At 42.2% G+C, this 61,189-nt stretch overlaps 2 protein-coding genes across 3 annotated transcripts; both read right to left on the bottom strand.

Annotated features, from left to right (window-relative positions):
* Positions 1 to 1,121: 1,121 nt before the first annotated feature.
* sh3gl2b (SH3 domain containing GRB2 like 2b, endophilin A1) lies at positions 1,122 to 50,820 on the bottom strand. Its single transcript, XM_075450703.1, has 9 exons — positions 50,541 to 50,820; positions 10,156 to 10,224; positions 8,055 to 8,127; positions 7,824 to 7,967; positions 6,074 to 6,207; positions 5,806 to 5,964; positions 4,920 to 5,023; positions 4,690 to 4,820; positions 1,122 to 3,123 (listed from the first exon to the last, which is right to left on the bottom strand). The coding sequence occupies exons 1-9, from the start codon at positions 50,583 to 50,585 to the stop codon at positions 2,927 to 2,929; spliced, it is 1,056 nt and encodes a 351-aa protein (XP_075306818.1). The 5' UTR covers positions 50,586 to 50,820; the 3' UTR covers positions 1,122 to 2,926.
* A 4,961-nt stretch (positions 50,821 to 55,781) lies between these two features.
* LOC142368596 (butyrophilin-like protein 10) lies at positions 55,782 to 60,386 on the bottom strand. Of its 2 annotated transcripts, XR_012767386.1 has the most exons (6): positions 60,262 to 60,386; positions 58,443 to 58,811; positions 58,264 to 58,347; positions 58,063 to 58,175; positions 57,705 to 57,974; positions 55,782 to 56,569 (listed from the first exon to the last, which is right to left on the bottom strand). XR_012767386.1 is itself a non-coding variant. In XM_075450804.1 (5 exons), the coding sequence occupies exons 1-5, from the start codon at positions 60,347 to 60,349 to the stop codon at positions 57,927 to 57,929; spliced, it is 702 nt and encodes a 233-aa protein (XP_075306919.1). In that variant the 5' UTR covers positions 60,350 to 60,386; the 3' UTR covers positions 56,614 to 57,926. The 2 variants fall into 2 exon arrangements, 1 of the variants encoding a protein (XP_075306919.1); XM_075450804.1 differs by lacking the exon at positions 55,782 to 56,569 and having other exon boundaries at positions 56,614 to 57,974.
* Positions 60,387 to 61,189: the final 803 nt, after the last annotated feature.

The raw sequence follows: 61,189 nt of genomic DNA, 5'->3' as shown, positions 1-61,189 counted from the left end.
TTGGAATGTCTCTCTCTCGGGCATTTGTAGCTGGTGCAGCCCTATTATTGCATGGCGAGCTGTCCACGCGTGTGGTGCTGATCGCGTGTCGGAATGGTGGTATGTTGAAAAGAAAAAATCATACCGCCATTCCGACAAAAGAAAAAAATGAAATTCGGAATGACGGGACGTTTCATTTCTTAAAAAAATGTCACCATTCCGACAATTGAACGTCAATGTCGGAATGTCGGTATGTCGGAATGGCAGCATGTAACCCACTCGCACAATCCTGCAAATTGTTTGGTTTGTTTTAAGTTGAACTAAATACTTCCATTTTTGTGAAATCACAGTTTTGCCACTATCTGTATAACCATCAGCAGCTGCAATATTACAGAGCATTTAACAACAAACAACATTAACCTTTTCCATTAAGATTTCTGTCGAGCACTTTAATACTGCCTTATAACAAACACTGCTGATACAGTACAAACGTACACATGGACAGGAAGCAGCTACAGCCAGATTTCCAATATTCTGTGTATAATGTACTTCACTGGAACAAACGTGGCCGGCATTTACCACCAACACTGACCTCTTACTAACCTAAAAGACTTCAGAGTGTTTAATGACTTATGCACAACCCACAAAGCAGTGTGAGGAACCCACCGAGCATTCCAGGAGAGCCACAGAGATTCTAGAATTTCCGCCAAGTGCCTTTTAAAGTGGCTTCGAGTGCTTTTTAGAATGTTCGCCGACGTTCCGGAATGAGCCGACGTTCCGGGATCGTTCTGTGAACGCTCTAGAATATTTGAGGGAACTTCTCTTGGCAGCAGACTAGTCATGTCTTGCAATTTCATGGTTTCTTTTTATTTCGGTTTTTCACGTTTTTGGCCCGGATCACACATCCGACACAGATCCTTTCTTGTTTCTGCCTCAGTTGAGGTTTCAAGAGAGCCAAGGTGATTCTGAAGATTGATCTAAAGACACTGTGGACTACTGATTGGAGAGGAGCCACGGCAACAGATCGGGATAGTAGTCAATAAAGACCATCGAATGCTTTTTAAGTCGGTACAGCGACCCCCCCCCCCCGTTAGCTTACCCCTCTCTAAACAAACAGAATGGGAGCTTCCAAACTGTTCTGTTCTGGTCAGAAGTGTTTTTTTCTTGCTGCCGTCTCCTCACAGAAGAATCATGGTCAGAATCCTTTCTATAGTCTCATTGCTCTGGTTTCAATCAACATGGTTCTGCCCGTGTACGACATACCAAACCTTACTGTACAGTGACCGAATACAGGGGAAAACACCATGAATGGGCTGCCAGGTTTTTTGATTAAAACACTACCGACTGTAGCAATCAACTGCTAACGGCGTCCTACAGCTAGGGTGGAGTAAGGTTTGAGGTTGTGGAAAAACAATGCTTAGCATGTCTGAGATTGTAGAAAAGATTTGTGCATCAGATTCATTTCATGGCCGACTGTATAGAATGGTAAAAAGATCAACGAACAGTCCAGATGGCGAGAAAGTTCGAGAATTCTGCTAAAACGTCGACATTTTAAGAAGGTTTCTGTGAATATTTAAGATACGCCGTCAGGGATATTGCCTTCTGACAGCTGGTGGATGGGACCTTGGTTGTATATTTACAGTTGTTTCATGGTCATGGCAGCAGATAACCTCTGTAAATTACTTTGTGTTGCGCTGATGTTCCCTTTGGCGAGGCAGTGATCTACAGCCACACTCAGCATGAGTTTCTGTAAATGTAAAAGACCTACATTGTTTTTTTTTAGACTGTTTGTCACTGTTAACACAGTCTTTCATGCAAAAGCCACAAATTAGACACATCAGCAAGTAGTACACACAATGAATGTATACCGTTTTACCTTATTCAGAGAAAACAAGCTACGTTTCCTCAACATACGCTGTCATAGCCAAATGCTCGTCAATTCAGCACCTTCATTTCCCCCTTCTGGTTGTGGTGGCCTTCTGGTCACTCCAAGTTTTCCTTCTCTTCACTTGATCAGACATACTTATAATGCTGAATGTGTTTCGTGTCCCTTAAAAAGCCTTTGGAAACCCTACTGAACTTCCCATTCAAGACAAGTTTCACAAGCGATTAAATGCTCTGTTGTTCATCCTGAAAAGATTGGTTTACCGCAGGTGTGACTTCACTCCTGCTATGCACGTCTGAAACCACTGAAATCACTGTTGTCTTATCATTCGTTTGTACGTAAAACTGTGAAATGAGATTATTTGCAGACTCTGAGAAGAAGGACAGAAGAGGAGCAAGAAGGGGGGACGAAAAAACCAGATGACCAGCTGTAGCTCTGGGATCCGGGTCAGAAGTCTCTACAGTATGTGGAGCCATGCTAAAAGGCAGTGCTAGCCAAGGCAGGAAGAAAGAAAGACGAAGAGAAAGATAGACAAACAGTCAGGACTGTGACGGTTGCCGAGGAAATTTAGGCCTGAAGAAAAGCACAAGAAGGCAGGTCAAGGTAGAAAAGACGGGGCTACGAGGAGAAATACTGTCACAAAAGAAGCTGTCAGGCAGTCAAGTGACAAGCAGGAATTTGTGCTGGCTTCATCAAAACAGAGTACGAACACGTCGAAACGCACACACAGACATGCACATACATATACACTGTGCCTTATTCGCATGTTTCCAAAGCCTCATTGGTGTCCAGTGCTTCAAGGCTCAGCACTGCGCTGTAAAACATCACCATCTCTTCAGTCCTTCTCCTCTGCATCTCTCAATGATTCCTCTTCTCGTCCTCCGATCTCTGTTTGTCCGGCCCCTCTCTCATTTCAGTCCGTTTTGTGAAAGCAGAGTCACACAGAAGCACAGAAGAAGAAGTACAAGGAGGACGTGTTTAGTTGTTAATGCAAGTACAGGCTGTTTTCTGGGTGTCTGGATATATCGGTCGAGGGGTTAAGGGTCAGGTCACCGACGGGGCCTAATGAGGGAGCGGCACCAGGATATCCACGTAGTTGATGGGGAAGAAGCCCGACTGGCCGTTGATCATGCCCTCGTACCAGTTGTCGTCGATCTGATTGGTCAGGGTGATGACGTCGCCCTCCTTGAAGCCCAGCTCGCCTTCGTTCTCTGGCTCGAAGTCGTAGAGGGCTCGACAGCACGGCTGGTCCATTGGAGCTGAGAGTGGACACAAACAAAAAAGTACAAAGTCAGTTTGAGACATTTGTAGGTCACTGACAGCACCGAACAAATACAGATGGTGGGAATAATGCAGATGTGTGGCACAATGACTTCCAGCACAGCTTCAGCAGCTTCGGGGGATTCTCTGAGAGGTAAAACGACCTTTGATGTTGGCTTTGTGTAAGCTAAGAAAGGAAAGAAGGTTAATATACATTATGCGTAGGGCTGGGCGAGTTAACTCGTTAATTATTTAACGCCGATAAATATTTTATCGTGCATTAACGCAGGTTTTTAAAAAAATTTAATTTAATTTAATTTTTTTGGGCTTTTGTGCCTTTAATGGATAGGAAAGTTCAGAGAGACAGGAAGCAGGGGGCAGAGAGAGGGGGAACAACACGCAGCACACACTGGAAAAAATGCCCCTCCAAAAATAAGTTTTAAAAAAACAACAAATACGAGATGTTTTTGCTAGAAATAAGCAACAAAATCTGCCAATGGAACTAGTGAAAATCGGCTTGTCCAGATTTCTTGAATTGAGATGTGATATTTGGGACTTTTGAGATAAAAGTGATCTTGAAATTAGCTTAAAAACCTCTTCAAATGTAAAAAAAAAGCTTGTTTCATATGATATGTGACTCAAAACAATTTGTTTTCAAGACTTTTTAATTGAACAAGATATTCCAGATGTATTGTCTTCAAACAAGTCCCTATATCTGGCTGAAATAGAACTTGTTTGGCAGTTGTGTCTTATATCAAGTGTAATGAGATATTTTTGACTAGAAATGAGACAAATATACTTGGTAAGACTTTGATTTTTTTCCAGTGCAGGGCCGGGGCCAGCTGCAGCGAGGACTGTAGCCTCTTGTACATGGGGCGCCTGCTCAACCCACTACGCCACAAACCACCCTTGTTTTATTATTTATTTTATTTTGTAAAAGTCTGTTGCTGTCTGCTGCGGAACTGAAAACGAAAGTAATCGGCGGATCCACCAAACATGGAGAAGGGTACGGAACTTTTACTCGGCCATTTTCATTTTAAAGTTCTTCCAGACGGCGGAGTCGACAGAACCAAAGTCATCTGTAAACACTGCCAAGTTGAATTGTCTTCTCAGCGTAGTAGTTCCAGTCTAAAATATCACTTAAAGGCAAAACACACAACTGATAGCAGCAAGTCATTCAAGGAAACAGACAGTGGAGCGAGGCTTCTACATAAAAACTACAGAAAGATGCTGATGTTAAAAGTGTGTTTGCACAACAAATGTTTCATTTACTTTCATTTATATGGCAGCACATTTAAAATAAAACTAAATGCTAAAAGCTATACACTACTTTTGGATTCATTTTTGGATTTTGGGTACAAATGCGATTAATTATGATTAATCAGGGAAATCATGAGATTAATTAGATTAAATATTTTAATCGTTGCCCAGCCCTAATTATGAGCTCTTTTGCCGTTTTGCGTTGCCTTTCGCTGAGCTGTGATGGGACATTGGGGTGCGTTGCCACATCCTGGCACAAAGCTGTTTACCTGCACAGCAGGTGCACATTTCTTTCCATCTCCTACCTGGTGATCTTCCGGGGGATTTGGCAGAGTGTATCCCCCCGTTGTGGCTCTCGCTGGGGGGCAGCAGCTCCAGGGTCATTCTGGGTTTCGGAGTGTACTCCTTCCTCGGTTTACTGGACACTTCTTTTATCCTGGAAAAAAAAGCCAAGCGCACAAGACTTCTCAGATCATTCGGATTCCTTTTCAGTGTTTTTTAATTCTGTCTTAAGTAGGAGGATTTTTATCCATACCTGTCCTCCATCTTGCTGGAGAGCTGTTGGAGGATTTCAGAGGAGCGGCTGTGGTATTCCAACTGAGCCTGGACCAACGCTGCCAGCTGGCTCACCTGCTCAATCTGCAACACACATGAACATGTTTCTTTCCCACCGCTGAGCCCTGCTTCAGGCCCATGCTGGGCCAGGGTCTGGCTCTGAGAAGTGTGGCACAGGATTGCTCGCCTTTGTTTTTTCGCTGTTGTTATAGTAATATGACTGTTTATTGTGACTTTCATTAGTAGATCAGTGTTCGTTTGTGACACTTTAGTGGTTGTGGGTTTTTTTGGAGCATATTGGGATCCGTTTTTCTGATTCCAGTCACTGTATAGGTGTGTATTGGAACTGAAGGATTTCACAATTATTTTTGTTCTTCCGATGATTCTTTTTCTTCTTCACACGGAAACACAAATTTGGAGGCCTAAACGTATTCAAAAACTCACCAAACTTTACCCAAAATTGTCCCCACGCGTGAAATCGCATGATTTTAAATGTAATCAAAAGTTGGCGTCGCCAAACTGCTCTACAGCGCCACCTAACGTGAGATGGCCCAAACCGTACATTGTAGAGATGTGAAACGCGGTATGTATGTAGAACGCCTCAAATCAAGAACAAAAGTCTCTTGGAGGTATGCTCTAAAATGTAAAAAGAGGCGGCCATTTTGGGTCAAAGGGCAAATTTTGGGCATTTTTCAGATTTACACACCTCGTATTAAAACTTTCTCCTCCTAGGGATTTTGAGTTACGGGCTTCATCTTTGGTCGGTATGCAGTTAAGGGATGGGGGAGCAAAAGTTATCAAAATCTTGTTTGTGAGATTTATAAACCTCCACGATGCGCAATCAGAAAAGTTCAAACTGTCCTTACGTCGCTCTCCAGAAGGTTAAACATGCTCTGCTCTGCGATCTCTTTGCTCTCATCGAACTTCTCCAGCGCCTGCTTGATTTCTTCGTCCTGGACTTTACCCTGTCGCTTCTTCTTGTAGTCGAAGTCCAGACGGCGGCCCTCCATCTTCTTCAAATGATGCTGCATTGCAGGAGGAAATATCGGATATAAAACCACTGATCTCAGGTTAGCTGCCACATGGATCCCATACGGTTCAGCTACTGAATCTCATGTTTATAGGAGTATTCACCTGTATCTCCTTCAGGTCTTTGTCGTGGAGATTCTGCAGTGGGTCAATGAAGTTCTGTTTGACCTCCATGTCCAAAGCATCTTTCACCTCCCCGAGCTCCTTCATGGCCTCTCCAGCATCTATGAGAGCAATGCCTGGGTAGGACAGGTAAAGAAGAAAATAGGGCAGAGTGAGGCACGATCCCAGTTCCTTTCATTGGCCCGACCCCTTCTTTTTGCAGGGCTAAGGTACTGTTGCCCCTTTTTCTTTGGTATCAAGAAGTAGTGGTCATCTGGCCAACCACACACCACCCAACACCCAAGCTGGAGGGCCAGATGACAACAATTCTTTGAAAAGGGGCACCATTCCCCTGTAAAATGGAGGGAAATGGGATTGAGCCTAAGAAATAAAGAGAGTACGGGACAAGTGTGCTTAGCTTTACCCTCAAGTTAAATCTAACAAGTGTCGCCTTTAAAAAATGTTCTTCAATAAACCGCTGGTTTCTATTGATTAACAAAGAGTCTTAATGGTATTTTTACCTTCAGAACAACCATTAACATGACACAGATTCAGAGTATTCTGACGAACAGATACATAATATACACGTTTTGGTATTGGCTTAAATGGTTTAAGGACCTTCTAATGGAAAATGAATGCACAAAGATGAAATTAGGGATGTCCCCATCAGGTTTTTTGGTTATTTTGGTTATTGACAGATTGGTTATATTTGAGGAAGCCATATGATAACATCCAAAGGGTTGCCGTCATGTCACTTAACCATTTAGCAAGGCTGTGGGAGGAAGAATTAAGAACCACCATCTCAGATGTAAATTGGCAGGCAGCAATTACGTTGGTACACGCTTCCTCAATATGTATCCAACATGGGTTGCTACAATTTAAGGTTCTACACAGGTTACATTTATTTGCAAGTAAATTAGCTAAACTCTACCCTGGTTTAGACCCAACTTGCATCAGATGCAGGCAGGACCCAGCTAGCCTCAGTCACATGTTTTGGCTTTGCCCGAAACTGTCTCTATTTTGGACATGTATATTCGATACATTTTCATATATGTGTAATAAAGCCATCAGTCCCAACCCATTGACTGCATTGTTTGGGGTTGTCCCTCAGGAGACACCAATATCTAGGCACCAGGCTGAGGCTATAGCATTCTCTACTCTTTTGGCTCGACGTCTAATACTCCTTAGTTGGACAGGCGTTGGGTGGAGGAGGTGATGTCCCATCTCAAACTTGAACAACTTAAATATACTGCCAGGGGCACTACCCATAAATATTATAAAGTCTGGCAACCATTCCTATCATATTTTGAGGATGAACTGCCTTCCCTTAATGTAGTGTAGCCTAAGTGTCCCCCCCCCTTTATTTTTATTTTATTATTTTATTGTATCTGTGTCTATGTAACTCTCTATATGCAGTCATGTGTGTACATGCATTTATGTGTATGTGTGTATGTATAACCACTTTATGTATACCGAGTGATTTATCTGTTTTATTCTCCTGATTTTGTATTTATTTATTTATTATTATCATTATTTATTTTCTATTTCTTCCCCTCTGGTCTGGGGTATTGAGTACTAGTGTGAGTGTATAATGTGAAAATCAATAAAAATATTTGAATAATAATATTTGAGGACGCCCTTCAGGGATGATGATTCCTCCAATCTGCATTGTCTTCTTAGGTAACAACAGGCCTCATTTGAACCCCATATGGAAGTGAATAATAAGTTTTTCCGTAGGTTAATTTCCACTTACCGAAGCAGGACTCCTCTCCCAACTCTCGTCCAAACTTGAACATGGCATCTCCCAGGATGCTTTCCGCCTGCGGGTATCCGGGCCCTTTCTCCTGCCCGCGGATCTTTGACATGGTGTTGATCATGCTCAGCTTGGCTCTGGATGCTGTAAGGAAGCAGTTATGGCTTTGAGAGATAACCAAAGTCACGGTTTTGTGCTACGTGTTGGGGCAGCTGAGTGTGAGCTTCAGACCTGGGTTAGGCTGAAGGTATTCTGTAGTTTTGGTCATGATGTCCAGCACCGCTCTGCTGGTGATGTCCACCTTCTGCAGGGGACAACAAGCCAGGAACAACATGAGAGACAGCAGCAAGAGTGGCACGAGAAAGTCAAGTGTCTCGCATCTGTTTGATATGAGGCTACAGCTAGAAGCTAGCTAGCTTAGCTTAGCTTAGCACAAAGACTGGAAATAGCTAGCCTACATCTGTTGAGTGGATTGCAACATTCCTCTTCAGGCAATTTGTTTTTGTTTAGTCTGCACAGCCAAACTGTAACAAAGATTTTCTTGGCTTTAAGCATTAACTTCCTGAAGTCTTGGCGTTTTCTGGCAGAGCTCGTCAAAAAGAGCAGACAGTTGCCATTTTCCACTTTGCCACTTTCCACCTGGGCCTCTTCAAATCTGGGCTAAAAACCTACTTATTTAGGATTGCTTGCAATACCCAGTAGTGTGATGACACTTTTATCTTATTCGATTTTGTTGCATTTTATTGCTTTCACTGTTCTTTTATTGTTTTTATTTGTATTTACTTATTTTCCCCTTTATTTATTACCTGCTGTAAAGCACTTTGATACATCTTAAGGATTGTCTGTAAAGGGCTGTAGAAATAAAGTACATTTACATTTACATTTGCCGTTCTGATAAAACACGATAAGAACAAAATCAAAATATCAGGGATATTCTGAGGTGCTCTTTGATGGATACGTTTGAGTTTTTAATTAAAGCTTAAAGCTTGGCAATGATGAGCATAAAGTACCATTAAAGTATTAAAGTAACCAATAAAGTACCCAGTACTTTGATTAAAGTACCATTAAGGTATTAAAGTAACCAATAAAGTACCATTAAAGTATTAAAGTAACCAATAAAGTACCCAGTACTTTGATTAAAGGACCATTAAAGTATTAAAGTAACCAATAAAGTACGATTAAAGTATTAAAGTAACCAATAAAGTACCTAGTACTTTTATTAAAGGACCATTAAAGTATTAAAGTAACCAATAAAGTACCCAGTACTTTGATTAAAGGACCATTAAAGTATTAAAGTAACCAATAAAGTACCCAGTACTTTGATTAAAGTATCATTAAAGTATTAAAGTAACCAATAAAGTACCATTAAAGTATTAAAGTAACCAATAAAGTACCTAGTACTTTTATTAAAGGACCATTAAAGTATTAAAGTAACCAATAAAGTACCATTAAAGTATTAAAGTAACCAATAAAGTACATTGAGCATTGTGTCTTAACACATTGAATACCGGCGGTGTTTACGGAATTATGTCGTAGAATCCCAGCGTTCTAAACCATTTTTTGCCGTTTTTTGTACAGTCACAGCATATTATGTGATAGGGCCACTGAAACATGTTATGGCTCGTTTGAAAGCTGAGACTTTAAACTCTTTGTGGGTCAAAACTGCGTGTCTCTAGGTGCCGCCATTAGCGAGCTATCCTTAGCTAAACCAAGGCGGGTATCCACCAAAATCAACAACAAACTGAGATATCGGCTTCCCTTTCCCTCCAAGCGTGATCGCAGCACGTTGCAAAGCTAAGCTAAGCTAACCTGTTCATAAGACCGCCTCCTGACTTGTCGCGTGTCTTCTTCTCCTTCTTGTTGTTTGTTTATGTTACTTTACCGCCACCCTCTGGAAACCGACACGTGCGATTGGACAAAATGCGGAAATGCACAACAATCAATGCAGCGTTATCAAAATTGTTCTTGAGTTGACGCAAAGCCATTGGCGTAATGATCAAAATGTCCAGATGATGACACCAGTTTTTGACTGCCATCTATGTCAGTTATGTTCATCACATAATTACAAAAATCACACAGAATGTGCATTAGAATGTATAGATTCAGAATCCATAAAAAAAACGTAAAAACGTATTTTTACCATTTGGGAGCCAACACATGGGCAGTAAAAACGTAGTTTTACGTGACTTGGGAGTCAATGTGTTAATATACTAAACTGATCACATTGCAGCTACTTATCCATCATATATTTTGAGAAATATTTGTATTAAATGTCGATGTGAAGCAACTTTTAGAATTGATTTAAGGACAAAAAAGTAGCCAAATAGATCACCTTCTCCATTTCTTTGAAGTCTTCATCGAGCTTGGTTCCCTCTGCCCCTCCAACCTTCTCACTGACTTTCTGTGAGGATAAACATCAGGGACAGACAAAGAGAAAAGGGTTAACGCTTTCTGCTCTCACACACTTCAGTTTCCTGAGACCAACCCGAGAAAACAAAGCGCTGGCTTGTGCTTGAAGCCCTAATGGAGATAAAACTGTGAGTGCTGCTGTGAAGATGAAAGCAGAACACAGAGAAGAGCTGCTGAAGAGCGAGGTGGGAAAAAAGGAGTGATATATCACCTTATTTATGGAGGAAATACAAGGCATGAAAAACAGGGAGGAAAGCAAGTGTTGAGCAAAGACATTAGACGACTAAAAACTCTGGTTTTAGCAGGATAGTTTTTTTTCGCTCACCTTTAATTTCTCAGTATCACTGCCCTCTATTTTAAAGCTGCTTCAGGTAAAATGAGTCACTTATCAAAAAAAGATCAGTACCTCAAACAGTCTCTTCAGTCTTGGACATTAAACCTAATTCAGCGAGGGCCAAGCATCTCTCTACGGTGGAGCTAAATTTCTGGATGAACCACAGCAATGAGGATTCAGCTTTGTTTATTTTACTGCCGCGAAATAATTGATGATTACGCTCCAAATATGAAGGTGGCAATCTCTGCTGCGATGCTTCACAGAAAGCATTCGCACTAATTAACAGGTGCTTTAAAGCACGACAGCTATGATTCATCCCAGACTGGGATCCGAACATTTCCGTCTGTATCATTCCGTCCCTGTTTGAAGACGACGGAAAGTAGCTTTACTCAAACCAGTGACATTACAGCTCCAGATGAGCGCCTCAAACAACCAAACTAATAAGATTCCTCTGGCATTTTTGCTGTTTAATGAGCTTGGTGTGTCAGATTTCCCCAAATCTAAAGTCTTAGAAACAAAAAACAACTCGAACGCTAACGGGAAGAGTCAGCATCACAGCAGCAAGTCGAGCTCCACAAAGTAAAATCAGGTCAGATCATTTGTAAGTCCACCAGGAGATATTTGGAGTAAAACTTTATAAACTAACCTCAGAAAACTGGGATAGATGCCAACAAAACTTTAGCATGTTTGACATGGTTCTATATGAACAGGGATGGACTAATGAAAGAGGCTTGAGCCACTAGAGGCCCCTGGAAAAAAATAAAATATAAATCACAGAAATAAATGACCAGAAAGAGTCGCAGAATAACCGTGAAGAAAAGTAATATAACAAGGGCTGAAATGATTCCTCGAGTAACTCAATGCAAATTATTTGCTCTGATTTGGTTCTTTAATGAGACAAAATATTTCTTATCCAATTACTCCATTAGAATACTTAGATCATCTAAAGAATCGGTTGCTGCAGTCCTAAACAAACAAAGACTGAATGATTAGAGACATGAAACAACCACAGACACAGAAGACGCTTAAAATGACCCGAAATCCAAGAAAATACAATCATCAAACAGAAGAACGCGCAAAAAAAGTCACAATGTGATCAAAACAAACTAACCTATAGAGACAAAAATGTTCCCCAGAACTTTCAAGGCACGGCTGATCAAAAGTACCCAGTACTTTGATTAAAGTACCATTTAAGTATTAAAGTAACAAATAAAGTACCAATAAAGTATTAAAGTAACCAATAAAGTACCCAGTACTTTGATCAAAGTACCATTAAAGTATTAAAGTACCCAGTACTTTGATTAAAGTACCATTAAAGTATTAAAGTAACCAATAAAGTACCCAGTACTTTGATTAAAGTACCATTAAAGTATTAAAGTAACCAATAAAGTACCCAGTACTTTTATTAAAGGACCATTAAAGTATTGAAGTAACCAATAAAGTACCCAGTACTTTGATGGTTCGGGCCTTGGTTCAAGGAGCTAAAAAGATATTTTGGTCCTCAGTCTTTTGCATTTCCTCTGAGATCAGGTGGAAGCTACATTAGGTAAACTGAGTGCGAACCTCTCTAAACCTCTCTAAGGTTTTGGTGCAGGTCACAGTGACCCGCACAGTTTTTATCAAAGCTTTAGTAAGAGGGAGCTCCCTCTTTTTAAGCATTTAGGAGCCTGGAGCTGACTGAAGCATGAATGAGTGACTCTGAATGTTTGCTGCAGCAACAGCCACATAACCAGAGACGTCTTTTTCTTCTGTAGAAAGATGGAGCAAAAAAATGCAAACTGGGAAGACTCAACCAATCAGAAATGCCGGGTGACTGACCCTGAAATTCTCATGTAATCTTAGAAATAACTGGGCCAATTTCGCATCTGTCGTGTCTTTATACCCTTAACTCATAACTCCCTCCTGTAAAGATTTACCCCTTCAACCATGAGCCTTTGCCAGGGGTGACATCATGACCAACATACGTTTCGCCGGTGGCACGGCGACGCCTCACTAAAACACCTTTCCTCCCTCCTGTTGGGGTTAAGACAAAGGCTGTGTTCGAAACCGCATACTACATACTAAATACTTCCATACTGCATACTCATCGATCAGACAGTATGCAGAGCGTTTACCCACAATGCATTTCACTCCTGCCCGAGCCGAAATCAGCCGGCCTGAAGCTGATTTCCCTTAAGCTCTAAACTCTGTAAACTTTAGCAACATTTGAAACATTTTCAGGCGAGAAAGTAGTCGTTTAGATCCCCAACGTGTTGAAAATCTGACAAAATACCGGCCATTTACTATTTTGTTCCGACGAATTTGGCGCTACTAAAGCTAGCCGCAGTGAGCAACGCACTTCCGGTTATTTTCACAAAATAAAATACCCGTTGCCTTTTATCATAGGGAAAGACGTTATGATACAATTGGTGCTTTTGTTTTGAAAACAGGAAGTGAACCTACCCTCGTTGTAGCTAGCTTGAAACTGCCGTGTTGACAGGAAATGACGATCGGCGACGTCACGTTACGTTGCTTCTTGGGTAGTTTGAGTATGAGTAGTAACCTCATGATGCATACCCAACATTTCGGAGAATCTAGTATGCATCCGGGAACTTAAAAAAAAGTTAGTAGGACTAATGGGAGTAGTAGGAGAAGTAGGCGGTTTCGAACACAGCCAAAGACTTTACTTCGGTACGATCAGGAAACGATCCCGGTTTGAGCTGAAATACATCGGTTTTACAACGCCAGCGTGGACGTTGGCTTCGGTTAGGAGGTCAGACATCAGAACTACGTGTTTGGGGCCATAAAACACCTTTACAACACGACACGGACATCTTCACACGGCGCCGCTCTCATGACCACGAGAGGTCTCGTGTTCTTTGAGCATATTCAGAGTTCTTCTGTGCTTGTATGAACAAACGTCACTCAGAGAGAACCCACGCATACACGGGGAGAACATGCAGACTCCACACAGAAAGACCCCAGCCTTTGAACCTGGGACCAGAGATGGGACCAAGTCACACATGTGCAAGTCTCAAGTAAGTCCCAAGTAATTTTTTCTTGGGCAAGTCAAGTCAAAGTCAAGTCACCTTATTATTGCAATTTTACCTGCAGAATCTGATCTTAATGAAGTGAAAAGTCAATATATAAGTAACCAGAGAGGGGGACTCAAGTCACTGTGACTTGGACTCAAGTCGACTCGAGTCCCCCTCTCTGCCTGGAACCCTCTTGCCGTGCAGCCGGCTTTGGGCACATTATGGTTCCTTTGGAAAAGATTTCATTTGTGAAGGGCCCACAAACACACCAACCAGGTCCAGCAGCACGGAAACAAGACTTCTGCTCACCTGAAAGTAATAACACCCGGTTCTATATGGATCAGATTATCATGTACCAACAGAATATGCATTAAACTGCCGCTGTAAAAATGATTGAACCAGACGTGGAGAAGCTGCATTCAGCTTCTATGCTCCACATGTCTGGAACAAACTCCCAGAAAGCCTCAGATCAGCTGAAACACTCAGTGTGTTTAAGACACACCTACTTTCAGCTGACTAAAGCTCCAAATCTGAAGCTGGAGTTTCAAAACTTAATCACATTTTAACTCCTGATTTTATCAATTGTTCTTATTTCTTTCTTTTTTGTTTAAATTTTAAATCATGCTTTTTATTATTTCTACTGTTTCAATGTCTCTGTAAAGCACTTTGAATCACCTTGTAGTTGAATTAGGATAATGTTCAAAGCGCAAAACAAATGAACTCAGGTGAAAAAGTTGTGCTCAGAAAAGCAAGACTCAGCACAAATATGAAAGAAAGTTGCATATTAAATCTGTTGGAGGAATCAAGATGTAAATTAGGAGAGGAATGTTAAAAATAAACAGGTGGTAAACGGCTATAAAAACGAGGATTCAATCTTTTTATAATCAGAGTTCAAACTCATAAAGGTCTGGAGAATAAAGTGCATTAGAGAAGCCGCCACACTGAACTCCTGGCTTATATAATCGTAAACACAAAGCGGAGCACAGCTCTGTGGAATCCATCTGATTGCATCCACACTGCCGCTCCATGACTTAGAGATATCGGGTGTTTTATTGAGATCTTTCCTCTGCTGCAGAGTGACACCAGCGACTTTCTAATGGCCTCAGGCTGCAGTGATGGAGGAGGGAGGAGGAGACGGAGCCATGCGCCGCCCACGCTTTACGCACACATGCACACAAGCACACACACACATGCACACACACTTAAACAGTAAACAAATGCATACAGGCTGCACAGGGTGCCAACAGAAGAGGCACGACTGTTGCATCTACTACCACTAATACTGAGAATTACAGCAATTATGTCCACTATCAAATAACCTGGAAACATAATAATAATAATATTACAAAAATAATATTATATGTAGGGTTTTACAAAGTATGGAGACGGACTGTTTGCATGTCAAAGGAAATGAAGAACTTGGGAACAGAAAAAGACTTCACGTCTGTCTCGCCATCACATTAAACGTGTTATCATGACACCAGAAAAATGCACGTAAACATGTTCGTCTGAACAAAATTGTACAAAGTCAAGCTTCTCAAAACCAGACTAACACGCCCGCTAGATGCAAACGGGCCGCGGCGTTCATCGCAGCTCCATCTTCTTTTCATCATTGTTGTAAAGACATCAGCTGAATTCCCACACTGGAAAAAATGCCCCTCCAAAAATAAGTAAAAAAACAACAAATACAAGACGTTTTTGCTTGAAATAAGCAAAAAAAAAATCTGCCAATGGAACTAGTGAAAATCGGCTTGTCGAGATTTCTTGAAATAAGATGTGATATTTAGGACTTTTGAGTTAAAAGTGATCTTGAAATTAGCTTAAAAACCTCTTCAAATGAAAAATAAAGCTTGTTTCATATGATATGTGACTCAAAACAATTTGTTTTCAAGACTTTTTCACTTAACAAGATATTCAAGATGTATTGTATTAAAACTAGTCCCTATATCTGGCTGAAATAGAACTTGTTAGGCAGTTGTGTCTTATATCAAGTGTAATGAGATACTCAATGAGACAAATATACTTGGTAAGATTTAGATTTTTTCCAGTGCAGCAGGTTGTCTTGTCACCTCTACATGCCTTAAATGCATTGAGTTGTGACTGTTGAGGCCATTGGAGTACAGGGAACTCCTTGTTATGTTCAGGAAACCAGTTTGAGATGTTTTTTAGTCCCAAAGAAGTGGGTTTCCAGCCTCGGTGTGCTAACGATCAGCCTCAGCGGTGGCAGATCCCCCATCAGTTACCAGTGGCAGCTTCTTGTAACTGGCCACATTTAATTTGGAGGACTTTGCTTTTGTGAAATCAGCCAAAAGAAGATAAAGAAAATGGATTGAATCATTCTGAGACCTACATTCTGGTTCTGTGGTGTTATTTCTCCACTAATTACCTTTAAATCAGATCACTGCACTCCTTACTGTTGGCAAAACACAGTTCTCTGTGTCAACTACAAAATCAGCAGCATCCAGTGGGTTTTATGTGTGTGTTCAGTAAAATCAGCACAAGCCCACAGATGGAATATGTGGAAGTTTTAAGTTTAATCGAGTTATGGATCATTTATTATCCTTCTGACTCATTAGTTGTTCCTGCAAAAAGACACCGACCCTCTAATTTTCTTAAATGGCTTCGTTTTAGATGTGAAAGCTGGCTTTTTCCTTTTCCGATAGTCATCTAATAGTCATCTAAAAATAAAATAAAATAAAAGTAAATGAAATAAAATAAAAGTCATCTAAAAATAAAAGTAAATAAAAGTCATCTAAAATAGTCATCTAAAAATAAAATAAAATAAAAGTAAATAAAATAAAAGTCATCTAAAATAGTCATCTAAAAATAAAATAAAATAAAAGTAAATAAAATAAAATAAAATAAAAGTCATCTAAAATAGTCATCTAATAGTAAAGGTTCTGGATCGCTCAATGTGCAGCGACTACGATGAACATGAGTGAAATAAGATAAAAACGTGCACTATCATACGTGCGTGCACGTGTGTGCGTCATTGAGGACGTGCTTTGGTCAAACAGAGGAAAAATGACGCGGTTGTGGGCCGAGGTGTTAAAATAAAAATGAAAGTGTTACATGTAAAACAATGTAAAACCACAGTGTGAGGGACAGACAGACGATGCAGTTACCATGGAGACGAGAATCTCTCTGGTTTCCAGGAACCAAACGGACACACACACCTGCGGTGCGGTCTGAGAGGAAGCCTGGTTGTGCTAACACACTCTTATATAACTCAGCAGCGCTACTTTCCTCTGATGTTTCCCTTTTTCACAAACTCTTTCATGTCAGGCGATTCATCTTTTCTGTCTTCACAGCACAACGATATCAAGTTTCCATCCTGTCTCATTTAAAAGGGGGCGCAGATTTAAAAAGAAATAAAAACGATTAAATGTAATATAAATGGAATTTAAAGCGTAGTGAGCGTGTGATGTTTGATTTTAGGGAAATTCTCTTTTGCTTTTTTTTTACGTGATTGAGCCACTCGAGATGCTTCTCACTCAGGGCTGTGTGAAACTGAACAAAAACACTTCTGAATACGTAACAGGTTAGTATCTAAACAGCCGAAGGATGGTGGAAAGAAGACGAGCTGCACACCAGAAATGGCCCAAATATGCTGACCCAGAAACTGAACCAAAGCTTCAGCTTTCCCAAATCCAGGCCACCACACGAGGCCTCTTCTGTGGGAATCCTTATCCCCAAAAGGCCCGATACTGAGCCGGGGGGGGGGGGTCCAACTACAGACCATAAGGGACAGGGGGGGGGGTCCATAAGTGTCATTTTAAAGCAAAGTGCAGTAAAACCTGTGAATAAGTGCGATAAACAACAAGGATCTCAGTGATGATCAAAAAGATCGTGATCATCATTTTCCCCATAATAAGAATCTTATTCCTCTGATTATTTCCCTCCCTGCTCCAGTTATTTTGAGCTTCCTACTAAATTAGCAGCTACACATACCCCATGCAAGCTCCAGATGCCCCCCCAGTGGGCAGGAAAACCACTTTGCATGTTCACCTGTGACTGTGAATGTCTCTGACGGCATGGGTTTGTAGCACCTTCTGCGTTAGCTGCAGCGTTTAATCACGGCTGCACGTTAATAACAGAGCAGAGAGGAGGTAAACACACGATTCATCACTTTAAAAACACAGCAACATGTGATCCATTTAAGCAAATTAGGCCAAACACACAAAAAACAATCATTTAGTTCCTTAAATTACAGAGTGTAGCTGGTTAAGATGTTTACGGTGTGAAAACTGTGCTGTGATTCTAATTCAAAGCTAATTATTAAAGAGAAAACTTTGAAATAGAGTCGGATCATTCTGCTGCCACACTTCTTAAGCCTCATGCACATTATATCCAAGGTTGTTCATTAGTATACAGGTTTAACTGAGCTGCGTCTTTAAGCTTACTGTGTATAATAAGTTAATTAATAACTAACTGTGGACCGAGCAGACCGAAGCGCAGACCGAGCAGCAAACACCGTAACAGGCGCGGCTGTCGGCAGGCGGCAGCAGGCAGTGATACGAAGGGAGAGAAAATAGGGCCAAGAGATTGTGAGGTCTGACTTTTTCCTGGAGAACGATTTTGTGATGCAAATGTATTACTCTTTTGAACGCATATTGTTTTGAGAAACAAAACGCTTTATTTTTTAAACCCCAGCCAACTATCCGGACTACCTTCATCAACACCAAAACGAGGCTGGAACTCTGCTCACAGGACGCAGCAGGGGGTAAGAAGATGTTCATAAATGATGTTGCTGATATGGGATGTCATACAGCTTCATGTCAAAAGAGGCGAACTATCCCTTTAAGGGCTCTGGTCACGGTGGGGAGGCTGACGAACCACTCAATGATGCTGTGTGGGAGATTTTTTTTTACACGTTGGGGATCTAAACGACTACTTTCTGGCATGAAAATGTTTCAAATGTTGCTAAAGTTTACAGAGTTTAGAGCTTAAGGGAAATCAGCTTCAGGCCGGCTGATTTCGGCTCGGGCAGGAGCGAAATGCATTGTGGGTAAACACTCTGCATCCTGTCTGATCGATGAGTATGTAGTATGTAGTAGGCGGTTTCGAACACAGCCATTGTCTTCGGCTTTCGTAATTACCATTCTGACGGCTAAAGACGAACAGCACAGTGCAAGATATGCGGCATCAACATCTCAGACAGCCAGACGACAACTTTGAACTTTGTTTGTCATTTAAAGATCCATTCTGACCAGTAAGTGCTCGTCAAATTAGCTAATATTATCCTGTTAGCCTAGTCGGTAGTTAGCTAACGTTAGCTTGATATGATACGGGGTCGGGGACAGTTACTTAGATCTTGACTTTTCACTTTATTAAGATCAGATTCTGCAGGTAAAATTGCAATAATAAGGTGACTTGACTTGCCCAAGAAAAAATGACTTGGGACTTGAAAGCTAAGACTTGAGACGTGCATATGTGTGACTTGCTCTGCACGAGGCTGGATGCAGTTAAAAGTGGAAGAAAAATCCATGAAAATAAGACGAACAAAAGCTTGGGAACGAACACATTCAACCCTCTGAAGAAACCAAATGAAATCTAAAGTGGGAGCTTGTTTTCTGCCCACACACACACTCTGAATGCTTCAGCAGCTGTTGCCTCTTCCACGTCTATAAAAAGGACTGAACAACGTGTTGAAACTCGTCTCTTTGTTGATAAAACGTGGAGTCAGTAGAAGACTTGGTCATATTAATTAATGGTGAGGTTCTCGATAAGCCCTCCCAGGGTTTCTAACCTCTCCAGCACTGATTCATTGCAGCTTATCATTTATTATCTATTGTATATATATTTATTTTATTCTATTTCTTTCTTTTATGTGATATACTCTTGTTTGTAATGTTTTATTAAAGTGCAAACAAACAAACAAATATTACCTTCCATCTGGAGTAAAACCATGAATATACAGACAACTGGATTCCTGCGATACTGATGAGTCTTTATGAACTTTTAAGAACTATTTAACCAAAGAATATTTGTTACTGCCACAAATATGAAGCAGGACTCTAGTTTGTGACCAAGAACACTTCTGGATCATGTAAAGGAAATAATACAACACTGCTTTATTATGATACTTTTGTCACTTCCTGGTTAATTTAAGGTAGAAACGTTACTCGATTTGGGTGAAAAATCAAAAGTACTTGGTTCAGGTGAGAAAAAAACATCACGTTTAAGGCTAAAAAGAATCTTTTTTTAAAGAAAACTAACCGTGTTAATGAACGCCACTTTCATACTTCACATGCACTTGTGACCACTGGAGGTCGCACATTAATTTAAAAGGGATCACAGGTCGTCACGCCCTGCATGGGGTTGTTTTAGGGAGGACAAAACTTAAGAACATGTTGTTTCTGAGGCGAGTTAAATAACCACAACACCTACCGTTATTCTACGGTCATATACTGTAATCCAAAATACGTTATTATATACCTAAAGCAGCTGCTGTTGTTCGGCTTTTACCTTTAAGCTTTGCCCCCACGTCTGTGTTTTTTACAGCCAGGTGTTAGTCTGTTTGCTCCACAGTTGGACAGAAACACAGCTAATCACTGCTTCTATGCGTCTTTAAATGCAGCTTCATGTTATTTTGTGCACATTATGACCTAAAACACGTGTGATTTTGATCCACAGAGGCCTCAGTCAGATAAATTCCTCGCATACTTCATCCATTTATTTAAAAAGAACAAGAATCTTCCTGGCAAAAACGTAGAAATTGAGCATTTTTAGGAAGATAAATGACTTGAAAGGAAACAGATTAATGATGCGACTTCAGCTGGAATTGATGTGGCTCTTTGGTCTCTCCAGATATAAAATAATCACCGTGTTGCACATAGAATAAATGAGTCTGTTTGGTCTGTCAGGTATAAAACAGGCGGTTTAAAATGGTTTGACTTTTTCTTTGATGAAATTTGTCTTCAAACACATAAAAAACTTGGTTGCCGTCACAGTTAATCTTTAAATAAGATGCTCAGCTGTTTTTTTTAAAGCTTTAACTCATTTTCCTTAAATAAAAAGCCAGAAAAGATTAATTTCCAACATTTCTGAGGGCTCCGTCTTTCCCTTCTTCCAGGAGATGTGGAGCTTTTATTGTTCTGGAAAGAAATCTAAGTCTTACCAAGTATATTTGTCTCATTTCTAGTCAAAATATCTTATTACACTTAATATAAGACACAACTGCCTAACAAGTTCTATTGTTTTGTTTGTTCTACTTGTTTGAAGACAATACATCTTGAATATCTTGTTAAATGAAAAAGTCTTGAAAACAAATAGTTTTGAGTCATATTTCATATGAAACAAGCTTTTTTTTTTACATTTGAAGAGATTTTTAAGATAATTTCAAGATCACATTTAACTCAAAAGTCCTAAATATCACATCTTATTGCAGATTTTTTTTTGCTTATTTCAAGCAAAAACGTCTTGTATTTGTTGTTTTTTTACTTATTTTTGGAGGGGCATTTTTTCCAGTGTGTGTTTTCGTGGCTGAAAGTTGACTTTTTTTCTTTTTTTTTTGACCTCTGCTTCATGCCGAATCTTAAAAAGAACAAGAAGGCGAGGAACTTGGAGCTTCAAAACTATTTTTCCACAAACTGTTTGACTGCAAGGTCCGTCATCTGCACACAGAGAGGCTCGTTTTGGTGGATCTAATCTCTTAAAAATAAAAATGGGAACGCTTTCAAACCCACGAATCCGCCCACGGAAAGTAGAAGTAACCTCCTTTTACCGAAGCCCATCTGTTCCACTTCTCTCCTCCTCCACAGTTGTTAGCTTCTCTCTCTTCTGTTGTATATTTTCTCTCCTGACATCCATCTCTTGCCCCTTCATTTTCTCCCCGTTCATGTTGGCCGGCTCGGCTACATCTACCCCCTTCTTGCTGAGTCACTCCCACCGCTGAAAAATAAGCTTAATCACACGGCTGCCGTTAAAAATGGCCGACAGCGAGCGAGTCAGAGGTCAGAGGTCGTGGAGCCCTGACAGCAGACGGAGGAGGTAGCCTCCGAAGTTCATCTTGTGTGGAGGAGAATTGGTTTATGACGGAGAGGAGAGCTTGGCAGCCGGTTCATCCATCAGTCTGATTGGCTGCCAAAACACTCCGACGCCATCTTGGACTCGAGGTGGAGAAAAGGCTGGATTGATGGCCGGCTTCAACGGTTTACCCAAAGTGGAAGATGTCTGGCTCAGAAGAAAAAAGTTTAATCGTTCAGGCAGTATCTTTGTTCCTGAGCCAGAAGTCTCTTAGCTGCCCTAAAATAATCACAGTGGGATGTAAATGGTGCATTTCCTGCGTTTTACTGGAGAACGTTTCAGTTTGAGCAAAAAACTACCGCATCAGCACCTTCAACATCAGCTCAAATCAGCATTCACCTATTTCACCTGTTTTTATGCACGTTTTCATCTATAAAATGATCGTTTGCCTGTGCTAAAATCAAGTGTTTAAACTTGAGATGTTTTCAATACGTTACAAGATGAACTATGATGGAATATGATATAGATATAGATATCAGTGATGGGACCAAGTCACACATGTGCAAGTCTCAAGTAAGTCCCAAGTAATTTTTTCTTGGGCAAGTCAAGTCAAAGTCCATCCATTGTCTATACCGCTGAATCCGTCGGTCAGGTCGCGGGGGGGCTGGAGCCTATCCCAGCGGTCAATGGGCGAGAGGCGGGGTACACCCTGGACAGGCCGCCAGTCCATCACAGGGTCAAGTCAAAGTCAAGTCACCTTATTATTGCAATGTTACCTGCAGAATCTGATCTTAATAAAGTGAAAAGACAAGATATAAGTAACTGTCAGTAAACATCATTGGCCAATGTGTCCAACCTGTCCACCCCGTATCATACCAAGCTAACGTTAGCTAACTACCGACTAGGCTAACAGGATAATATTAGCTAATTTGACAAGCACTTACGAACTTACGAACTTTCAAATTACGAACAAAGTTGGAAGTTATGGTTGATGCTTAACACTCAAGTCATTCAAGTCATCGTGTCTCAAGCCGAGTCTCTAACTTCCAAGTCCGAGTCGAGTCTCAAGTCTTTTATTTTTTGTCAAGTCAAGTCACAAGTTCCCATCTCTGATAGATATAGATATGGATTATGATACAGCCTGGCCATCAGGCTGTACAACAGTGATGGCACTTCTGAATTTCACTGGTCACTTTATATTTTCAAACTGTTTTTTAAATAGTTTTTTACATTTTTAAACTGTTTTTTAAGTTTTTTAAATTCTTAGATTGTTTTTAAAGTGTTTATAATTGTATAAACATTATTGCTTTATTATGTCTTGCTACTGGATGCTTGAATTTCCTTCGGGATCAATAAAGTAACTATCTATCTAAATCAGCCATCAAAGCGACGGAGACTTAACAAAACGGCGAGGTCAGACAGGTCGTGTGGTAAAATAACAGAGGAGGAAAGACCGCAGGAACAAACCCTGACTTCTTGTTGGTGGCGGGAGGTCAGTTTAATCCCCGTTCATAGTCAAATCAAAGCTATTCTAAAGTTAAAGTAGAATCTTCCTGGCAAAAACGTAGAAATTGAGCATTTTTAGGAAGATAAATGACTTGAAGGGAAACAGATTAATGATGCGACTTCAGCTGGAGTTGATGTGGTTCTTTGGTGTCTCCAGATATAAAATAAATGGGTCCGTTTGGTCTGTCAGGTATAAAACAGGCGGTTTGAATCTGTTTGACTTTTTCTTTGATGAAATTTGTCTTCAAACACATAAAAAACTTAGTTGACATCACAGTTAATCTTTACATAATATTTTTTTTCAATGTTTAACTTTTCTTTAAATGAAAAGCCAGAAAAGATTAATTTCCAGCACTTCTAAGAGCTCCGTCTTTCCCTTCTTCCAGGAGATGTGGAACTTTTATCGTGTTTTTCATGGCTGAAAGTTGACTTTTTCTTTTTTCTTTTTTCGACCTCTGCCTCATGCCGAATCTAATTCAGACAAACGGGGAGAATAAACAAGCTGAAGATCCTCGTTAGACATCTGTGGTCTCACTTCCACGACATTAAAGTGATTCATTTGGGCTCCCGATCACCCGAGTTGTGCTTTGCTGCCAGGCAGCGGGGATTTTATGAGCCAGGTTTGGCTGCTCGCTTCATTTATTTCAAACGCAGCCGGGCTGGTTGCATCATCCCGTGTAGAGAGTTGGTGAACGTTCAGGAAGATTACGCAAGCTTTCGCAGTTAAGATGCAGGACGAGACGCCCAAACGGCAGCTTTTCCCTCCAGCTTTAATTAGCTGAGGACTTAGGATTCGTCTCCTTGTTAGTTACTCCCAAAGGAGAATATCTGAGATATCTGAGTAAATCAGATGTGAGAGCTTAGAGAAAGAGAAGACAGGGACATTTTTTGGTCATTTCTCATGACATGGAGCGTTAAAAAAATCAATGTGAGGGGATAAAAGTAGGTCTCCAGAGACAGAAAGGGAAACAACAGGCAGGGAAACCTTCTCCATGAACACTCTGTACGTAGATGCAGCATTCTTATCGGAAAGGTTTGGACCTCCAGGTGATCGAGTGGGACGTGCAAATAAGCCCAGAAGAGAGACACGTTGTGGATCAATAGGAGCTGATTTATGGTGGCTAAACATTTGGTTCTGGGGAAAGAAAGGCCTCTGCAGGCTGGAGATGGAAGAAAGTGCTCAAGTATTTCAAACTTGTCGATGCTTGTTAAATCATCTGGAGCAGTGTGGGGATGTTTATGAGCAGGAGGAGAGGCTATAACCCATCCTCAATAAGCTGTGAATCTGTTAAAGGGATAGTTCGCCTCTTTTGACATGAAGCTGTATGACATCCCATATTAGCAACATCATTTATGAACATCTTCTTACCCCCTGCTGCGTCCTGTGAGCAGAGTTCCAGCTGAGTTTTGGTGTTGACGAAGGTAGTCCGGCTAGGGGCTTAAAAAATAAAGCGTTTTGCTTCTCAAAACAATATGCGTTCAAAAGAGTAATACATTTGCATCACAAAATGGTTCTCTAGGGAAAAAGTCAGACCTCACAATCGCTTGGCACTATTTTCTCTTCCCTTCTCCACCACATCTGCCCGTTTTCAGCCAAACAGAAGAAAAACTAAAAGATGGAGGCACATTTCACAGGAGAAAAGCCTTTTAGATGGCCCTGCTGTCACAACAAAAATCAGATTTTTGGCTATAAATGAGGAGCTGGAAGCCTGGAAAGATTCTGTCGGGATCATCAGTCGCTGTTTTTTCTTTCCTTTCCCAGCTGCTAAATGCCCCACAGTGTTCAGCGGCTGGTCTTTAACTGTTAGAGAAAACAGTGAGAGTGAGCTGAAAGCTGTGGGCTGGAAAAGAGTTGGGTAATAAGCACCTTTTATATTTACTACAGACAAAAACCTGTGACTCTGCTCTCCAGTTACATCATCCAGATGCAGACTTGGTCCAGATTTAAGGAAGTTTTTCAAACTGCTGGATTATGAGATCAGTAACTGTGCTGGTTTGAATGATTTTGGATGCAAATACATTATTTCCTGTCACATTTTTAAAGATCATGCCTCCAGGTTTACTTGAGGTTCCCAGAGTTTCTAAAAGCAGAATGGGAGGCAGAGCCTTCAGTTATCAGGCCCCTCTCTGTGGAACCAGCTGCCAGTTTGGGTGGCAGAGCCTTCAGTTATCAGGCCCCTCTCTGTGGAACCAGCTGCCAGTTTGGGAGGCAGAGCCTTCAGTTATCAGGCCCCTCTCTGTGGAACCAGCTGCCAGTTTGGGAGGCAGAGCCTTCAGTTATCAGGCCCCTCTCTGTGGGACCAGCTGCCAGTTTGGGTGGCAGAGCCTTCAGTTATCAGGCCCCTCTCTGTGGAACCAGCTGCCAGTTTGGGTGGCAGAGCCTTCAGTTATCAGGCCCCTCTCTGTGGGACCAGCTGCCAGTTTGGGAGGCAGAGCCGTCAGTTATCAGGCCCCTCTCTGTGGGACCAGCTGCCAGTTTGGGAGGCAGAGCCTTCAGTTATCAGGCCCCTCTCTGTGGGACCAGCTGCCAGTTTGGGAGGCAGAGCCTTCAGTTATCAGGCCCCTCTCTGTGGAACCAGCTGCCAGTTTGGGAGGCAGAGCCTTCAGTTATCAGGCCCCTCTCTGTGGAACCAGCTGCCAGTTTGGAAGGTTCCAACAGGTATCCTTTGAATGGTGTTACAGTGGTTTCCCCCCCCCCCTTTCTGTCTTCTCAGACCCCAGGTGGTGGAGGCAGATGGCCACCCTTCCTGAGTCTGGTTCTGCCAGAGGTTTCTTCCTGTTCAAAGGGAGTCGTTCCTCTCCACAGTCGCCTCAGGCACGCTCAGGACGGGAGACTGGACTGAAGACAAGTTTCACTGCAATCTGTTGGTTTCCTTAGCTGGGAAACTGTTTTTGAATTGGCTCTATATGAATAAATTGGATTATTTTATAAATAATTATGATTACAATGAATTGAATTCCAATTGGCTTGAATTGGACTTTATTATTAAAGTGCCTTGAGATGACATTTGTTGTATTTGGCGCTATATAAATAGAAATGAATTGAATGGAAGAGTGTGTTTACTATCACACACCTGGTGAGGTCTTTGGAGGCGGTTACCTCACTGTGTTTCTGCGCTGCTGTTATCTGAAACTCGTCCCTAAGCCTCCCTGAGCTGTGATCAGAACCTAAACTGAATGTCTGGATCATCCGACAAGAGGCTGTAATCCAGCCGGGACGGGAAAAGATTGGATCCGGATTTAGACGGTGAGCAGGGAAAGGAGACAAAAAGGTGGGAGGAGGAAAGAGAGGAATACAGGAGGTGGAGAGGAAAGAAGGAGAGGGTCTGTCCAATAAGTAAGTGATTGGCTGCCATTGGATGAATTGAGACAGGGATCGATTGCTTCTCCCTGTTTACCCGGATGTTGAGTCTGGTTCTTTTTCCACTGAATTTTTTTCTACTGAATTTTTTTCCATTTAATTTTTTTCTACTGAATTTTTTTCCACTGAATTTTTTTCTACTGAATTTTTTTCCATTTAATTTTTTTTCTACTGAATTTTTTTCTATTGAATTTTTTTCCATTGAATTTTTTTCCACTGAATTTTTTGAAGTTGAATTTTTTTCCACTGAATTTGTTTTTAGAAATTGATTTTTTTTACACTGTTGGTTTTTCAAATTCAAAGTCTGATTTTGATGCTGTAAAAATTCAACATTAGAAATTTGTATTCAAACTTCCAAACAGAAAAACATCCATAGCGAAAGCTCCGGTTAGTAAACAGCTTCATCATTTCTGCAGGTCTGGGTGCGCTGCAGTTTCCATCCCAGGAAGATTCCAGCGTGAAGCCTCCGACCCACTGCAGAGCAGCAGCTCCAAGACACTCCAACACCTCATCAGCTCTCCTGCATTATTAACAACAACAACAACAGCAGCGGAGCCATGATTCACACTCCAGCTTTCTGCTTTTAATTAATAATGATCTGATGACCTCAAACAGGTAGCAGGATGTGCAGAAAACCAGCCCAAACCAATGGGAAACAGCCTCAAAGTGCAGCTAATTTAATCTGTGCAGAACCCGTCCCACCACCTTTTGCTGCTGTTAAAACTTTCTTTTTTGCTCCTTTTGTGAAGGTTTTAGGAAGAACTGTGAGACGGCTTCAAGTACACAGATCAGCCACAGCATTAAAACCACCGTTCTGCTCGGAAAAGCCGCATCCAAACCCACAAAAACTGCTTAAATAGACCTCAAAGAACACACACACACAAAAAAAAGAGTTCACCAATCCTGTCACACTCCCAAAATCCACAAAGACCCCAACCCTCAACCTACGAGGCCAAAAGGATCGATTACAGATGTCCCAGGTCCAGACTGACCAGACCTCGTCTGTCACCACGAGGAAGAAATCAAATTAGCTAAATGCTCATAATGTTAAGGCTTATAGGTGTAATTTGCTTGCTCATATACATGAGGAAAGAGGAAGTTATGTGCTGAGACACAAATTCAAAGCTCGTGTTTTTGTTATTTGGAGAAAAACCAAAGAGAAACAACATTTTAACAGAGATTTTTAGTTGCTAATTTAGTTTAACAGAAAATTATGAATCCCAGTTGGGAATATATTAAAAAAAAAGTCTCTTTAAAGGTGTTAAAAGTATACTGTGTCTGAGTTTTAAGGTGTTTGTTACATCCTTAAGCTCTAACAAACATGCAGAGAGCCTTTTAAAGCTCTTTAAGGTGTTTACACTGCAGCACACAATATCATCCTGTTACTCCAAGCTGCGCAGCTGCATAAATGCTGCTGGGCATGAGCTAAAATTTAACAAAATGGGAACCCAAAACGGCTCAAAAGTGTAAATAAAGGTAAAACACAAACCTTAGACGTGGTCAGAGGGTTTCAGAAGGCTTAGATTAATTGTTTTGTAAGTATTTGTAATAGTTTGAACCACTTATCAAAAAGCCCAAACTTTTCAAAGAGCTAACCACTTAAACATTATTAACCTAACTTTTGTGCTTCGGTTCTCGGTGAGGAACGGGCTCTGAAACATCCGCTTTGGTTGGAATGAAACCGATTTCAGGCATTAATCTAATTTACTTTGCACCAAAAAGAGTTTAAACTGGTCTGAGTAACACTTTTAGTCAGAGCTCTTCTACACAAATTATATTCACATCTGGGAAGATTGGTTGAGTTTAATGTTTGCCAGTTCAGACAAGAAACAGATGATGATTCCCAAAAGGTCATTTTCCATTCCAATTGAGTACCACCTCAATGTGGGCGGGGTCATTACATTAAGGCGGCCTGAAAGTCTATGACGCCACGTCTCGCTCTCACTTGATTCATCCGTCAGCCTCCAAGCGCGGAAACATCTGCACCTCTTCGTTGGACCACGTGTTTGTTTGCGGGCGGCCATTTACCCCGCTGACGATCACAGAAGCAAGAAAATAGCACAGTTTTTAAAAATCTTCACGAGTCATCCAGTGACGTCACTCCCTGGCCAATCAGTGGCCTTCAGTCTGTAGACAGCACATTTTCAGCTCCACTCGACCCGACCCGAGTAAAAATGCTAAAAATGTACCTGGAACCAGGTGCTGCAGACCGAAAACTGAGTCGAGTCGAGTAGGTACGAGTGGAAAAGGGCCAAAAGTCGCCTCTATTCCCCCCTCACTGTGCATCAAGTCTTCAAACAGAGGTAAAAACCACCTAAAATAAGCGTTAGTTGAAGCGTATTTTGATTTAAACTGTTTCCATCCATTCACCCTTTCTTATTCAAGTAAAAGAACAATAGAAAAACTGACAAAAGAATCATATTTGAAGTAAAAACCATCCAGGGAGACGGCGTCTCAAACCTCTGAAATTTATTCATAGAGCACAAGTCAACAATAAAGAGATCCAAAGTGTACAGGAGCCACTTCTCCGTTCATTTGTATTCACATCATGGAGCCCACGAGGCACATTGCAGCATGTTGCAGCTCCTCCAACCTGACAGGCTGCTGGAGTCACGACTCACGGGCCCTAAACTGAATATCAGACCTGATAACACAAACTCTGCCATTAAAAAGAAGCGTAGTCTCATTGTTATTCCACACCGATTTTATTAGTATAATTACAGGGTCATACCGAGGTCACATGGCCAAATATAACTGAGAGAACCGTTTTACTAACCTTTACCAAGTACTTTTCATTCCTTATCTAAACCTTTTACTGCCTAACGAAGCAGTTAGCAGCCATTCGTTCTTAGATGTGCAATACCTTCTGCTACCTGTAGGGTTTAAATCCTGATGATCTAAGTCCAGCTGATGATCTTCAAGGTTGTGTGGCGACGAAAACTTTGAGAAATTTTCACTCACACATTCAACAAATCTCCTCTAGACTCTAATTCACTATCCTCACGCCAAAGCTAATGTATTAATTCAGAGAATGCTGCGAGTATAATTTCATAATTTAAAGAGCAGTACATATTCATCATTGTGTTTCTATATATATTCTGACTAAATCATCTTTAATTTATGTTGTTGTGAAGCACTCGGTGGTTCAGTTTTAAAGGTTGGATGTCTGTTGGATGTTAAAGCTGCTGTCGGCAACTTTTTTTTAGTCATATTGGCTTGAACTGTCATGGGATTCTGGAAGTAGAATATTAAATAGGCCGTTTAGGAAAAATCCCGAATTCTGTAGCTCCCTCTGAAGCTTGTAATCATGCTTGCAAAAATCGAGCGCTCCCGGCTGTTTTTAACCAATCACGTTAGGTTTATTATTGATCTATTATCTGAGCAGAACAGTCACCAACCACGTCTTCCATGCTGAGCGTGAGTCTGCCCCCAGCTTGTGTGTGCGCACACTGGTGTGAACTCACGTGCACAACCTCGTCCACAGAGGGGGAGGGACCTGAAAGTTGTATCAGTTCGAATTTTCCGACTTTAGACTCCGAATTTTACAAACCTGCCGACGGCAGCTTTAAGAAATAACCCAGAAGTTAGCTTAGCATAAAGACCGGAACAGCACCAAACAAGATGGTGGTAAATCATCAATAATAATCATAATAACAACAGTGGAAAACAGAGTCAGAATCAGAGAAATCACTGGTTAACAGCCATGTAATACAACCAGTTTAAGACTTGATCTACTTCTGAATCAGGCAACAATTAATCTAACAGTTAAAGGAAAACTCCGGGGCATTTGAAGCGCAATCCCATTGCTAGAGGTTGTCAAATACTGACAGTAGGACACAGACTGGTGCAAATCTGCGCTCCCTGTGCAGAGATTGTGCTGTTTGGGCAGCCTGTCATGCGAGGCTAATACGTGGTGGCTAAGGGGCAAGCGCTAACCCTTCCACGTAAAACAACAACTTGCACACTGCAGAAACGTCACACCACTTTATAAACCATCCGACAATAAAGTCACAAGCCTTACCATCAAAACCATATGCATGGTTCTCACATTACTGGCATGGGGACGTTACAAAACAACTTTATAAACAGCATGTAACTCACCGGGTAGTTGTACGCTCGCGCATGTGAAAGCCCAAAAGAGTCGATGGACGATAATCACATATACAAAACAATTATCTTCTCTAGAAAAACTGCGTTCAAGTATTTAAAACATTACAACAATACATGCCCAGTAATATTGTTGTAATGTTTTAAATACTTGAACGCAGTTTTTCTAGAGAAGATAATTGTTTTGTATATGTGATTATCGTCCATCGACTCTTTTGGGCTTTCACATGCGCGAGCCTACAACCAGCCGGTGAGTGACATGCTGTTTATAAAGTTGTTTTGTAACGTCCCCATGCCAGTAATGTGAGAACCATGCATATGGTTTTGATGGTAAGGCTTGTGACTTTATTGTCGGATGGTTTATAAAGTGGTGTGACGTTTCTGCAGTGTGCAAGTTGTTGTTTTACGTGGAAGGTTTAGCTCTTGCCCCTAGCCACCACGTATTAGCCTCGCATGACAGGGTGAGCGAACAGCGCGATCTCCACACAGGGAGCGCTGATTTGCACCTGTCTGTGTCCTACTATCAGTATTTGACAACCTCTAGCAATGGAAATGCGCTTCAAATGCCCCGGAGTTCCCCTTTAAAGTTAAAATAATCTGCTAGCCTCTTTTTAGTGTTTTTTTGTTATTTCTATGGCTCTTCCATTGGACCGATGAAGTACTGACGTCAATCCATTCAGAATATGAGAAGCTTGTCTGCTCGAGCCGAGAGGATTGATGGGGCAACAGACAGCTGATGTTACCCAAAGCAGCCTCTACATTTACTCTGAATTGAGTTTTAAACATGAGAAAATGGAACAAAATGGAGGTAAAACAGAGTAAACAGGCTAATGATGCTGTTCGGTATGTTTTCACAAGGTGGCAGAAAACAACTTTTCTGGATCTCTGGATGAATCTGAAGATCCAGTTTGACCTGATGGTGGCAGTGTGGTCACTCAGTTTCAATGTTTAATGATGCGGAACCGTCTCTGTTGCGTTTATCACCACGGTAACGGGATGCTGCAGCGCCTCTCGGATGCAATAAAAACTTTGTTGCTATTGAGTTGTCTGGATTAAAAAAAGCTCTGCAGATGGCGAGAAACCAGATTTTGTGCCATTAAAAGCAGAATCAGAGCCTGAAGTTGTCATGACTGTCAACACGTGTCCACTTAGGGTCCCAAGAGACGTTTAATAAGTAAATCTCTTAACCAAGATGCCTGTTATATCTAAGAAAGAAGTAGTTTCCAGGTCAAACTTCCACAATCAGAAGGTTTTACAGTATGCTGGCTGCTACGTTCAGTTATGTAGCCACAGCGGCATCCAAAGGAGACTCAAAAGCTTTTGTTTGTCCAGAATCTGAGCACTTTAATACAAAAAAAACTCACAAATAAATGCAGGAAATGCCTCGGTTGCTCATGCTAAACTGCAATGAAAATAGCAATAACAGGATGTAATAAAATGCAAACACATTATTGGGATTAGCGTGATTACTGCGCTGAAGCAGAAACAGGAAATGTATCAGTTTATCAGAGAAGCACACCACATAAAAGATTGAACTTGCCTTTTATAAGCGAACTCAATAAATCAGCATTACTATAACTCCTCAGCCCTGGATCGATTTTCCTCCTCCAGAGGATGTATATTCTCGAGGCACTTCAACCGGTTTGCTTTCAGACTCGACACACGCAGCCTCTCTGATACATTTACAGGCGATCAGAGCACCAACATGTCAGTTTACTTTAGGTCAGAGCGCCGAGAGGAAAATCATTAACATGCAGAGGTGGCTGCTGTTGTTTGGGCCAGTGAGGCTGCGGAAAGTTGACCTTGAAAAATCAGCCACAAAAACTTTGTGAAGCTGGAAAACATTAAACTCAAAGTAGAACTTTAAGTAGAAGGAGGATTTGAAGATTTAAACCAGAGATACTCATTGAGCCACATGCGGCTCCTCAAGCTTTAATTGGTGGCTCGCACTCGCATAGTAGCTTATAACAATATGGTAACAATAACTTTTTTTCAAATAACACACAGCGAATACGGCACAGTATTAAGTATTTTTGTTAAGTAATAATTAAGGCTTAATGGTGTTTCCTAAAGGGGGCACACTGTTAAACCTGGCAACGCAGCCCGCTTAAACCACCGTCACACTGGACCGCAGAGCACGCTAGCTCCTTTAGCCAGCGCGAGATGCAGGCACAATGGATCGTTTTTTAATTAAAAAAGGGCAAAAACCAGCACAAAAACCAAACGAAAATCAGCATGAAGACGCCAGAGAGGGGACGAGCAGGCAAACGTCGGGTGTACCACGAGATGCAGGCACAATGGATCGGTTTTTCATTAAAAAAGGGCAAAAACCAGCACAAAAACCATGCTCATCCTGAATGTCTCACTATGATTACAACAACAAACTACAAATACAACATGAAGAAAGTCGAGGACATGCACGCCAGCTTCCGCTCATCCCAGTATTAAGGCAAATGTGGTCTGAATTGAAAATGTATTGGCTGTGACCATAATTTAAAGTGACCATAATTTAATGACAAAGTTCTGCTTAAAGGGGACACATGATGGAAAAAAATCCCTTTTTTCTGTTCTTCTTTCATGCATCATGGTGTCTGATGTCACCAGCAAGCATTAAACTTTTTTCAGTTCCCGTTTGTTTGAAGGTTCCTCATTTAACGAGCCGTTTAAAAAATGTGTCACTCCTTAAGTTGACTCCGCCTCCTCCGCTAAGCCCCGCCCCCTCAGATTCACCCCTGCTGGACGGATGAAGTCAGCTTCTGGTGGAAATGTTCTGCTGTCAGCTGCACTGAGGAGCATGCATCTTCCATCCAGCAGCAGCCTCAGAGGACATCAGAGCCCAGTGGATAAACTCGATCTGAGGCTAATGTTCCAGCAGAGTTAGCTAAAGACTGTGGATGTACATCAGCCACTTTTCATCCCACTGTTTCAACAACTTGGTCCAGAAGAAACTGAGCCACAAAGAGGGATCAGCTCCAACAATATACAAAATGTTTAAACGCAGCTGTGCACATCTCCGGCTTGTTCCATTACCGTAGATCACAGAGCGTTATTGCATTGTTTGCTAGCATTTGATGCTAACTTACAGCTACACTGCTAAACTGTTTTCCGCTGGTTTTACTGGAGGAATAGCTTCATTATGTTTTCGGTTACTGCATTTAATTGCACAGCAGATGCCCAGGATTGATGACAGGTAACATACGTAAACACACCAAAAAATAGAAAATCATATCAGCTCAGCAACGTGTAATTAGCCATTGTTAAAACAGGCACATTATGTCCATATAAAAACATCAAATTTGATTACATGGGGACTTAAAGCAACAGTACAGAGGCGTTTCTGATACTTATTGTAGCGCATCAACCTTTTTTTATGAACATTCCTGGCTTCAAACTGCCCTGGAGCGCTCAGAGGCTGAGATACCAGAGTTCAAAGCATTGATTTCCTGCCCGGAGTGACACCATTACGCTTTATGGTATCATGTCACGCACCAGCAACAAGAAAAACAACCCGGATTTCACCATCACAGAGTTTGGAAAGACAGCAGCTGGACCCAGGACAACACTATCAGAGAAAAAAAACAGGATGTCAGACAGAAGCAGAGGTATCCTCACTCATGCCATCAGTAAAATAACAGATCAGGCCTCTGGTTCTGTCAGTGAAGACGCTGATGGGCGGGTTTAAATGAATGAAAATCCTTTTTTTAGCCTTTCAAAAGGTTCTTCGCTTCATTCAAATCCTAAACTCTTCCTAAACTAATCCTAAACTGCCCCCATAGATGCAGCTCTATTCTCGTTAGGGGCTGTAGCATTAGCGTAGCTCGTCTCCTGATGTATTTTGTTGCTTCTGGACGTGTTTCTGTTCATTTCTTCAGCTTGACGACAAATTCACATGTGTAGCTGTTCATGTGCAGGGTTCAGATGGAGGTTTGTATTCATGACTGTGGTGTTATCAAATCAAATCAAATCAATTTTATAGCACATTTCATGTTTAAAACAGTTCAAAGTGCTTCAGATAAAATAAAAACATTGCAGCAGGGAGTGTAAGAAGCATTAAAAATACATAAAAGAAGAGAAAAAAATTAAATAATTTAAAAGAATTTAAAAACCAGCAACAGTCCAGATAAATTAAAAGATATCATGCAGATTTCATGCATAGACACATGAGAACAGAAATGTTTTTAACCTGGATTTAAAAATGTCTCCATTTGGTGAAAGTTTAATCTCCACTGGCAGTTTGTTCCACTTGTTTGCAGCATAACAGCTAAATGCTGCTTCTCCATGTTTAGTCTGGACTCTGGACTGGACCAGCTGACCTGAGTCCTTGGATCTAAGAGCTCTGCTGGCTTTATATTCTCTGAACACATCACAGATTGTAAACCATCAGCAGGCTTTTAAAATCTATTCTGTGACTGACTGGAAGCCAGAGTAAAGATTTTAAAGCTGCTGTGATGTGTTCAGCAGCAGCGTTCTGGATGAGCTGCAGATGTTTGATGTCACACAACTGTAGGAAGAGTCAAAATTAGCCAAATTATCTACTTTTATTTAAGAAAAGTCTTTAAATAATTTGTATTTTGTCCATGTGAAAGCAGAGCTTGTTTGTCAGCTGGCAGTACTTACAAACAAAGTATATAACATAATATTAGGCGTGACATTCTGTTATTGGTCCCAATTACAATAATTAACTCCCATGAGCTCTTTCTCATTCGCACTAGTTGACAAAGGTGTCAAATAAACCAGGGAACGCACGATGGGAACACAGCCGCAGGCCTTCAGGATGCTGTTGTTGCTCCTTGTTTAAAGCTGTGAAGCCTTGCTTTAGTTCACTTATTGTCTTTCTACTGCAAACTACAACCAAAAACAGCCCAGCAGAGCACTGAATCTGCTGTGTTCAGCGTTATTAGAACAGTGATCTGTGTCACAGATTGCATCGCACACGTAAAGTGATGGTAAAAACAATGTGATCAACGATAAAAATATCATTTTTCCCCCCAAAATAGTTTAATAGAACAGCATAATCAGGAGGTTTTAAGGCTTAAAAAAACTCTAATTAACTATAATAATTCAATCAAAATAATGCTGTATTGGTGTAATTCCCGTCTCCAGATGTTTCGATATGAATGAAAAAAAACTATTTTTATTACACTGTACAGCCTTATATTAACCGTAGTGTCTGAGCCTGAACACTGAATAAGATTTTACACTGGAAAAAATTTCCCTCCAAAAATAAGTAAAAAAACAACAAATATAAGACGTTTCTGCTTGAAATAAGCAAAAAAAAATCTGCCAATGGAACTAGTGAAAATCGGCTTGTCCAGATTTCTTGAAATAAGATGTGATATTTAGTACTTTTGAGTTCAAAGTGATCTTGAAATTAGCTTAAAAACCTCTTCAAAAATGTAAAAAAAAAAAAAAAAAGCTTGTTTCATGTGAAATATGACTCAAAACAATTTGTTTTCGAGACTTTTTCATTTAACAAGATATTCAATATGTATTGTATTAAAACAAGTCCCTATATCTGGCTGAAATGGTACTTATTAGGCTATTGTCTCTTATAAGTGTAATGAGATACTCAAATATACTTAGTAAGATTTAGATTTTTTCCAGTGTAGTCTTTCAGTGACATGATTTAGTGATAACTTGAACAGAAATATGACAACACTTGGGGAATTGTTTTAGTTCCTAACCTGCTTTTTAATGTTTAACGTCAACAAACACAGCATGTGCTTTGTTATCAGAGGGTTGAGTTCAGCAGCCTTAAGCCGGTTTTCATGCTGTGACATGTATTAAAATCAGAAATAAATAAAGTATTCCACATGTCGCCGGAGGCGGCCAAACGCTTGCTGTGTGACGTCGCCCGTTCCCCAGAGGTTCATCTCGACCAATCAGACTCTTTCTGCCTCCAGCAGGAGCTCCGTCTCAGGGATCATCTTCAAGCTGTTTTGATTTTCATCGTCTGACGGCTTTGTGTTGCAAAGACAGGAGGTCAAAGGTCGTCGATGTGCCGAGTTCACCTGAAACCGGAGGCGGCGCCTCGGAGACGCTCGGGCCTCGCTTCCTCCGTCACATGCGATGCCCTCAAGGGCGATCAATTATTGAGCGAGCCAACCAGAGCGCAGCCCGTGTGTGTGTGCTGGCATCACGCCTGCTTTCTCTTCACACGTGTCAGGTTGCCACGACAACACTGTCCCCTCGAACCGAGAGAGAGAGAGAGAGAGAGGCGAGTTTGGTCAGACAGATAAACGGAAAAAAACGGACAGAATCGCATCCATTTCCACCTCATTACTGCTTTCTCTGCCGATTAAGAATAATATATGTAAATCGGATAATTGACCAAATTATTTTCCCTCTGTTCATCCCTCCTCTCCAGCTCTGGCTCCCTTTTTTCCTTCACGCCTCAGTTTTGGAAATTAAACCGGTTAAATGTTCACGGTCAACACAAACAAAGCCCAGGAACACAGCACAGAGGAGCAGGAAGATCACATGTGATCACACCAAAAGCAGCCTTATTATCAGCAGAAATCTGATGATGAAAGACGGCTGCAAACCAAAGCCGTGGCAGTGAGCCTGCATGTGGAGTAAAAAGCTCCAACGAGCCCGATCTCCCACCTAACGCGTCACTCACGTCTAGTTCTTAGCAGGTTTTAAACTGAGGTAAATACAGCCTTAGATGAACAGCAATATATGACATGTAACCACGTTTTATTGCTTAAAATGCAGAAACAGCACAGAAAAACCAAGGCTGTGTTCGAAACCGCCTACTACTCCTACTACTCATACTAACTTTTTGAGTTAGAATGCAAGTTTGAGTAAGCGAGAAGTTCCCGGATGCATACTAGATTCTCTGAAATGTTGGGTATGCATCATGAGGTTACTACTCATACTCAAACTACCCAAGATGCAACGTAACGTGACGTCGCCGATCGTCACTTCCTGTCAAAACGGAAGTTTCAAGCTAGCTACAACGAGGGTAGCTTCACTTCCTGTTTTCAAAACAAAAGCACCAATTGTATTGTAATGGCTTTCCCTATGATAAAAGGCAACGGGTATTTTATTTTGTGAAAATAACCGGAAGTGCGTTGCTCACTGCGGCTAGCTTTAGTAGCGCCGAATTCGTGGGAACAAAATTGTAAATAGCCGGTATTTTGTCAGGTTTTCAACACGTTGGGGATCTAAACGACTACTTTCTCACCTGAAAATGTTTCAAATGTTGCTAAAGTTTACAGAGTTTAGAGCTTAAGGGAAATCAGCTTCAGGCCGGCTGATTTCGGCTCGGGCAGGAGTGAAATGCATTGTGGGTAAACGCTCTGCATACTGTCTGATCGATGAGTATGTAGAATGGAAGTATGCGGTTTTGAACCCAGCCATACTCATCGATCAGACAGTATGCAGAGCATTTACCCACAATGCATTTCGCTCCTGCCCGAGCCGAAATCAACCGGCCTGAAGCTGAAAACCTGACAAAATACCTATTTATTTAATTTATTTCTTCTTTGTGTAAACCCTGTTTCCATCATGGGAGAAGAAGTGGAGGTGGTTGAGGAATATAAATACCTTGGTGTTCATGTGGACAACAGACTGGACTGGAGACACAACAGTGATGCCATCTACAAGAAAGGACAGAGCAGACTGTACTTCTTGAGGAAGCTAAGGTCCTTCAAGGTTTGCAACAAGATGTTGCAGATCTTCTACAAGTCTATTGTTGAGAGCGTCATTTCCTCTTGCGTCATCTGTTGGGGCAGCAGCATCAGAACCAGCGACCTAAAAAGACTCAACAACCTGATAAGGAAGGCTGGTTCTGTTCTGGGGACGCCTGTGGAACCTCTGGAGACAATAATGCAAAGAAGGATTTTGCATAAAATCAAGAGAATTATGGACAACCCTGAACATCCTCTCCATCAGACTGTTATCAGAAAACAGAGTCTCTTCAGTCAAAGGCTTCCTCAGTTTGGATGCAAAACGGACCGCTACAGGAAATCTTTCCTGCCCAGAGCCATCAGCATCTATAATAACTCCTTGATTTAATTGAGTTACATCAACATTTAATTTCCCTCTGGGATAAATAAAGTATTTTTGAATTGAATTGAATTTGCAGTGTTTTCTTCCAGGACAAATGTTCCACATCCAACAGCTGACATTGGCTGTTACTTTATCAAAGTAAACGACATCCACCTGTACGGCGTACGCAGCCAGTCACTACAACGCCTGCTTATTTAGTCACAAACCGAGTCATATTGGTCTAAATACAGAGGTTAAAATGGAAATAATGACTACTCGCACTCCTTCATGGCTTCATTAGGAATAAATCTGGGATCTAAAACTGCAGAAGAAGAATTATTGAATAAACCACATGAATAAAGCAGCCGAGTGTAAGACAAATCAGGAGATTAGAGGCCTGGTTCTCAGCTGTTTGGTTCAATCATTTCTTCTCCTCTTTTTAGCGACTCGAACATCCTCCTGTGCACTCCTCTTTTTTCTCTTCTTCTTCTTCTTCTTCTTCTTCCTCTTTCCCTTTGGATAGACATTGATCTGATCTCACTCTGGTTTTCTCATTTTTTATTCAGCCTGTTAGATGAAGGTGTCCCATTTCTGGCTCTTGCTGGCGGCCATCTTTGTTGATGGCAGGGCGACTGGACAGTTGGCTTCACGCTGCCCCCGCCATCCTGCTCAGCTCTGGCTTTTATTACCCGCCCGGTCTGGGAGACGCACATGTATGGAACACTTTTTCATGCTGGGATTCAAGATTCAGATTCAAGTCTCAGCAGGAAACAAGTTCGTGTCAACTTTTAATGTTTAATGTTCCCACTGCTCCCGTCTGATTGGCTGATCAACCTTAAACATGTCTGGGCTTGAAGTCGGCTCACTTACTGCAGATTTCTGCAGCTCCTGGTTGTTACTGGTTGTTACTGGTTGTTACTGGTTGTTACTGATTGTTACTGGTTGTTACTGGTTGTTACTGGTTGGACTGGTTGTCACTGGTTGGACTGGTTGTTACTGGTTGTTACTGGTTGTTACTGGTTGGACTGGTTGGACTGGTTGGACTGGTTGTTACTGGTTGGACTGGTTGTTACTGGTTGTTACTGGTTGAACTGGTTAAATCTACACCACTGTGAGGTGGAGGTTTCAGCCATCTTGGATAAGCAACTCTCTGTTGACTGTTCTGAGCTCAGTTCGTGTCTGTGTGCGTTACATGTGGTCATGTGATGAGTCAGAAAGCAGAACGCCACTTTCTGTGTGCACGTGTGAAGCGTCTCTCAGGCCCACAGCAGCATTGTTACTGGTTGGACTGGTTGTTTTTGGTTGTTACTGGTTGGACTGGTTGTTACTGGTTGGACTGGTTGTTACTGGTTGTTACTGGTTGTTACTGGTTGTTACTGGTTGTTACTGGTTGTTACTGGTTGGACTGGTTGTTACTGGTTGTTACTGGTTGTTACTGGTTGTTACTGGTTGGACTGGTTGTTACTGGTTGTTACTGGTTGGACTGGTTGTTACTGGTTGGACTGGTTGTTACTGGTTGTTACTGGTTGTTACTGGTTGGACTGGTTGTTACTGGCTGTTACTGGTTGTTACTGGTTGAACTGGTTGAACTGGTTAAATCTACACCACTGTGAGGTGGAGGTTTCAGCCATCTTGGATAAGCAACTCTCTGTTGACTGTTCTGAGCTCAGTTCGTGTCTGTGTGCGTTACATGTGGTCATGTGATGAGTCAGAAAGCAGAACGCCACTTTCTGTGTGCACGTGTGAAGCGTCTCTCAGGCCCACAGCAGCATTGTTACTGGTTGGACTGGTTGTTTTTGGTTGTTACTGGTTGGACTGGTTGTTACTGGTTGGACTGGTTGTTACTGGTTGTTACTGGTTGTTACTGGTTGTTACTGGTTGGACTGGTTGTTACTGGTTGGACTGGTTGTTACTGGTTGGACTGGTTGTTACTGGTTGTTACTGGTTGTTACTGGTTGAACTGGTTAAATCTACACCACTGTGAGGTGGAGGTTTCAGCCATCTTGGATAAGCAACTCTCTGTTGACTGTTCTGAGCTCAGTTCGTGTCTGTGTGCGTTACATGTGGTCATGTGATGAGTCAGAAAGCAGAACGCCACTTTCTGTGTGCACGTGTGAAGCGTCTCTCAGGCCCACAGCAGCATTGTTACTGGTTGGACTGGTTGTTTTTGGTTGTTACTGGTTGTTACTAGTTGGACTGGTTGTTACTGGTTGGACTGGTTGTTACTGGCTGGACTGGTTGTTACTGGTTGTTATTGGCTGGACTGGTTGTTACTGGTTATTACTGGTTGTTACTGGTTGGACTGGTTGTTACTGGTTGGACTGGTTGTTACTGGTTATTACTGGTTGTTACTGGTTGTTACTGGCTGGACTGGTTGTTACTGGTTGTTACTGGCTGGACTGGTTGTTACTGGTTGTTACTGGTTGGACTGGTTGTTACTGGTTGGACTGGTTGTTACTGGTTGTTACTGGTTGGACTGGTTGTTACTGGTTGTTACTGGTTGTTACTGGTTGGACTGGTTGGTACTGGTTGGTACTGGTTGTTACTGGTTGTTACTGGTTGGACTGGTTGGACTGGTTGGACTGGTTGTTACTGGTTGGACTGGTTGTTACTGGTTGTTACTGGTTGTTACTGGTTGGACTGGTTGTTACTGGTTGTTACTGGTTGGTACTGGTTGTTACTGGTTGTTACTGGTTGGACTGGTTGGACTGGTTGGACTGGTTGTTACTGGTTGTTACTGGTTGGACTGGTTGTTACTGGTTGTTACTGGTTGGACTGGTTGTTACTGGTTGTTACTGGTTGGACTGGTTGTTACTGGTTGGACTGGTTGTTACTGGTTGTTACTGGTTGTTACTGGTTGGACTGGTTGTTACTGGCTGTTACTGGTTGTTACTGGTTGAACTGGTTGAACTGGTTAAATCTACACCACTGTGAGGTGGAGGTTTCAGCCATCTTGGATAAGCAACTCTCTGTTGACTGTTCTGAGCTCAGTTCGTGTCTGTGTGCGTTACATGTGGTCATTTGATGAGTCAGAAAGCAGAACGCCACTTTCTGTGTGCACGTGTGAAGCGTCTCTCAGGCCCACAGCAGCATTGTTACTGGTTGGACTGGTTGTTACTGGTTGTTACTGGTTGTTACTGGTTGGTACTGGTTGTTACTGGTTGTTACTGGTTGGACTGGTTGTTACTGGTTGTTACTGGTTGAACTGGTTGAACTGGTTAAATCTACACCACTGTGAGGTGGAGGTTTCAGCCATCTTGGATAAGCAACTCTCTGTTGACTGTTCTGAGCTCAGTTCGTGTCTGTGTGCGTTACATGTGGTCATTTGATGAGTCAGAAAGCAGAACGCCACTTTCTGTGTGCACGTGTGAAGCGTCTCTCAGGCCCACAGCAGCATTGTGTCACTTATGTTTTCACATCAAGTGTAATGATGACACATTATAATAAAAAATGTGCCTCTGAAACATTCCTACGCTGCATTAATCTGATTATTACACTAACAAATGTTAGTTGCAGTTGAATCAGCGGCGGAACGGGAAAATGACATTTCTGCTATTTACGCTAATGGGTTAAATAAAATTTTGGCTAAAATTTTGTAAAATTTGGGTAAAAACCCCTGTGGGGGTTCAAAATGAAATAAAATAACTGAAATTTACCATTAAATTTACCCTTTTTACGCAAAATGAGCTTTTGCGTAGCACTAATTCTTGAGGATGCGCACAAGGGATGCTCCAAACAAAGAGGCAGCCAGGATAAACACGTGTATCCATGATCAAAAAGCAGGTATATTTCTGGCCTAAGAATGAATGAATAGAATCCTTGGACAACAAGCAACACTTTGCAGCCCTTTTTCTAGGTTTCCATGAAGTTTGTGACGCAGTGAATCCTACAATGTTAGAAGTTATTTAGACCTATTAGTGGAGGACTGCCTCAGGGCTCAATGCTGGGACCACTGCCATTCATCACATATATTCATTATTCACTCACCGGCCACTTTATCAGGTACACCTGCTCAGGTGCTCGTTGACACAAACAGCTGATCGCATGGCAGCAGCTCAGTGCATTTAGAAAATAATGACACTAATGTGCACAGACCAAAACACACCCCCTGCCTCAAAGTTAAGATATATTCAACTTTTTGAGGTTGTAACAAGTCTATTGGCAGTTTTAACACAAGATATCTGGTGATGTGATCTTGGCAGGTGGAGTAACCCAGAGCTGCACATATTTATATCTACAGATACGTGAATCAAAGAGGGATCAAAGAACGCTCTGATCAACAGAAACTCCCCGATCAGAGGAGCAGACTCTCACATGTGGGTCCTGCTCAGGTTTACAGCTCTCACACCTGTGTAGAAACTTCATACAATTACTGTTTGTAATGCAGCTCCTGGCATGATATTACACGGTATCATGAGCACAAAACAACAAAACACTACGGAAGAGTATTAGGGCCAGGCATAAGAAAAAACTAATAATATTTTGCCTGTCGAGAATATAGTCGAATTTTCGAGAAAAAAGTCAACTCCTCCGGTCCATCATCTAATTACTTTATTTTTGACATTTCGACTTTATTCTCGACAGGCAAAATATTATTAGTTTTTTCTTATGCCTGGCCCTGAAACTCTTCCATAAAACACAGATCCTGGGACCAGCTGGTGAAAAAAGCTCCGACAGAAACCCTGAAAGGAGGCAGAAGCTCCTGTTGTGGAGAAAAGAAACATTCCAACTTCAGAATGAAACTTATTACAGCGTTTGATTTCTGCCTGCAAATGCCTCAGCATCCACCCTACAGCTCAGCCTCCACCCTGCAGCTCAGCATCCACCCTGCAGCTCAGCCTCCACCCTACAGCTCAGCAGCTCAGCATCCACCCTGCAGCTCAGCCTCCACCCTGCAGCTCAGCATCCACCCTGCAGCTCAGCATCCACCCTACAGCTCAGCATCCACCCTGCAGCTCAGCATCCACCCTGCAGCTCAGCAGCTCAGCATCCATCCTGCAGCTCAGCATCCACCCTGCAGCTCAGCATCCACCCTACAGCTCAGCATCCACCCTACAGCTCAGCAGCTCAGCATCCACCCTGCAGCTCAGCAGCTCAGCATCCACCCTGCAGCTCAGCATCCACCCTGCAGCTCAGCAGCTCAGCATCCACCCTACAGCTCAGCATCCACCCAGCAGCTCAGCAGCTCAGCATCCACCCTGCAGCTCAGCAGCTCAGCATCCACCCTGCAGCTCAGCATCCACCCTACAGCTCAGCAACTCAGCATCCACCCTGCAGCTCAGCATCCACCCTGCAGCTCAGCAGCTCAGCATCCACCCTGCAGCTCAGCATCCACCCTGCAGCTCAGCATCCACCCTGCAGCTCAGCAGCTCAGCATCCACCCTGCAGCTCAGCATCCACCCTACAGCTCAGCAGCTCAGCATCCACCCTGCAGCTCAGCATCCACCCTACAGCTCAGCAGCTCAGCATCCACCCTACAGCTCAGCATCCACCCTGCAGCTCAGCAGCTCAGCATCCACCCTGCAGCTCAGCAGCTCAGCATCCACCCTACAGCTCAGCATCCACCCTGCAGCTCAGCAGCTCAGCATCCACCCTGCAGCTCAGCATCCACCCTGCAGCTCAGCAGCTCAGCATCCACCCTGCAGCTCAGCATCCACCCTGCAGCTCAGCAGCTCAGCATCCACCCTGCAGCTCAGCATCCACCCTGCAGCTCAGCATCCACCCTGCAGCTCAGCAGCTCAGCATCCACCCTGCAGCTCAGCATCCACCCTACAGCTCAGCAGCTCAGCATCCACCCTGCAGCTCAGCATCCACCCTGCAGCTCAGCATCCACCCTGCAGCTCAGCCTCTACCCTGCAGCTCAGCATCCACCCTGCAGCTCAGCATCCACCCTGCAGCTCTGCAGCTCAGCATCCACCCTGCAGCTCAGCCTCCACCCTGCAGCTCAGCATCCACCCTGCAGCTCAGCATCCACCCTGCAGCTCTGCAGCTCAGCATCCACCCTGCAGCTCAGCATCCACCCTACAGCTCAGCAGCTCAGCATCCACCCTACAGCACAGCATCCACCCTGCAGCTCAGCATCCACCCTGCAGCACAGCATCCACCCTACAGCACAGCATCCACCCTGCAGCTCAGCATCCACCCTGCAGCTCAGCATCCACCCTACAGCACAGCATCCACCCTACAGCTCAGCATCCACCCTGCAGCTCAGCATCCACCCTGCAGCTCAGCAGCTCAGCATCCACCCTGCAGCTCAGCAGCTCAGGATCCACCCTGCAGCTCAGCATCCACCCTGTAGCTCAGCAGCTCAGCATCCACCCTGCAGCTCAGCATCCACCCTACAGCTCAGCATCCACCCTGCAGCTCAGCAGCTCAGCATCCACCCTGCAGCTCAGCATCCACCCTACAGCTCAGCATCCACCCTACAGCTCAGCATCCACCCTGCAGCTCAGCATCCACCCTACAGCTCAGCATCCACCCTGCAGCTCAGCATCCACCCTACAGCTCAGCATCCACCCTGCAGCTCAGCATCCACCCTGCAGCTCTGCAGCTCAGCATCCACCCTACAGCTCAGCAGCTCAGCATCCACCCTAAAGCTCAGCATCCACCCTGCAGCTCAGCATCCACCCTGCAGCTCAGCAGCTCAGCATCCACCCTGCAGCTCAGCATCCACCCTGCAGCTCAGCATCCACCCTGCAGCTCAGCATCCACCCTGCAACTCAGCATCCACCTCTTCTCACAGAGGATGGTGCATTAAGGGACAGATTCACACGTGAGTGAGTCTGCTGCTGGTTTCCAGGGTTACCGGCTGCCTGTGATGCCGTGTTCCGCCTTCCTTTCAGATAGCGTCTGCTGCTGATTCACAGATCTATTTTGGGGCTCTGCTCCCTCACACTGTTGACGTCCCGCCTCACATCAAACATGTGATTCATGGTTTTACTCCTGCTCCGGGTCGCCGGATCGCTCTGATCTATTGTTAGAGGGCCACACTGCTCATGATGATGAACGCCCGCGCTTGTTTATTCCAAACACTCACATCAAATGTGGATTAATCCACCTGGGAAACACGGGTGCATCACTTCCTCGTGTGTTTATGAGTCATTTATGAGTCATTTTAAAAGGTTTAAAGAGTAACAAGAAGTATTAAAGTCAAACTTTTCTGGTTTTTTTTATTTTTTTCCTTGAATTTGTTCACAATAAAACAACAGAATGCTCCTTTAAATTTCAGTTCTTTATCCTCGTGGGGTTTTAATTCTTATTGGCCACCTGTAGACCTTCCCCTGCACACGAGCTGGTGTTTAAACGAGGAAAAAAACCTACATTTAGAAGGTGTGCACCTCATGCATCCTCCTGGCCCGGCTTTCACATTTTATCAGAGCAAATAAAGACGAATAAAACAAGAGTTTCTCCATGATGTGATGGTAACAATGTTTCTTACAAGATTTTAAAACACATAATTTCAGACTTTTCCAAAAAAAAAAAATATTTGCAGACTGATTTATCGCCACCAGGTGACAGTTGGCTCACGTGCCGCTTTAGGCCTCCAAAGGCTGCTGAAGTGTGGCAGGAAACAGCCCAGATGTCAGGTTCATGGTGTCTTTATTCAGAATTATATTCATCTTTAATATTTTTTATTTTTTATTTTGCCCTTATTTCTTCTGTTTTACAGTTGCTGCACTTTGGCCAACTCCAGCCAGTTTCAGATAAAGATTTATAGCTCACATTTTAAATGGCCAATCGCCTGTTTTTGTTGACTCAGATCACCAAATGAAGCAGATTTCCTCCTCTCTGCTTCACTGATGAGTGTGTTGGGTTCACTTTGAGTAAAATTCCTCTTTTTTTTTTTACCCATTGTTGTCATTGTCGTGTCTTGTTGTGGTGAAAACAACGTTTTTAATGAGGAAATGATCAGTTAGCGAAACGTCTACACCCGCTAACAGCTAAAGTACGGGCAGAAAAATGGTTAAAAACCAACCGTGTGGCTCTTTTTTAACACAGAAAAGAATGTTGCATAATAAACATAAACCGTACAATGTCAAATAAACTAAATTCATAACCAATTTAAAAAGTCAAGCATTGAATAGTTGAGTGGCACTGTTCATCTTTCTGGTCTGGACTGTGCTCCATTAACAATGAATCGAGTTGCCTCATCAGGGGCAGGACACGCTTCATGCTGGCCTGTCTGGACCTTCAGGACACCAGAGATGGGACCAAGTCACACATGTGCAAGTCTCAAGTCTTAGCTTTCAAGTCTCAAGTAAGTCCCAAATAATTTTTTCTTGGGCAAGTCAAAGTCAAGTCAGCTTATTATTGCAATTTTACCTGCAGAATCTGATCTTAATAAAGTGAAAAGACAAGATATAAGTAACTGTCAGTAAACATCATTGGCCAATGTGTCCAACCTGTCCACCCCGTATCATATCAAGCTAACGTTAGCTAACTACTGACTAGGCTAACAGGATAATATTAGCTAATTTGACAAGCAGTTACTGGTCAGAATGGATCTTCAAATGACGAACATAGTTTGAAGTTTGTTGATGCCGCATGTCTTGCACTGTGCTGTTCGTCTTTTGCCATCAAAATGGTAATTACGAAAGCCGAAGACGAAGGCTGTGTTCGAAACCGCCTACTTCACCTACTACTCCTACTAACTTTAACTTTTTTTAAGCATACTAGATCCTCCGAAATGTTGAGCATGCATCATGAGGTTACTACTCGTACTCAAACTACCCAAGATGCAATGTAACCTGACGTCGCCGATCGTCATTTCCTGTCAAAACGGCAGTTTCAAGCTAGCTACAACGAGGGTAGGTTCACTTCCTGTTTTCAAAACAAAAGCACCAATTGTATCGTAATGGCTTTCCCTATGATAAAAGGCAACGGGTATTTTATTTTGTGAAAATAACCGGAAGTGCGTTGCTCACTGCGGCTAGCTTTAGTAGCGCCGAATTCGTGGGAACAGAATGGTAAATAGCCGGTATTTTGTCAGGTTTTCAACACGTTGGGGATCTAAACGACTACATTCTCGCCTGAAAATGTTTCAAATGTTGCTAAAGTTTACAGAGTTTAGAGCTTAAGGGAAATCAGCTTCAGGCCGGCTGATTTCGGCTCGGGCAGGAGCGAAATGCATTTTGGGTAAACGCTCTGCATACTGTCTGATCGATGAGTATGGAAGTATGTTGTATGCGGTTTCGAACACAGCCAACGACTCTCGGTCCCGCTGACATGTTGATGCATATCTGATATGAGTTTATTCTCTCCAATAAACAGTAAGGTATGTAGAGAGGGCATGGCTGATTGACAGGGTAGGGATCCAATCATGACGCCATTCTCAGCCTGCGCTCCTACCGGGTAATCGGTGTTATTTTTTAAATTAATTTATTCATTTTATATTCAAACTGAAAACATGAACTGAATAACTCTCATGTCATTCAAGTCATCGTGTCTCAAGTCAAGTGCCGAGTCTTTAACTTCCAAGTCCGAGTCGAGTCTCAAGTCTTTTATTTTTTTGTCAAGTCAAGTCACAAGTCATCAAAACAGCGACTCGAGTCGACTCGAGTCCAAGTCACAGCGACTCGAATGTAAGAAACGTGCGGAACTTTGTCCTGACGACAGCGGGGACAGAAGACTTTCCCCTCGCTGCTCGTATCCATTGGACTAATTTGACACTTTTAATGACATCAGGCGAGTCCTCGGGCTCAGATTATTGCCGGAACGTGTGGAATAAGTAACATTCGCATCGATTTGTTTGTTTCTAAGCAGGGAGATTGCTTCTCTGAAGGTTGAAAATGTCTCGGCAACAGATGGAAGAGCAGGTTGGTTCAGACAATCTCATTTCTCAGGCATCATTAGCGGCGTATATTTAGATTCTTCAGCCAAACCGATGACATTCCCCCCCACTCTCAGGTGCATTTTACAAGGTGAAATACACAAAACAAATCAGGTAACAAATAGAAGTGACCTCCTGTTACAGTCTGAACACCATTTCATACCTACTGCTGTAAACTAAACGACTTTTTAAGCTCAGTTATTGGTTATTTAGTGAATATTTTCAGGAGACGGATCTTTATTAATAGTAGCTTTTAATGTTTAAAGGTCTGAAAGCATTCATTCCCATGTTTTCTAACTGATGTTGAGTGTTAAAATGCTGAATTATCACCCAGAGGGACAGAAAATACGAGGTAATCACATGTTTTAGTCATTTCTGTCAAAGTTCAGGGTTTCCTTTCATGGGGAAACTCTCCCAGCAGCGTGCACCCATGGGAGCGGGAGCGTGCACGTGATCCAGTTGGTTTTTCCTGCCAGCTTCAGCACCATTGTTTCAATAACTGCATTAAATCTCATTTTATCTTTGGAGACCCTCCCCAACACGTTAAGCCAAAGGCCGACAGCGAGGCTCTTTGATTAAAAGTTAGCAGAAACAGGAAGGACTTCAAAATGGCTGCTGTGTGGGGCAGCGTGCAGGGATCAATGAAACTGATCATTATCACGTACACAGGGAGATACAGAGCCAGATACATCCATGAAAACATCGTGACCAAGCTCAGGACATTCAGAAACAAAGATCAACAGGCAGAAACGGGCCGACGGGTCAGAGGAACCCTCGTTAACACCCGCTGTAAGGAAGGCTCGAGGCGCAAAGCACAGAGATGGTCCACAGGTTGAAAAAGGGGGATGATGGAAGGATGGAGAGAAGAGTGAGAGAGAAGAGAAGAAAAACTGAGAGACGAAACGAGTAAAAAGATGGCAGAAAGTAGAATAAAAGAGGAGATATGTGTTAAAGGTGAAGGATGGACAGAGCAGGATAAAGATAGGATGGAGGGATGTAACGATTAAAGAAAGAACGGATGGAGGGATGAAGAAAGCGAAAAATAACAGAAGTAACGATGAACTTGATTAAAAATTGGAAACAGACGGGTGGAGAATGAAGGGATGTTCAGGGGAGAGAGAAGAGGATGGAGGGATGGAAGGATGTTGGACCGCTGGATGATGGAGGGATGAGAAATAGAGGAAAACAAAAATGAAAGATGGGTGGAGGCAAAGAAAGAAAAAGGAGAAAAGAAAGAAAGACTAGAGGAAACACTGATGGATTGATGGAGGGGAAAAGAATGGATGGATGAACAGACGTGAAGAAGAAAAGATGGAGAGATAGTAGCACCAAAAAAGAAGGAATGATGGACAGATAAAAGAATAGAAGAAGATGAAGGAGAGGAGGAGGGATGTGGAGACGCATCAAAGAAAATGAAGGGATGACCAGCAACAGGTGGAAGAAAAGAAGGAGAAAGGAAAGATAGAAAGATGGAGGGAAGAAATGTTGGTGATGAAGATGGAAAGATGGGAAATAAAAATCCAACTGATGGATGAGAGGCTGGAGGGAGGGAAGGAAGAGATGTTCAGATATGTGGAGGGAAGATGGAGGGATGGTGGAGGAATGTGGAGGCGGGTGGAGGGAATTCCCTGTTGCGCGTGGCAACAGCCAATCAGCTTCCAGCTCATCCAGTGTTACATAATATTCCCTCCGAAGAATGCGGGGCAGCGGGGGTATACCCCTGAAATATCAGTATTTACCCAGAAATATCTGAGTATTTACCCAGAAATATCTGAGTATTTCTCCAGAAATATGAGTATTTCTCCAGAAATATCTGAGTATTTCTGGAGAAATATGAGTATTTAACCAAAAATATCTGAGTATTTCACCAGAAATCTAAGTATTTCACCAGAAAAATCGGAGTATTTCTCCAGAAATATGAATATTTCACCAGAAATATGAGTATCTAACCAGAAATCTGAGTATTTCACCAGAAATCTCCCTTAAATGTAGAGAAATAAGAACATCCACACACACGGAAACAGATGCGTAAGCTAAGATATCCTCACGTGCAAACCCGCAGCTTTAAATGGGCAGAAAATTATTTAAAAATAAATAAATAAAATAAAATAAAAAACAAAGAATTAAACTCCCACATGTCGGATGAAAACATTTAAAAAAGGCTAAAATAATGAGTTTCAGGACGCTTTCCTACCTGGGTGGCTTTATGGAACTGCTTTTTAAACCCCGCGACGGACATCTCTTCGGGTTGCGGAGGCAACAACAAACAGCCAGAAATAAAGATGCGTGAAGAGAAGAATTTCACTCAAACCGATGAGAGCCGAGCTCGAGCCCAGAAATGTGGCTGTAAATCCTCCGGCTCGCGGTCACCGCGCGTCGATAGAGTCCGTTTGTTTTGGTGAAACTGCTAGAAACGGGAGGCGATGATTGCCAGAGCAAAAACCAGCTGGATCTATTTTCAGTCCGACTCTGAGGAAGAGGCGGAGGGCCGAAGATCGTCTAATGACCGGCTGGATCACTGCGGCAGGGATTTGTGTGAGCATATTTAAGTAAAAGTACATGGAAAAAAATGTCTCAAAGCTACAATTTAAAACAGCTAAACGTTAATGAGTTATATTACTAATAATGCTGAGAAAATGGCCCCTAACTGACACATAATAAATAATAAATAAATAACTTCCCTTAGCTTTTTTCCTTGATTGGTTGATAGTAGAGCAGGGCAACGATTAAAATATTTAATCTAATTAATCACATGATTTCCCTGATTAATCACGATTAATCGCATTTGTACGCAAAATCCAAAAATGTATCCAAAAGTAGTGTATAGCTTTTAGCTTTTAGCTTTATTTTAAATGTGCTGCCATATGAATGAAAGTGCCATAACATTTGTTGTGCAAACACACTTTTAACATCAGCATCTTTCTGTAGTTTTTATGTAGAAGCCTCGCTCCACTGTCTGTTTCCTTGAATGACTTGCTGCTATCAGTTGTGTGTTTTGCCTTTAAGTGATATTTTAGACTGGAACTACTACGCTGAGAAGACAATTCAACTTGGCAGTGTTTACAGATGACTTTGGTTCTGTCGACTCCGCCGTCTGGAAGAACTTTAAAATGAAAATGGCCGAGTAAAAGTTCCGTACCCTTCTCCATGTTTGGTGGATCCGCCGATTACTTTCTTCTCCGGTTCCACAGCAGACAGCAGCAGACTTTTACAAAATAAAAGCCTGTGAGCAACAGACTTTTACAAAATAAAAGCCTATAAAACGGGTGGTTTGTGGCGTAGTGGGTTGAGCAGGCGCTATTTTATACATATAATATTATATAAACATTTTTATACATATATTTTATCGCGTTAATGCGCGATAAAATATTTATCGGCGTTAAATAATTAACGAGTTAATGCGATAATAACGAGTTAACTCGCCAGGCTCGAGTTGATAGTGAAACATTTGACATATTTGAACCACCCAAAAAGCAACTTGAATGAAACTCTCTGAAACGTTTCTGCAGTAAATCTCTGTTTGAAGCTGCCGACATCTTGAAAACACTTGAAACATTCCTGGTAAAGTTCTCAGAAAAGGTTCATGAGGACTTTAAGTGTTAAATGATTCCCCCAGAACTTAGTTCAGACCCCAGTTCCTCAGGTGGGAATACTCATGAGGTTCCTGTTCTCAGGAACTCACCGCTTCACCTCTCATCTGAAAGTCTTCTTCGGCTCGAACTGGCTTTAATTCTACTGATAATGTCAGAAACTGAAGAAACCAATCGGATAAGAGGTTGAAATGTCATCGAGAAACAAGAAGGAGTCCAGTTACCTTCTATTCAAACAAAAGGACCCCAAATACAGTTTAGTTCCCAGAAATAGAGGCGGAGTGAGGACTCCTGAGCTCTTCTGCTTTAAATCCTGATTGTTTTAAGACATAAAAGTTCAAAAGTGTTAAAAGTGTTTTTTTCTTCTTCTTCTGTGGTTCCAGGTAAAACTTCAGGAAAACGTTGGAAGCCTTCATCTTCCCGAACACAAACGATCTTTGGCAGGAAGGGGAGCCTCACGCTTCCTGTGACGTGATCGCGCCGCTTTCCCACCATCCACGAGCCACCCCGCGCCACCCCAAAGCACGAGCGAGCGAGACGTCGCGTGCTCTCAGGTGCTCGTGCTGCTCTTTCAGAAAATATGAACGTGACTGATGTGCAGCTGGAGGCTCACGCGGTCAAACGCGACCGCACGAGAAGAAACAGCGTCTGCTCAAAGGGGCTTCAGCGTTTCAGCACCACGGACAGCTCATCAGGGGGTCCGGTGGCGGCTTCAGCGTTTCAGCACCACGGACAGCTCATCAGGGGGTCCGGTGGTGGCTTCAGCGTTTCAGCACCACGGACAGCTCATCAGGGGGTCAGGGATTGTGCAATCTGGGTCTACTTTTTTGTAAGATTTACTTTTATATGTGGGTTAGACGTTGTAATTAATTAAAAATAAAGTAAAATGATGTTAAACAAGGATGTAAAAATGTAGCTTAATATGTTTATATCTTATAGAGAGTGTTGTTGTACTTATTTATTCACTCTGAATGAGAGTATCTGTCTCTGTGCCTTCTACCATAGAAAGAAAACAGCTGTAATTTTACATTGCCTTCGTTCAGAATACAAACAAAATATATTTGAATGTTTTTTTTATTTTTGAGAAAGATGAAAGAAGTGTCGCTAAAAAAGATCATTATGGGTGTTTGCTGCCACCTTGTGGTCTGTTTGAACTTCTAGATCAATGGTTCTCAACCAGTGGGGCCCGCCCCCCTGGGGGGGCGCGAGTAGACTACAGGATGAGGAAAAAAAATAAAATAATCGAAAAAAAGTAAAAATAAAAATCGGGAAAAAAAAAATCGGAAAAAAAAAAAATCCCGAAAATTCCCTCCTCGAAAATGCAAGAAGTTGGACTATTGTTTGACTTTCATTTCAAATTCTTCTTCTTCTGTTTATTGGCGGGTTACAGCATTTAGTGTGTATACCGCCACCTACTGTACAGGAGTGTGTAAAGGAACTGGCCAGACTATATCACTTTTTCATAATGAAGTGTAGATAAATAATAACTAAAATAAGAAAATAAATAACTAAAGCAAATAAACAGAATCAGATCAAATAAACAAACAAACCAAAACGTATATTAAATTATTTTAATTAAATCTGTTATCTTTAGGTAAGGGATAAGAGCCTTAATTCTATTTCTCTGCATTCCTTGTTCCTCCAGTATGTTATGGATTCCTAATTCTTCTTCATTTTCAAACCATTCCTTTCTGCAATCATTATACTTTGTACAATGAAATAAAACATGATCTACATCTTCTTTAACCTTACAGTCAACACAATGGCCATCACTTTTCCCTATTATTTGTATTGTTGCATTAATTCATTTCAAATTTACCAGGGGGTAGTATTTTGAGCCTGCGACGTAACGTGTCGTGGGGGGGGGAGCCTGAAGGGGGAGGGGTGGTGTCGGGAGTAGGGGGGGCCCCAACTGCAATGAACCATCTTAGGGGGGGCCCCGCTTGCAAAAGGTTGAGAACCCCTGTTCTAGATTATTCATTTCTGGTGGCATGAAGCAGTTTAATCCTATAATTTATATTATTTGTTCCATAATGAGTCATTAGATTATATCTTATATAAATTTTTTAAGCTTTAAATTGAATCTTATTTACTTTTTCTTGATGTTGTTTAACATGTAATTCTAAGTATTGTCTGTTTTTTTCATCCTTTTGTACTTTTAGACGTGATAACGTTAATTTTTTGGGTGATTAGGATTTTTTAAAAACTGAATTTAATATATTGTTTTGACTCTTTTGGTAACTGAAAGCAGTTTCAACGTAACTGTACAAAAAAGTTGAAACTATGAAGCTGTTTTTCACACATGCAGCGAAAGAAATGGGAACAAATCTTAATTCCAGTCTAAAACCCACAAAGAGCTTCGAGATTATTCATTTCTGGTGGCATAAAACAGTTTAATCATTTCATTTATATTAATTGTTCCATAATTAGTCATTAGATTATATCTTATATTCCTTTTTAAAGCTTTAAATTGAATCTTATTTACTTTTCTTTGATGTTGAATAAAATATAATTCTTATTATTGTCTGTTTTTTTCCTACTTTTCTACTTTTAGACGTGATAACGTTCATTTTTTTGAGATTAGGATTTTTTTTTAACTGAATTTCTAATATTAATTTGACTCTTTTGGTAACTGAAAGCAGTTTTAATGTAAACGTACAAAAAAAGTTGAAACTATGAAGCTGTTTTTCAGAGATGCAGCTAAAGAAATGGGAACAAATGATGTGTCTCTGTGACAGGCTGCTGGGAACAAAGAGCCTAAAGATCCAGTTTAAAATGGCTTCTTTGCTAAGTTGTCTGTTCTGTGTGGACACAACACTGGTTCATCCCTTGAGTTAGGAGCCTTTTTCCTGCCTGAATGGTTCATAGCTCAGAGTTAAAGGGCTTAACAACTGGTCAGCTACAAGAAGTGGGCTGAAAATTCGTGAAAAAGCTGAAAATGTACAAAGAAAAACTGACGGTTTAGAAGATTACAAGAAAGTCCGGCTGCTCGGAAGCAAATGATAAAGAATTTAGGGCTGAATGAAGACTTTTCAGTGAAATTAAATAAAGCGCAGCCTCTCTTCTACCACCAGAGGGAGCTGCGCACCACACGGTTTGGTTTTTGCAGAATAAAAAACCTTAAAAAGTGGCTTAATTTAAAAAAAACTGGGTGAATCTCGGCTTCAGTTAAAATTTTAAAACTTATGTTTGTGTTGACTGTTGCACATCCTGCCACAACTTTTCAGTCAATGTTTTTAAGTTTTTCTTTCTTAGAGCAATCATAGTTCAACATTTAAAGTTGCTGTTTGCAGCATTAAATGGGCTCAACTGTGGAAACGCAGCGTAACGTTGGTGTAATATTTATATTGGTATAAAATCCAATGAAAGTTTGAACTTGCTCTCTTCTCACCGTATTTATAATAACCCTGAACTCCTGTTTTTATTCCATCCTAGCTTTTCCTCCACATCTTGAAGTAAAGGATCATTTTAAGGGTATTTAATTGGTTGCAATCAGCATCTTCGCCACAAGAAATCAGGAAACCCTTCAGGCTCCTTTAAGATGTGTCAGATATTTAACATGTGTGGATATTAACACGTATATCACAGCTTTTCTGCACAACTTTAGTTGATTTAGAATCATTCAGTTAGTAAAAAAAAAGATCCACAGCTTCAGCAGTAAGTTCAGCTGTTACAGTATCGTCCATTTCAACATTTTAATATTCACTGAGCATCACATTTGTGCTTCTCAGGTCCAAATCCATCCGAAGCTGACCCGAGTTTCCAGCAAAAAGCTTCTCAAATTGACCTCAATGAGCAGAATAATGAGAATAAAAACACCCACTCAGTTTAACTGATGAACGCTCAGAGCATTTATTATAATTTAGTGCATTCTTTACACATTTCCCCCTCACTTAGACTTTAAATGGATAAACAGTGACGTTTAAAGGCTCCTCCTGTTGGTCACAGCTCAGAAATAAACGCTCCACTTCAGCGCAGAATATTCAGATTTGTCAGTTTCACTAAACTGAGGACTTCTAACAGTTAGAAAACATTCAGTCACAGAGAGGTAGTTAAATTCAGCTTTTACTGATAAACCAGAGGAATAAAAGCTGCTTAAAGAGCCGCACACAGCTGCCCACAGGCGGCAGATATTTAGGGTGTGGGTGGGCACACTTTGTTGCTGTAAACGATAAGATAAGGAGGGGGTCTTATTCAATCACTCTGAAACATGTTTGGAGGTTTTTAACGTTTGTACAAAGCTTGGATTAAAAATAAATAAATAAATAAATACATTTTGGTTTTTAACACTAGTATAAAATAAAAAAAATGACTTTGTTTCTTCTCTTCATGGAGTCTAACTCTATAAGTAGTTATTTCTACTGAAAGATTCTGAACTTAAATTAGCTGCCGCCACATAAATAAGATTAAAAAAAAGCGGCGCTCGGCAGGTCGATCCAAAGTGGAACGAAACACGAACAGAGTCTGGACTGAGTGACCGAGCTGTGACGTCAGCCTCTGGGAGAGCATCCAGGCCGCTGGGAGCCGCCGGGAGCCGCCGGGAGCCGCCGGGAGCCGCTCCTTTAAGCTCTCTGGAGGCTAACATCAGAGTCTTTGAACTCATGTCCACTCGGACGGATCCTCCAGCGTCTGCCTGCAGCCACATGGAGAGAGAAGAAAGTTAAACATCAGCTCCTTAACCAGAGAAACCTGCAGAGGAGCGCGTCTATTTCAGTTAAACATTTAGGGGCAAACGGAGCAAATGCAAAGTGAGCAGAGATAAACGTCTGCGTGGAACCAAATGAGAGGCTAATTTAAACCAGGCTTATCAGGACCGACGGGATGTGCTGACGAGCTTTAAACAGGAAGGATGGAACAGATGGAGGCAATAAAACGCTTCAGAAGGCGACTTTTGTGTTGCTTTGATCACAGCTTAAGTCAAAGTCAAGTTTATTGTCAATTTCTTCATATATACAAGACATACAGAGAGATGGGAATTGCGTTCCTAACTGTCCCACGGTGAAGACAGGACAAGACATTTACCAACAACTAACACATGACAGTAAACAGTAAAGTGCAAATGAGGACAGGCTCATCCTCGTCATACTTAAATAAAATGAAATGAAAGTGACGATAAAAGTGCAAATGACAAGACAGCCATAAATAGAGGCCATAAATAAAGTGTGAGTGCGTTTGTGTGGTGGGGGGGGGGGTGCTGGGGGTGGAGAGTTCAGCATTCTAACAGCCTGGGGGTGCGGGAGTGGAGGGGTTAACTTCTAGGGCTGAGCAATTTTATCGATACTGCGATATATATCCATATTTCGTTTCCCAATAAAGTATCGATTTTTCAGCCGCGAGTATTGATTATTATTTTTTTTTTTAAAGCAAACTTTATTGAAAAGTCAGACGTTAACAATGAGTGAAAACACAGAACATTAAGGTGATACAACACAATGCCAGGGGGTCACATGATAGAAAACAGTCATAAATTAGTTCATAATTTTATAAAGTGCACAGCTCTCACGTTTGTTTCTGTTTGTCCTTCGGTTCAAAGGTCGGACCACCGGTCCAATTAGCCACGATTCATGTCCAATCAAACTGTCCCTTTTTTCCCCAGAAAATGATGTAAGTGTATCGAATCGTTGGCTGAATATCGTGTATCGTATGGTGAGATTAGTGCATCGCTGCAGCCCGACTAACTTCAGTGATAAAGTGTCATTAATGTCCCCTGGTTACATCATTAGCTGAACAGCAGCTGGAGTCAAAGTCTGTGTTAGGGTCACACTTACAGGTCATCGAACTCTGAGGCGCTCCTTTGAGCTCCGGCAGATCCGGTGTCTCCAGGTGTCTGCAGCCGACGCAGGTTCTCATCCCGAGCCGGTCCTAAAGGTTAAGCCAGTCCGAGCCGGTCCGAGCCGAGCCGGTCCTAAAGGTTAAGCCAGTCCGAGCCGGTCCGAGCCGAGCCGGTCCTAAAGGTTAAGCCAGTCCGAGCCGGTCCGAGCCGGTCTCCGCTAACACAGCGCAGCCACCGGGCAGAGCGACACGGCTGCGTCACCCTTCTGGAAAAGACGTGAACAAAGAGACAAACATTAAACTCATGCTGAGAGAGCAGCAGCAGCTCGTTGGCTCGGTTTGTTTGGGACGTACGTTTTCTTTCCGGCGCCGGTCAAAGAAAGAAGCCACCGCCAAGGAGCCGAGGACGAGCAGGACGAGCAGGACGAGCAGGACCGAGGCCAACACAGCTGACCTGGACCGAGCTCCTGAAGAGGAAGAATTAAGACAAGATCAGTAACAATCCTGGAAATCCTGAAACGCGACAGAAGGTGCTCGGCTCTCCGGTTCGCTCACCGTTACCGAGCGACTCGTCTCTCGGTTCTGGAGTCGTGAGACGCGGCGGCGTCTCCGTTGTTGGAGTTTTAACATAATCTGGATCTGAAACACCGAGAGATTTCACAGATTTAGGAAAAGGACGACCAACCACAACAGGATCTAACGTGTGTGTGAGTCCGTTGGACCCGTGAGCTCACCGACTACCAGCCGGACCGCGGCGCCGCGGCCCAGCGTGGGCGTGAAGCAGCGGTAGCTGCCGCCGTCCTCCAGCGTCACGTTCCTGATCTGCAGCGACATGTCTCCGTGCTTCAGGCCGTCGGGCAGCAGCGACGTCCTCCCGATGTAGGACAGCATCATGATGTCCCGCACCTCCACCCGCACCCGGTACAGGTACACCACGTCCACCCGGCGCCGCCCGTCCCACCGGCCCGGCGCCACGTCCGGCCTGGACCACTCCACCGTCCAGTCCTGCGCGTCCACCTCAGAGTCCAGCCGGCACGGCAACACCACGTCCTCCCCGGGGGCGGAGACGACCGGCGAGGACGAGCTCGTCAACTGATGGTCGCCTGGCAACGAGGGACAAAAGACTTTCATGCTCTGACTCTGCATGTGGAGAACCAGAGACCTGGGGAACCAGAGACCTGGGGAACCAGAGACCTGGGGAACCAGAGACCTGGGGAACCAGACACCTGGGGAACCAGACACCTGGGGAACCAGAGACCTGGGGAACCAGAGACCTGGGGAACCAGAGACCTGGGGAACCAGAGACCTGGGGAACCAGAGACCTGGGACGGATCTGACATTTGAGCTTCAGATCAGAGTAAAGACTCATTTAAGTTGCTGCCAGCTGGCTCGTCTGCTCTGTTCCAGCATCTTTTAAGCTAAGGTAGCGGGTCTCAGTGTGAAAGGGGCTTAAGAGGTGCTTCAGTGCTGGTTATCAGCTCATGAAGTCATCATGGGGAAGTTCTCAGACTCTGGACTCAGCTGACAATGTGTCACAAATAGATGCCACATCACTAAAGCATGACTCGATCCAACAGATTTATGATGGGGTCTAATGTCGTCTAAACCCTAGAGCCTCTAATCCCGCTTCATAGTTCAGAGCCCAAAATTAGATCCAATAAACACGACCGATGGTGAGAAAACCCACTGACCTCACTTTACCGCCTGGTTAGATGACTCCTAACCAGCTTTTCTAATATTTAGCCTTAAATATACATTACGATTAAATGGAAAGAGCTCATATTGGAATTAAATGATTTCTCACTGACGTTAAATTGGTTAATAAATGGAAGTTATTGTGAAGGAGTCATGTTTATCATGGTGAGTGTCGAGTCTTTGGGGCTTAAATAATATCGTTATGTGCTGTTGAACAGGAGTTTTTAAATCCCAAACTTTAGTCAGCTTGAATTGAGACATTTTTTAACTGCAAATGAACACAATTATGATCATTATTACTCGGTCACACTGTGACTTTACCATCACAGTTTACTTATGGAGCTGTGATCACCACATCTTCATGTTTGATATAGAATCTAGACTCTTATTGTTTATTGTCACTGGGACTCGCGTCAGCAGATGAACTATAATATAATATACAAACAACCATAAAAGCAATGAAACAGTGTATTTAATCAAATTGAAACCTGGACAAACACACGGCTTATACTCGTATTTCTTTTTAAAAACTTCACTTAAACTGATTGAGGGCGTTGAGCTAAAACTATCTTCCACAAGCCCGCTTGAAGTCTTAAAGCGGGCGAAACTTGCTTGAGAATCATCGCGTTTTTAAGCTTTTTACTTCGTTACAATAATTTAGTGATAGTCCGCGGAAAGTTGAACGAAGAAGAAAAAAATCAACTTCCGAGAGACAATTCGGCATTAATAGTTTCACAAAATGTGAACAAAACTTAGGCTAACGACTCACATTAGTAACTTACCAAGACTCTTATTCTTTAAACGTTAAGCGTGTAAATGTAGACCAATAGTTAGTAAAGTAATAGGAATGTTTTTTACCTTGAACGGGGATCCAAAAGAAAGCCAAGCAGAAGGTGAAACCCCAGAATGAACACGTGTAAACGTCCTTCATTAAAGTTGTTGCCATGCGAGCGCCGACGGAGCACAAAACCCGGTAACCACCGACGAAGGCTTCCGTTTTAAGTAGTCGCCTACATGAGTCATGACGTCATTACGTGAGTCATTATCACGTTGCACCTCGATATAATCACGTTGTTATCACGTTGTAACATTCCATGACGATAGATACTGTATGTTTTGGAATACAGTATAAACAAAACTAAGGTAATAAGCGTTTCTGTACAGAAATAATGAATGGAAATGGTAATTCTCATAAAAAATGAAATACTTGATAATATTTTTGACCAGCAAATGTTTAAATTTCGTTTCATCTTACAGACTGAAAGTATCATTATACCCAGAAATTTTAGAAAAATTCTTCAAGCAAACGGGGATTTTTTTTCACAGTCATAAAAACAAACCCCTGAAATCAATCAGAATGTAACTCACATTGTAAATATTACAAGTTAACAGAGAACATTTAGGAAGACTGTAAGCTTATTGGTCTGAAAGTGAACAGAGGTGCTGTAATGTTGGGTATTTTCTGTCTGTCATGGCACAGAGTACTGAAGTAAACTGGAGTTAATAGACATGTTTCATTAGTTTTATTAAAGGAATCAACCACAGCTTAAATCTCCTCTGATATACAGCACAGCTCAGTGCAAACATTCGGTGGACTTAAGACAAACAGCAGAAAAACTTACCGTTCTTCATGAGCAGTGAGGTTGAAAATGAGCATTTTTCTCATCAAAGAGCATAAAAATGATAAAATCAAATCAAACTTTATTTGTATAGCACTTTTTATACAAATAATAAACTCAATACATACATAAACTCACGCACTCATCTAAGTTTAAGAGCACACATC

This window comes from Odontesthes bonariensis, chromosome 19 (genome assembly GCF_027942865.1).
Source record: "Odontesthes bonariensis isolate fOdoBon6 chromosome 19, fOdoBon6.hap1, whole genome shotgun sequence".
NCBI lineage: Eukaryota > Metazoa > Chordata > Actinopteri > Atheriniformes > Atherinopsidae > Odontesthes > Odontesthes bonariensis.
The sequence above is the reverse complement of the archived record's forward strand: the minus strand, read 5'-3'. Positions and strand labels throughout refer to the sequence as shown.

Excerpts from the sequence above, each read along its gene's own strand:
- LOC142368596 (XM_075450804.1), bottom strand. The coding sequence starts at position 60,349 with ATGGCAACAACTTTAATGAAGGACGTTTACACGTGTTCATTCTGGGGT. Across the intron at positions 58,812-60,261 it reads CTTTTGGATCCCCGTTCAAG|GCGACCATCAGTTGACGAGC; the intron begins GTAAAAAACATT and ends CCTCGTTGCCAG. Across the intron at positions 58,176-58,263 it reads AGACGAGTCGCTCGGTAACG|GAGCTCGGTCCAGGTCAGCT; the intron begins GTGAGCGAACCG and ends CTTCCTCTTCAG.
- sh3gl2b (XM_075450703.1), bottom strand. The coding sequence starts at position 50,585 with ATGTCCGTCGCGGGGTTTAAAAAGCAGTTCCATAAAGCCACCCAG. Across the intron at positions 7,968-8,054 it reads ATACCTTCAGCCTAACCCAG|CATCCAGAGCCAAGCTGAGC; the intron begins GTCTGAAGCTCA and ends GCTTCCTTACAG. Across the intron at positions 5,965-6,073 it reads AAGACCTGAAGGAGATACAG|CATCATTTGAAGAAGATGGA; the intron begins GTGAATACTCCT and ends CCTGCAATGCAG.